The sequence below is a fragment of the Lissotriton vulgaris genome, chromosome 1_1 (genome assembly GCF_964263255.1).
Source record: "Lissotriton vulgaris chromosome 1_1, aLisVul1.2, whole genome shotgun sequence".
NCBI classification, from domain to species: Eukaryota; Metazoa; Chordata; class Amphibia; order Caudata; family Salamandridae; genus Lissotriton; species Lissotriton vulgaris.
Window position 1 is genome coordinate 1,366,304,971 of NC_141685.1, and position 72,089 is coordinate 1,366,377,059.

Below are 72,089 nucleotides of genomic sequence, written 5' to 3' on the forward strand. Positions count from 1 at the left end.
TCCTTGAGTGAGAGCCAGCGAGCAAAGAAGTCCTCCCCAATCTGGATAGTACCCCATCAGGGTCACCTATGTCTGCAGGGAAATGGCAAAAACCCCAGAGCTCAGCTAGGAAAGAGCGTCTGTACCAAAACATATGTTTTCTCGTCTCAGACCTCCCCTTCATTCTTAGCAGCTAAGGGTACATATATCATCTGCCATGATAGAGCATATACATGGCTGCCCCCTGACTTTTCGGGCACATGTTTTATCTCGTTCCTGCTGCCACCCACCTACACGGCCGCGGCAGATTACCATAGGACAAGGACAGTTAGGGGTGTTGTGAGTAAAGACGACACTGCGGAACAGGAGTTTGGGGATTTCGCAAAAGGTTTTCTGCCGTTTTGGGGGCCTATGGTGAACAACAAGAACATTCGCCAATTGACGAGGGTAGTTGAATCCGCCGTGATTGAAACGGCTGGTGCCCTTAGTAACTTGACTGCGGAGCTCCAGTCGGACCGCCTTATGACTCTTCCGAACAGGGTTGACCTAGATGTCATACTTGCAGATCGTGGTGGGGTATGTAAGGTGATCCAATCCAGTTGCTGCATCTTCATCCCAGATAACTCTCCGACAGTATACCAGGCCATCTCCAAATTGCATAAGATCTCTGAGTCCATTCATGTGGACAAAAGAGACTGGTCCTTAATGGGGTGGTTCTGGGAACTGATATCTGCCTGGGGATGGAAGATTCTGATAGTCATTGGGATGGTCTTAGCCGTTCTGTTTATGTTCTGCCTGTGCGTGCAGTGTGCTCCTGCAATATGTGCCCTCTGTGCTACATCATGTGTAAGGAAACCTGTATCAAGAGGTAAACTAAGTAATAGGATGATGCTACAGAAGCATCTCAATGACTTTATGTATACAGACCTAGACTCAGATTAGAATGAGTATAGGTTATTGCCTATATAAGGGCAAAAGAAGGGTCTGTGGTACTGAAAATTCTGGACCCCGCTATTGTGTGGTACCGCAGCTCTGCATCCGTTTCATAAATATCATCGTACCATGACGATTTTGGTATCGGCAGACCGGTAATGATTGGGATACTATACATCAACATTTGCGTCATGATCGAGTGACGCAATCACCCTGAAATCGTAGTTTTTGTCTTTGAACCCTCGGGTTCCATTTTGTGAGCGGCATCCATTTTGTGATTGCCCTTACATAGTCAAAACGACCAAAGGCCGAATTCGATCTAAAAGGACACGTACAACGTACACCTTTGCTGACTCCTCTGTGACCTGGGCGAGTTGACTCCACTGCCTCATGCCAAACCTGTTCGGGCAGTTCCTTTCCCAATGGCCGAACAAGATTAGTATCAAGGCATAACATGTCATAAACCGTTCATCGCATACAAGCTATGTTTTATCTCACACACACCTGTCCCTGTTTCTTCTTTATGACCTGTTTTACAAGGAGGAGGTGCCCGATTTTATTAGGGGTCTGTCGATATCTGATGAAAGTTCTGGGCCTTGCCGGATAATCTATCACAAACTGGACAGACTGAAATGTGGGCTTGTCATCGTGACTCTGCTTTTTCTTTGTAGTGAAAATATGTATATGGTCAAACTGTAAAACAAGGAATTCTTGCCTGAAGCTCAATATTTTGTATAAAAAGAGAAGGCTGGTTCTGTAAAAACAAGCAGTCTCCTGAGAACATACATGCGCTTCATGTTATTGTACTTCTAGGATACCTGTTACTGGTTGCAGCCAATAAATACGATCTTTGCCATCACCTAGAAGACTCTGTGTTTCTGTGGTCCAAAACAGGAGGGACTCGAGGTCTTTGGGTGTTTCCCCCGGCACCGCCGGGTCCATAAAAACCCGGTACCTCACCAGAGGGAATATTTGGCGTTACCCATTACGGTAGAGGAAGTGACTGACGTGATCAAATCACTTCCGAACGGGAAGGCACCTGGCCCAGACGAGTACACAAATGAATTTTATAAACAATACGTAGATGTGCTTGCGCCTTATATGGTAGAAATGTACGGTGCAGCTTTCGACCGGGCAGAATTACCCCCTACACTTCGGAAGCTGTGATAATCGCCCTTTTAAAACCCTCCAAAGACCCGGAATTGTGCAACTCTTACAGACCGCTATCGCTTATCAATACTGATTCCAAAATACTCGCGAAATTACTGGCGGTTCGGCTGACTCCACTGATGACGAAATTGGTCCTCCCGGACCAGGCAGGGTTTATCCCTACGCGGGCAACATCCCATAACACTAGGACACTGTTTGCCCTCTCGCACTATCTTCAGCCTTCCACAAAGGCAGTGGCAGTCATGCTCAATGCCGCCAAGGCTTTCGATTCTATTGAATGGAGCTATCTGATTGCTATTCTGCAGAGAATGGGCTTCCCCAAACGTTTCGTACAATGGGTATCGTTGATATACACCAATCTGTGCGCCCGAGTTCGAGTGAATGGTTACGTCTCTGACATCTTTAATATAGAGCGAGGTACCAGGCAAGGGTGCCCGCTTTCACCCTTGCTCTTCACGCTAGCACTGGAGCCATTGGCCTGCCTGATCAGACAGAAATACAAATCGTCGGCCCTGCAGTTCCCTTCCAGACCACTTCATATCTCGCTGTACGCAGACGATATGTTGTTATACGTTCGCGATCCCAACATACATTTAAATCGGCTGCTGCGAGAGTATATCAAATTCGGGGGACACTCGGGATTAGCCATAAACTGGTCCAAATCCTCCATTATCCCTCTAACGGATACGACGACTCCCTTTGACACTGAATATCCGCTAGAATGGCAGAAAGATCCCATACGGTATCTGGGTGTGATGTATCATAGAGACCCTGAGGTGATTATCAGGTCGAACTATGGGTCAGCGATCTCCAAATTGGAAGACAAGGTACAGCGTTGGATACAATTGCCACTATCTTTGGCGGATCACATAGCGATCGTGAAAATGAATGTGTTACCTAAACTATTATACCTTTTTAATAACATCCCTATCACACCCCCTGGAGAGGTTTTCCGCCGCATAAAATCACTCGTACTAAAGCTCATATGGGCAGGCAAACAGGCTCGCGTGGATCTAACTCTTCCATATATCCGGGGAGGTTTCGGGGTGCCGGACTTTCTATTGTATTATTTATGTGCCCAGGCCCAATATGCTGCTTATTGGTACCACGAGTTACCGTACATCGCTCATACTGCCATTGAGGAAGGGGACGGGGAACCAATCCCATTGACAGCAATCCTGTCTCATGTCAGACAACCCCTTCATGCTCAAGACATCAACACTATCGACACCACAGTCAAAGCCTGGCAGAAACTCGGGCAACTGGCGCATAAGACCCCGCTATATGCACCTGCAATGCCATTACATCACCATCAGGCGTTGTCGGTCACAGGTGAAAAAGTGGGCATGTCACTATTACAACAAGTGGGCATAGAAAGAATGGGTGACCTGTTTCATGAGGGCACATTTCTTGACATTGAGGACCTAACATATATTCAAAACAAGTCGCCCATGTTCCACTTCACGCACCTCAGATTGAAACGCGCACTGAAAGAACTTTATCCTACATTCCCCAACGAACCAGATAGTTTAGACACACTACAGCTGCTCATTGAAACCCAAGACTTATCGCACCTAGTATCAAGACTATACTCCACAGCACAGGCTGAGATACCACACACCACTGAGAAGGCTAAAGCACGATGGGACACGGTATTAGAGGATTCACTGACAGACCAAGAATGGCAGCAAACTTGCGCATTAACACAAATCCTCACTCCTAATGGCAACCTCAGAATTATCCATTAAAAGTTTGTACATCAGGCGTACTACACGCCTGCGCGTATGTGTAAATTTGGCCTACAAGTAGAAGACAGGTGTAAGAGATGTGGGGTGGAGGGCGCAGATTTCGCACACTTGGCTTGGTCATGCCTAAAGGTCCAAGACTACTGGGCGGAGGTAACCACAACACTCTCTACTATGATAGGGGTAGAGGTAGAATGCACAATACGGTCCTGCCTGCTAGGAATCGTACCACATCTTAAAGCCGCCAAACGCAAATTTTGTGTGATTTCCCTACTGTTGGCCAAAAGACAGATTGCACAATGCTGGCACAGTAGGAAAGTGCCAAAAGCATCCAGATGGCTACACGACATGTCCAGCTGTAGAGATAAGCTGTTAACATACGAGGAAGAGCTACCGGTGAAATCTAGGCCCAAGAACTTTTGGGACTACTTCACAGATTATATGGGTGCACTGGATGTGGACGCGCGTGAGTGATCCATATACATGAGTTACAATGTAAGGGTCGATGTTGTGATGGTTGTGTGCCGTACTGTCCCGTCGGATTGTACATGTCATGAATCATACAGATTACACTGTTGTGACAGCTGGATTGTAATGGTCTCATTTTCAGGTTTCTAAGTAATTGTTTTCTGTTTGTCGTTGGACATCTACAAAAGAACCATAAAACTGTAAGACTTCATGTAATGCATTAAGCCACCGGACCTAGCATTGTCGGCTGAAGGGCTGTGTAACTCCTTCATTGGCTTGTCCTATTTCTTACCTCACAGCCGGCCCCAGGGTTGTAGGCTCCTGGCTGTGTACGATTATCAAATGACAATAAAGGTCTTGCAAAAAAAAAAAAAGAATACAGTTTCTACCTTATCTGATAAATACCATCATGTCAGCAAAGGGCTCACCTACCATTATATATCACTCTCCTCCCCTACATTGTAAAGAGCATCAGGAAAGAAATTACTGGTGGGCGTGGCCAAGCAGCCTAAAATGGTGGCCGCGTTTTAAGCAAGCTGGTGTCAGCTCTGAGAATCCTGCTGAATCTGACCCTTAGGCGACCTTTTTCGGTCGCAAGCACCCAAACAATGGTCCTTATTTTCACCCCCTTTGACTCACCTGAGCCCATCCAGGGAGCCTGTGATGAGAGAGATAATTTCGGTGATCGACAACATGGGTGTGCATATGACCTGCCGGAAGACTGCCTGCCGGTGGCAAATACCACCTGGAGCTGTGAACCCACAGTGGCGAACACTCCTTTGCATCAACTCCTGGATGAGCGAGGGAGAGAAGACAGCTGATTAGCCGGGGTGTGGGACAAAGCTGTTTTCACTTCCAAGTGGTAGCCCGTAATACCGGAACGGGTAAATTAGAGTGGAGGAGATGGGCTGCCTGGACGAGCCGACTATGGGGCAACCTTTTCTCTGATACAAAAATCCATAAGGTGGCCCGAACCCTTGTCCCCTTTGGCTTACCCAAGTCCATGCTGGGAGCCGGGGACAAGAGAAACGCATTAGTCCATACAACGCCCTGCCGTGAGACTGGCATGCCGGCAATGGACACAACCTGGAGCTGCAATCGCACAGTAGAGACCCACCTTTACCTCAGCATTGACTGTTGGGGCACAGCGAGGCTGAGGAGTCAGTCTCAAGAAGAAGAGAGATAAGGACCCCCTTTCACCTTTAGGCAACCACAAGAGTTTGTGACAGCCCAGCTGAGCTGATGGACAAGGGTAGATGAGACAGACTGAGCAGCATGAGACTCCAGGACTACGATTGCAGCCTGGGTGGGTGGAAACCCACACAAGACATCTGAACTGGTTTGGACTAGGCAAAACCCCCTCTGCCCTCAGAGGACAAATAATTTTGGGGTATAAATATTGGGACCCTCATCCCAAGAAATTAGATCACTTTTGGACAACAAGAAAAAACCTTTGCTGAGGAGAGGAACCTGACGAAACTGAGGAAAGATTATCCCTAAGCTGAAGTGCTGCTTGGGGGACTGGCCTACAGTGGTTGCCTAACTGCCAAAGAAAGGTGAGAGGAACTTTGTGTGTACTTTCATCAACTTGTGTAAGGCTCTCCAAGGGCTTGCAACAGAGCTTGCCTCCTGCTGAAGTCTCAGGGACGGCAATTGCAAAAACAACAAGTGATGGACCGAATGTGGATCAATGTCACACATTCACCCCAGTCAAAAGATCTGGGCCCAAATCCATCGTTTTTTTGCACTCCACACCACAGCAGACTTCACCCACTGGCTCCTCAAGAGTTCTCCTGAAGAGCCTGCAGTTGTGTTGGACTTTTTAGGGACTTGCGCGTCGCAAGGAGCTGGTAGCACGACTCAAGATCGAGAAGTGTGTCGCAGAGCTGCCTCTTCACAACATGAGGTGCCTCGCATCGCCAGAGGAGAGTATCGATGTTGCAGCAGACGCCGCCGCCTCACCGGGAAGCGTGTCGTAGGAGTAGAGGATCGACGTTGTATCAGTCGCCGCCGCATCTCCGAGTAGCATGTCGCAGGGCCTGTCGCCGCTCATCGCCGGAGAAGAGGATCGACATTGCAGCAGATGCCGCCGCATTACCGGGAAGCGCGTCGCATCAAGGAGAAAGCACCATCTTTATTTCTTTGCACCGGATATTAGCTGCATTTCCATCGTTGCAACACTTTCGCTGCCCTTCGTGTCGCATCTTAAGGTACATAGACTCAAAGTGTTGCATTTTAAGAACTAAAGAGAACTAAGCTAAAACGACCATCTTAATTTTAGGATTGTGAATTTTTGTTGGTAGTGGTCTTGTGATAAGCCTATATAAAGAATACTTATTTTGTATATAAAACCTGTGTGGTATCCATCTGTAGTGTTGTCACTTGATTACTGTATGTGTTCACAAATGCTTTACACACTGCCTCTGAGATAAACCTGTCTGCTCGTGCCAAGCTACCAATAGGGTGAGCAGGGGTTATTTTAGGAGTATACCCCCCTTACCCAGACTAGAGGCAAGGGGCCCTATTTGTCACAAGTACCTACCTGGGCCAACTACAGACCCCCAAATCTAACAATAAGAAAGGACATTTTGAGACACACAGCTACGGGGTTTGTTTACTAATTACCTTGTCTCTTACTTATGCCAGAGAAGCCATATGATCCTCAGTTACATCTCTTCCTTCTTAGAATGAGTCAGGAGTCGAAAAAATCATTTGGGGTAAAAAGCGAAAAATCTCCTGCGAGTTAGGGGCTTAGATACTCTTTCACTTTTTTTTTACTTTGTTATTTATTTCCTCAAGAAAGATGTATGGGCCCATTACCCTGCTCAAGGACACTACATAATAATTGAAACAGTGAGATTATTTTTGTCCATTGAAACATCCCAAATAACGAAGATGGTTGAAAATAGTTGAAGAAGATTCATAAATGTGATCAGCATGGATTTCGTTTTTTATGGTAATTTGTGTAAATGTGGTTTCTTAGATTCTTCATGGCTTTTTAAGGGCTGGCATAAGCGTTTACATAAACAAGGGACAAATTAGTAGGCTTGAGTGACAAAAAATTCCACAGCGCTCCATGGAGGTCCACAAGCAGCAGAGTGAGATAAGTCATGCTGCTGATTTTTACCACAAGAAGTAAAACAGCGTGAACAGCACCACAAGCAGAGCAAGAGGAGCAAGCTTCTTTCTGCCAATTGAAAACATGTTTAACTTGAGTGGCAGCTTCCTCAATGCAAGTGGCCGGTTTTTCAACATGAGCAGTAACGATCTGCTGTGACCATCCATGTTGAGGATTCTCGCCAAGAGATAGTCTAGCCTTGGTGAGCCAGGAGAGAGGAAATACTCCACTGCATGCCACTTTGCAGAGTTTTTCGGATCTCCGTGCTCTGTGCAGGGCACAGAGTGGGAAATACTCTGCAAACTCCGGAAGTGCAGCAGAGTTTACTGCCCAGCTAATAAACAGAATTCTTTTCTTCGTGTTGCTTCTCTTGCACATGTCTGAACCAAGCAAATTCATAGACAAAGACCAGTGTGTCCCTGTGTTTCAAATTTGGGAATGTGATTTAAGAAACATGTTCCACCCAAATCTTAAATTCTGCATTAAAAAACCTTGCTGAGTGGGCCTTTTCAAGAGTGTTGCAATATGCCCCACACCTACTTAGTTTTAAAACTCTATCTTGAAGGATTATGCCAGTCATGTAGCCAAGAATATATGATAGCTCTCATTAAAGGCAAGAGTATGGATTTTCTTTATTTAATTTATTATGTTCCAAGGGCACCTTAAAATGCATAACAAACAAAAAATGGACAATGTTTACCTTCAGTTAAGTGTGGGTAAGAACATTCACATTACACATATTTTTTGTGTTGAAAATTTGTATTGAGTTTTATAATATAATACAAGTTAATAATAAGGCATCAATAAGTGGTTAATAAATACAATACTAAAAAAAGATATCAATGGAGGTATAACATTTGCTGTTGAATAAAACAAATAAATATGGAATACATAAATAGGTATATAATAAATGTTTATTTAAATAAATATGTAAAGAAAGGAAATGGTGAGGGATCCTCCATAAATGTGATCAGTGATATCAGTCACAGTGGTCAGAATCGAAAGATGGCATTTCGGCTGGAACCTGAAAGTTGAAAGGTACAAGGTCAGATTGGTAAAGTAGGCAATTGCCCATCCTCACAGTCTAGCAAGCAACGTGGAGGCACCATGAGCTCATAAAATATCTTTTGCCTTGCTTTAAATGTTGGCTTGCAAAGAATTTAAATAACTTTAAGTAAGGTAAAGGGGGAGTTAGCTGGGAAGAGATTATGCCTCTTTAAACACTACAAGAGGTAAGACAGTTCATAAAAATGTGCTTCCATACAATATTGTACTCCAGTAGCGGCCTCATCTCTTCTCCAGTGTCACAACCTCTCCCACTCAGGAGCTACTCCACAGAATTCTACTACTCTTTGAAGTCTCTAAACAGCCAGTAGGAGTTTTGTACTCATTCAGATTATTTATAACAATCTGACCGCGACCTGATAAACACCAGTCTTGGACTCTAGGGGGCAGATAATGTTACTTACCCATCGGGCCCCCCTTGCATCTGAACTAGATTTGCTGAATTATTTTGCTCTTCTGTGGCAATCCCAAAGCATCCATATAGGGATGACAGTCAAGCTCTTGGGAGCTCTATTCTCACATGATGCATGTAATTAATTCATATAAACAAAGTCTTTCTCTTTTGAAAGGTTTTGCACCCAATCTTAATCAACATATATGTGTTTCTTATATGATGAGGACTGCTTTGAATGACCCTACCCCAGAAACGCTCCTTCTACAGCACCATTGGGATGTGAGCCTCAGTCTCTCCATGTCGTATGTTGATTTAACTTTTTCCCAAGACTCTTGAAAACCTATGCAGTTACTTCTTTTTCTACACACCCAACTGTAATGTAATTTAAAACATTAATCAAATGTCTTCCATCAGAAGTGGTTCTGGAATTCTAAGACTATGAAGGGCCGATTGTATTCTTTAATATCTAGGACAAGAATATTGTGGCACAGTAAAACAGTGGACACAATATAGAGGGACAAAATATCGAATGGTAAATGCACAGAGGGATGTATACATTTGCCATTATTAACGCCACATAAATGAAGATATATGTGTATGTTTTTTTTGGTACACAGATGTGGAATTAGGTACAGAAAATCTATGCAAATACCTTTTGACATTTTGTCTCTTGACTTTTTGTCAATGATATTAGTGCCTCACAATATTCATGTTCAGAGACACATTTGGAAGGCCAAATTATTGAACACAGTGAAAATGATGCAACATAATGTAGTGCATTCTGTGATAATACTATTTTGCTGTTTCATCACATATTAATGCTGTTCTCACAAGACGTTCTGCCTCTCTAGTACCAATATAACACTTGGGTGAAACAATCAGGTGAGTAGTTAACGTTTGCCACCGCGCAGCACCATGTGTTATATTTGATCCTTCTAAACAAGCCAAACATTTATTTGTGGAAAAATACCCTCATGGGTGATAAGCACTGCTTTACAAATCCACCTTCCATTTACATTACATTCCAGAGACCACATTGATTAGTAACGGTTAGTTGTGTGATTCTTTCAATTGGATAGTACTCACACTCTCTCTCACATTGACAGAAAAAAGCATCAAAATCTTACCTCGCCCTCTGTAGATAGTATGAACTCGCACAACCTGAGAGTGCTGTTCATCATTTTGATCATGTTCTCAAGCTGATAGATAGAGAGAATGGAAACAAGAAGGCTATTTAGACTTGTAAAACTGTTGATATATTTCTCTCTAAAATGGCAAAACTGGTTGATCCTAGGTAATACGATAGGATAGTATTTATAAAGCGCACTTATACCAGCTGGTGTCAAGGCGCTAAGTGAACAGGGAGAAGTGACAGCAACAACAACCTGCTAGGAGGCAAATAACCAGGGGCCAGATGTACGACCGGGGCATTTAGCGACCTGCAAATTACGCTCAATTTTGAGTCGCAATTTGCGAGTTGCTAAATGCCATGTACAACAGTGTCAGAGACACTGTTTGTGATTCCCAATGGGGTTGCACAATACATGCCTCATCAGTATTCATGAGGCACTCGCAGTTTGCGACCCCAGTAAGAATGGCTGGCCTTCAAAGGTATGGCGACTTGCTCGACTTAGAAGACCTCCATGTCTGGGACTGCTTTTCAATAAAGCAGTTTTTTTTAAAATCCAGCCCCTTTTCCTTTTCCTTAAAGGAAAACTGGATGTGTTTACAAATTAACGTTTTTGTTTTCCCCTGCATTTGCAAAGTGGAAGGGTCCCCTGGGGACACCTTCTCATTTGAGAGTGCATTATCACCCTCTTGAAGAGGGCGGTAAATTGTGAGTGTTTTGGGACTGCAATTGCAATCGCAAAACATCCTTACATAGGGTAGCAAATCGCAATTAGGAAGGGACACCCTCGGAATGCCCCATCCTAATTGTGAGTTGCAAATCCTATTTATCAAATTGCAAATAAATTGCTACTTGCTAAATAGGGTTTGTACATGGCCCTATTAGATTTTGCATGTGCAAACAGGTCGCTAACCCATTTGTGCATGCAAAAATGGGTCATGCATCTGGTCCCAGGTCTTCAAGAGCTTCCTAAAGACCTGAAGGGACTCTGCCTTGGATATCAGAAGGGGCAAAGATTTCCAGAGTTTTACGGCTGCCACAGAAACGGAGCGGCCACCCCACTTGCACCTGCGAAATCTGGGAGTGACCAATTTTTTAAGAGAAGATTTTTTTATTCTTTGCTCAAAGCCAATGCCAGCTGTTTCCTTTGTCTAGTTTAGAAGTGAGGCAAAATTTGATCCTAGAGTGAAATGGAATTTTTGAGCCCATAAGTTCTTGTTTGTCCACAAGTAGGATCAACCCAGTGTATTGTTTTCTCATCTCTCACAGAAGAGGTTTGTCTAGTAGTCAAGACAATTGTTTTAATAAATCCCTGTTACCAGCAGGAGATAGATTCCAACTGTTTACTCTATGCACTAAAACCGTCTTTGAAATTAAGAAATCAGCTCTAGCTTTCTAAGGGTACCAGTGGCTGAGAGACAGATTGAGTTGCTACACCATTCACTCCTTGCTAGTATCGTAAAGAATTCCTTTGTTTCTGAGAATGGAGTGCATTTTCCACAGGCAGTTATTCCTGTGATATCTTGCAGATTTACTTTGATTTGTGAAGATGGAATGGAAGAAACAGAGTCCGAGAGAGGAGGCACATAAACATGATGTTATGGTATTTTAAAGAAGACTCACATGTTTCTCAGCTGCTAAGGTGGGGATGTTGAAGGCATCTCTGTGTTCCGGTGGTGTTACTTCTTCAAGTAGTTTATATGGATACTGAAAATATAATAAAAAAGATCAGCATTACCAAGACCATTGTCAACAAATGTGGACTGTTATAAGTTCCAGAGATGGAACTAAGTCATGAAACGCTGCACACCTCAAACAACTAAAAATGGAGAAAAAAAATTGTACAAGTAACTGCATACTATGCTTGCTTCCTATTTTGGCATTTCACATCCATAGCACCTTGTGTTCATCACCTTTTAAAGTAGAAGATATGTGTGAGTGAAATGTTTCTATTTGTGAGTAATAGATCAAAGATGCAGAAATAGTGAATAATGGTGAGCTGGTAGTGTACAAGTGTACTGCTACTAGAAGTGCTCACCCTGCTCTTTACTCAAGAAATCTTATATGACTCCTAAACAATACATTTTCTACCTTATTGATGAATACCATCCTGGCTCCAAAGGGATCATCTACCATTGACATATCACTCTCCTCAACTACATTGTAAAGAGCATCAGGGAAGAAATTACTGGGGGGGGGGGGGGGGGGGGGGGCAAGCACCCTAGGATTGTGGCCACATTTTTAACAATCTGGTGTCTGCTCTGAGAATCGTGCTGAATCCGACCCTTAGGCGACCTTTTTTCGGTTGCAAGCACCTGAAAAATGGCCCTCATATTCACCCCCTTTGGCCCATCCAGGGAGCCCGGGATGAGAGAGATCATTTTGGTGATCGACAACATGGGTGTGCGTATGGCCTGCCGAGAGATGGCCTGCCGGTGGCAAACTCCACCTGGAGCTGTGAACCCACCGTGGCAAACCCCCCTTTGCATCGATTCCTGGGATGAGCGAGGGAGAGAAGACAGCTGATTAGCCGGGGTGTGGGACAAAGCTGTTTTCACTTCCAAGCGGTAGCTCGTAATAGCGGAATGGGTACCTTAAAGTGGAGGAGATGGGCTGGGCGCTATAAGTAGCCAGGACTGCAACTGCATCCTGGAAGAGCTGACTATGGGGCAACCTTTTCTCTGAGGCAAAAATCCATGAGGCGGCCTCCGCGCTTTTCCCCTTCAGCTTACCCAAGCCGGGGACAAGAGAAACGCATTAGGCAAACAACGCCCTGCCGTGAGACTGGCATGACGCTAACGAACACAACCTGGAGCTGCAATCCCACAGCAGCGACCCACGTTTACATCAGCATTCACTCTTGGGGCACAGCGAGTCAGAAGAAACAGTCACATGGAGAAGAGAGGTAGGGACCCCCTTTCACCTTTAGGCAGCCACATGGGCTTGTGACAGCCCAGCCAAATTGGCTGACGAGGGTAGATGAGACAGACTGAGCAACATGAGAATCCAGGACAACGATTGCAGCCTGGGTGGGTGAAAACCCGCACATGACGTCTCACCCCAAAGGTAGGAGATGGGCACACAGCTTCCCCCTCAGGAGGTGACCCCCCAGGAGCCCAGAGATCCTGGGAGACTACTACAGCAAACACTGGGCTTGGACGGTCAAACAAGTACAGCAATACTCCACCTCACTGTGGTGTCTCAAGAGGATAGAGGGCGTGGCCCCTGTCCTGGACCAGCGTAGGCAGATGTTCCCTGTATCAGGTGTAGGGGGTGACCCTCCTCTGCCCTTATGGCTGGTGGGCCTCCCAGAGGGCATGTAAAACCAGCACCCAGAGAAATTCCTCATGGATCCTGGATTGTGAGTTTTCCCCCTACTTTGTTCTGGAAAGGGCACACCGGGTGGTTGCCCTAAGGCCTCCACCGGGGGGGGGACCCACTAGAGCCATTGTCATCAGGGTACTGAACTTTGTGAACTGATAATATATCCTGTGGCAGGTACGCCAACATCTAGACATCCATTGCACCAACTCCAGGGTTATACTCTTCCCTTATTACACAACTAAAGTGCAGCTCCTTTGTAAATCTTTCTTAGAGATTAAGTAGAAAGTCAGGGCTGTGGACATTCAATATATGCTGATATAACCTGCCAAATTGAAATTAATGTCACAGTGGAGAACCATTTTCTTTGAGAGCCCGGAAGAGGCCTGGGAGTGAGCAGTGGAGAGGAAATAACTGCCCATATAAACAAAGGAGCCAATGACATCTCGGGAGACTGTAGGGGGTCAACCATCCCACCCTAAGAAGAAGTGTAGCAGACTGATAGGAGGGCAACTCTGGTCACAACCAGAGGACAGACGTAGAGCATCCTCCTCAGACAGGAGAATTTTGGTACCCTTCCTTCCTTTCCTCCATGTATAGCTACAAATGTTGTCTCATTCACTTATGGAGAAGAGACACATTGCCTCCAGATAGAGGGGCTTGCTTGGAGCGAAGCTACACAAAACTATGGTGATTACTTTCTGCCGACTTCATCCCTCCCACCCCTTCACACCCCACCGCTGTTACCTGTGCCAGCCGCGCCTGAAGTTGCGTACTATAGGGCTGATTTCGGTTGCAACACTATGCCTCAAGCAAGACACATTACACGGCCACGGACCCTAGTCAAACGGGCTCAACGACTCGCCAAGACCTCTGACAACAAAACCATCCACTAAAAGCTGTTGTCTTGCAATGTCAGTGGGTTGCTGGATAAAATAAAATGCACAACAATTCTCAACAGGTCCACAAGCTGACCCTGGTGGTTCTATTGTTGCAAGAGACATATTTGCTTGGGAGTAGGGGTTCCTTTTTGGTACAGCATGGCTTTAACTGCGTATATCATGCAGGGTTTACTAGGTGCTCAACAAGAGTTACCTTTCCCCTGATGGTCACGCATGCTATCTGAGACACCATGGATAGATATTTGGTGGTTACTCAATTTCTGAATGGCATCCTATGGATGGTAGTGTCTGTGCATATTTCACCGAACCTGCAGGCGACCACAATGAAAGATCTGATGACAGTTATCACCACAGTCTCGGAGTGGGACCTTATTGTAGCAGGCCACTTCAATAATGTCATGCACCCACAACTTGATGTGAAAAGAGAGGCTCAACCCTGGTGCCATGGGTGGAGTCCCTGATGCTTTGCAATCAATGGAAAGCAAAGAACTAGTCAGTATGTATTATTTTCACTGCTGGACTCCGATTTCTCAGAAGGGTACCATTGGACCACTGACCGATTTAACTAATTGGGGATGCCTAGGTCTAATACGCACTGAAACCTTCAGGTTGGGTGACTGAAGTATGTTAGATTTTTGGAACACATGAAGGTAAAGATATAACTTTACCTCAGAACAAACGCCACAACAGATGTCTCCCCAATCACATTGTGGGAGGGAAGGAAAGCAGTTCTTCAGGGGAACACAATAGCAGACCCTGCATGGGCAGCAGTGTCCGATTCTCAAAAACAGCGAGAATATGGGAACATTGCTACACAGGTATGCAACCAACTCTGGCAGACAGGTTTGTCCCATAGACACGGGGCCCGACGGTGAGGTGACAAATGTTGCTGAGGCAATCGGCAATGACTGCACACATTACTATGAGAAACTTTACCAATCAAACACGTCGGGCACGTGGAGCAACAACACCCCATAGCTGCGGACCTGATCATGCTGCAGGACTTGGATGCACCTCTGTCGAAGGAGGAATTATTTTCAGCCTTGCAGGAGATGCATTCTGAGAAGGTGCCCGGTTCAAGTGCAGAAAAGGTTACACCAACACTACTCTCTCACTTCTTTACAATGGTCGAAGCTGCAGGTACAGCTATGATAATTCCCTATCATATCTAGGGGGCCTCAGTTGTAGTTTTCCCCAAACCATATAGGCCACCTACAGACTGTGCATTTTACAGCCTGATTCCCCTAAGTAATATTTAAACCAAAATATTTGCAAAGGCCGTAGCACCAGGGTACTGAAACAGGTGAGATTCCTAGTAATGCAACTGGACTTAGAGAAGGCCTTCGACTCAATTGAATGACCTTTCCTCCACGCATCATGGAAAAGATTAATTTTGGCCCTAAAGTCCTTCAGTCTGTAAAGATGTTATACACAGTGCCATGTGATAGGGTCAGAGTGAACACCATTTACTCACAACAGTCCAGCTAGGCAGAGGCCACTGGCAGGGCTACTAGTGAAGTAGTGTGGCTCACTGGTTAGAGGCGGCAGACCCGAGAGCAGAGGACGGCCCGGGACCAGGGTTCGATTCCCGACGCGGCAGGTTTCTAGGACCAGGGTCAGCGGACTCGATAATTCTCTCGCCTCGGTGCCCACTCTGATCAGCGATCACACTCGGCAACTCTGGGCACTAGCTTGCCTCATCTTAACTAACGGCCCCATCAGACCGCCGGGGATGCCTGGTCTCACCCCGGAGATACCCATTAAGGGACCATCTCTCAGGGAAGCCAGGAAGGGTTTCGCAGCGGTCTAAGCACGGGGACACTCCGGTGCGCGTAAAAACCCAGCGCTATATAAATGCCCCTATTACTATTACTATTACTATATCACCTGCTGTCTACTCTCCTGTTCGCTCTTGTGATTGAAACACTGGCCAAATAGATCGGGGGATGCGCAGGTTTGGGGCTTGAGGTGGGGTGTAGAATTAGGGTACTGCATCTCTTTGTATGTGGTATGATGTCCTCCTTTATATTCAGCACCTAAACCAACTGATCCTACAGCTGATTTGCATTCTAGAAATCTACAAAGAAGAAACAGGCCTGAGAGTGAACTGGGGGAAATCAGTCATAATCCCTGTGGTGCCATTCCTCCAGAGTTACTTCCAGGTGATCTGGAGCACTTAAATAGTTGGTGTTTGACCTGTCAGCCCGAGGGTGGTCTTCCCCAATCTTTTTGCCTCCACATTTGGCTGAATCTATTGTTGGTCCTAAGACTCTGAGCGCTTTACCACTCTGAATCAGTGCTAAAGAGCATGTGCTTCTTCCTTAAACATGTGTATAATTGGTGTATACTTAATCGACCTGTTTATTTAACTTGTAAGTCCCTGTAAGGTGGTATATCATATACCCAGGGCCTGTAAATGTAGTGCTACTAGTGGGATGCAGCTCTGATCGTGCCACCAACAGAAGAAGCCTTTCAAACCTCTCTCAGGCCTGCAACTGCAGTGCCTGTGTTTGCAGTTTAATGCTACTTTGATTTGGCATTTAGAACTACTTACTAAGCCTTAAACTCCCCCTTTATTACTTATAAGTCACCCCTAAGGTAGGCCCTATGTAGCCCTAAGGGCACAGTGTATGCAAGTAAAACGTAGGACATGTACTTTTCTGTTTTGCGTGTCCTGATAGTGACAAACAGCATATTTCACTTTTCACTACAATGAGGCTTTTTTGTGTTTCGTATGTTTGGAATGGTAGTGATAAATCCTACTTACTGGTGAAGTTGAATTTAACATTGCTATTTTAGAAATGCCGCTATGCTTTAAGAAAGTATGCAAAAGAAACAATTGCTGGACAGAATGCTGGACAATGCAAACATTCACCCCCGGTCACAAGGATCTGGGTTTAATCTATCATTCTTTTGCTTACCACACCACCCCAGTTTGGACCCAGCCATATGCAAATCAGTCTTGACCCTGTTCCTTATGGGAGCAGTCCAGCCTGAACTGCCAAGCCAGGTTCAAGACTGATTTGCATGTAGCTGGGTCTGAACTGAAGTGGCGAAGTGAGCTAAAGAATGATGATGCATTCATCCCAATCTGTGACAGGGGGTGAGTGTCTGAAAAGTGTCAGCGCTCCGTACATCATTTCCTTGTGTTTGCTTTGTTCACAATAAGAAAGTAGACATTTATCTGCACATACTGCGTTGTGTGCCTGACAGCCCATCTCCAATAATTGGAGTAAGTGACAGCTACACTTTTTGCATTCCCTCTTGACAGCCACAACCCAGAAAAGATAGGTGTGTCTGAGTAGCCATCAACATGCATTTGTATTCTGATGGCCTTACCTGGGCAGAGTGCAACAGAGGGTCTAACACTTTACTTGAATAGGCAGTGGCCTGTCCCCACACAAAGGACTGATTATCCCCTATAGATAGCCTGGAGGACAGGACTGGGCTGAAAGAGGAAGCTGTGCACTTCAGAGAGCTGCTTTGAATTCACGAACCAGCATCAAAGGCACTTTTGGCTATAAGTCTGGGTCTCTGACCAACACGCCCCACTCAAAATCAGGCACTTCTGGATCTTGAACTGAATCTATGTCAGAAGGACTGCTGTTCTGCTTAAATGACTTATCTTTGGCTTGCAGGCTTGGAACGCCTGCTTTTCTCTGGTGTTTCTCTGCTGTCTGCTTTTCTCTGACTGCCCTGAAGGAGAGCTGGGCTCTGCCTATCCTCCAAGTGATCTCCAAGGGCTTGTTGGCTGGCCTCCTATTGCATGAGACTGAGGGACATCAAAGTCTCTATCCCTGCTCCAGTACCTGAACTCACTGGAAGTGGCCCAGACACTTGCAGCATGGAATTTGATGAATTGTATGTCTGTGTTTAACCGAACTGGCGCATCAACCAGTTGCAGGAGTAAAATGGGCACAGCGCATCAGAACTAGCGCTTTGCCCTCAGAGATCGATACATTAGACTGCGTATCGCCTCGGCGGCAGCTTGGTAAGATCGATGCATCCCCTCGACTGTGTCGCAGAATCCGATGTGGCACATCACTCAACACATCTACCACCCATTTTCAGAACTGACGTATCGCCTTCACTACGTGGAGCAGATCAACACATCTCACTGTTTGAGACCAGGAAAGGTACTTTTTTCACTTCTTCCTGCCGGGGTTCTGTAGCTGGCCTGCGCTTCCACGCGTTTGGCCTGAACTTTGACCCGATACAGCGCAACCTGAAGTAACCTTTTTAGAGCTGCTTGCTTCTAGGTGCTTTAATGCATTTATTCATTTAAAAATGTTATATATCTCAACTTCTATACATTGGATTTTTGTCATTTTAGGCTTGTTTTGGTTATAATATAATTGTCTATCATTTTCTAAACCTGTCTAGAGTCTTGTTGTGGTGTATTCATTGTGTTACTGTGCATGTGTGTGTGTTGCACACATACTTTGCACATTGTCTCTTTGGATACCCCTGAGTGTTCTGTGCCAAGCTGAGCACAGGTTATCTTTTAGTGTGTATCTTGCTTATCCTGACCAGGATTATGGCTTCTGCTTGGACAGGGTGCGTACCTGTGCCAACCAGAAAGCCAATTTCAAACACTGAGGCATGCTCTTATCAAGAGACCCAGAGGAACGCTAGGGCAGGAATATAACCCCTTTGACATGCAAAATTAAGGGACATATGGCAAGATGGAACTCTCTCCCCCTGATCATGATGGGGTCTATAGCCCTCTTCAAAATTGTGGCCTGGTCACAGCTGTTGTATGTTTTGCAACACTACCCCCACAAAATCCCTAGCCTTTTTTTTACAACCCTAGAGGCCAACTTCAATAGCAACAAGTAGCGAGGATCGTTGCTGTGAATCTCCCATAAGAACTGCATAAAATCCCCTTATGATGGTGGACTAGGGGCAGTAGACATCAGACTGTATTACTTTACTGGGCTGCCCAGCTGGTTGTGGTTATTGATTGGATATTTGGTGCACGGGGACCCACTACGAGACGCACATGGACTTTACCAGGCAAGCACCAGGGTTTTGGCTGTATGGGGAGTCCCTCCTACCCACTCCCCCGGCCATTCCAGCCATTCCAGTGATTAGCTGGAAAGAGGCATTGCAATGGATATGAAAGTGGAGGGTGCCCACTAGGAAGAAGCCATTGTGGAAGGGTACATGGCTATGGAGAACAGTAGGGCTCAAGTGCACTGAAATAAGTTGGGGATCTCTAAATTGGGAGACGTCTGGCAGACACACCATATGATGTTCTCTGACCATCTCAAAGCTGAATGCAATTTACACAGAACTTATTCCCGGGTTGGGACAGGTAAGGGGACAAAAACTGATGGTTGGGATCAGTTGTTTTTTGGCTAAACATCACATAGCGGGCCATTGAGGATCCGGGGGGCCCTCCCAATCTCAAAGTGGCTAAGAGGGATGGATTTCTTCTTTTCAGCTGAGGAAGCAGTGAATAGGTCCAGAGGGGGACCACAAAAGTATGATAACATCTGGGGACAGTAAAAAGCGCATCACAAAATACCCAGAGCGGCCCACCCATAGGAAGTTGTTGGGGGAAAAGCACACAGTTTACTGGGGCACAGACCCCTCTATAGAGCACCGAACTGGTTGCAGTGGACTTGACTGTGGTCTACTTCATGGTATTTTGGAACTAAATGGGATATTAAGAAAGGGGAGAATCAGGTGGATGGCGAAGCAGTGTCACAGTATTGTGATCTTAAAATTGTTGAAAACTAAGTAAAATATTTTTTTTAAAGAAATAAATTACTATCCAGCTACAGGAAATACAACAAGAATTATCTCTTGTGCAATAGCTACTCTCGAATTAGGGTGAAATGCAGCAATGAATCTCCACCAATCTGTTCACATCACAGTCAAAGCTGACCCTGCAGATGTGCCGGCTGAATTTCTTCACAACTTTTGGTATTATTGACCCAAGTCCTACAAACTAGCATGGGATTTTCAGGAAGGAAGAAATACCTCAATATGGTTGGCTGTATGTCTGCCAGGTCAGTAGAGTACATGCCACCACTGTCCTCTCCAAACGGAGTACACTATTTGATGGTCTGGCCCATCCATCAACACTACAATATTTATGAAGTTCAGATTATAGAAATATCTATGCATACATACATGCAATATCAGTGTAGAGTGTTAGGTTACCTAGGAAGAGGTGGGACTGCTGTTGTGACTGATGTATTCTAAGAGAATCAAATTACATGTTTCTAGATTGACAACTATTGGTTAAAGTAGGCACCTCACTTCAGCCTTTGTAGGTGCTGTTGCATTTCTCTAAACTCTTCATCTAGTCTGAGCCTTTCATTGTCTTGCTTTATTAGCCACTGATCATCTACATTATCCCTTTCATAACCCTCAGCCAATGCACAGAGACTTTAACAGTTATTGGATTGCATAATTTAACAAGCATTTGCAATACATTAGGACTCAGGTTTTTGATATTTAGAGCAATTGACGTACATGACAATGCCTTTTACCTATATATTTTGGTTTGGAGTGAAGTGGATGTATGTGGTGTAGAGTGGAAATATGTGGGTTGTATTGGACATTGTTAGTTTTGAAATTGTGTTGTGTATTTGTGAAAGGGAATGTTGTGGCATAGTGAATAGATAGGGATGAGAGCTGCACAGAATAGATAGAAAAGAAGATCGAGAGGAATAGGTAGTTTGTGCAGGAAGTGGTGATTGATATTGAGATAGGGTAGCAAAAAGAAGGGAACCGCAGGCCACAGATGCATACAGTAGGACCACATGTGTAAGCAGAAGACACCCAAAGCAGAGGAGGAGAGGATGGGTTTGAGGGATTGAAATTTTGAAAAGGCACGAGAAAGAAACTGTGCTTCAAGACCTGAAGAGAACCATATGAGAGAGGCGGTAAGAGTGTGTGAGGGAGCGAGAGATAGGGGTGAGAGAGAATACAAGTGAGAGAGAGAGACAGAAAAAGGCATGAGTGGAAGGGGCACCCATGGGGATAAGCGAGAGGTGGACCAGTGCAGAGCGTGAGGAGGTACAGGAAGGTAGCGTGTGTGAGCAGGCAGTATAGAGAGGAGACAGTGTATGTGAGGGAGGGATGAGAGGGCAGTGGTATTGCAAGATGAGAGCGGGTACTGTGAGTGTGAGGGAGAGATGAGAGGGGCTGTGGGTATGTGGAAGAGAGATGACAGGTTTGGTGGTAGTGCAAGTGTTGGATTGAAATTGTTTGTTGTGGAATTGTGTGGCGTAGTGTGAAGTTGTGTAGTGGAAATATGTGGCATGGTGTGCTGTGGAATTATGCGGATAGAATTTAAGAGTGACAAAGGTTTCAGTAAATGGGAAGCCCATGGGCAGGCTGAAGCCTATGTAGTAGATGCAGTATTTCTTGGTTTGAGACAGCTCATGTGTGCTGTCTAAAGCCAAGACCTAAAAACATGACTTAATCTAACTGTGTAATTTACCATCAGAGAGATACCTGAATAGCGGTGCAAGGCTTTGCCTGTACCAATGCATATATGTTTTCTTCGCATTCTCAGAGTGAGGCATAGAGCAAGATAGACTGACCAAGCAGACACTGTGGTTTATGAGTAAGTGGGAGCAGTATGCCTGACAACAAAAATGGCTGCGTGTGTTTTGGCCACGGTATAGGGGTAGTGGACAAATTTGTAGATGCAGACATAAATGTGCAATATGGCATCCTCCCCTTGGGAGTATGCACACAAAGTAGCACACATGTGTACAAATGTAATCCTAGGAAAATCACATGTACATGCAAATATGGTGTAATCCAATATAATAAAAGAAACATATGTAACAGGTTTCTTCAAATTAGATGAGTGTAAAATGACTCCAATGGTTCTCAAAATGTTCATAGTGTAGTACCTTACAATCTGCCACTCTTTTCGATCACATACCAACCTTACGACCCACAGTTACGTTCTGAGAAAAGTAGGCGTTGTTCCTATTTTATTGAAGAGGTGGCACACGGATTGAGAGGTTGCTTCAGTGCGGCCCACACTGCAGTGAAAGGCCCCTCCTGCAGAGAGCCCAGGTACGCAGTGGCAAGGGACACATAAGCTTTTGCATTTTCAAATCCACTGGAGTGTGAGAGGGTACCTAGCCCCAGGAGTTAGAAAGAGAGAGCAATAATAAGGGCACGTTATACAAATGAAAAAGCCCAATAGGGACCCATCTCAGCACCTGTTTTTTAGTACTGCTGGTGCACCGTCAAGACCCAGCCCACTTAAAGACCTGGGACTACGTGATATTTATTTGTGCCTACCCACCGGATGCCAGTGCACCCATTCCCTGAGCTGCATACTCCTCAGCATACGCTCCCTGCACAGACATGCAGTAGAAATCTGGGACTTACTCAGCGGAACCTAGGCACCGCTACTACACCTACAACCAGCAATGCCAACCAGCCTACCATCACCGCATGGACCCCTGTCACCACAGAAGACACAGCTAAAACCATGAGAACCATACACTCAGGAGCCCCCACTGACCCCAGCCCGACGTACATCTACCACAGAGCCACCTCCCCTATAGCACCCTCAAAACAGGCATGTTTCCCGGTGATTGGAAACACACTGATGTCAAGATCCTCCTCAAGAAGCCCTCCGCAGAGCTGACAACCTCCAGAACTATAGATCCATCGTTCTCCTCCCCTTTGCAGCCAAAGTCACCGAGAAGATCGTCAACAACCAGCTCACAAACTTATAGAATCCAACTCAATCCTCTACACTTCCCAATTTGTATTACGTAGTAACCTTAGCACTGAGACTGCCCTTATAGCCACCACGGGCAACATCCGCACCCTCCTCGACCAAGGACACATGACTGCCCTCATCCTATTAGATCTATCAGCAGCCTTCGACACCGTCTCCCACTGTGCATTAACCGCCAGTCTCTGCGACGCCGGAATTCAGGGGAATGGATCCGTTCCTTTCTCACCTCTCTCCTCCCCTTCGCAGCCAAAGTCAAACAGAAGATCGTCAACAACCAGCTCACGAACTTTATTGAATCCAACTCGATCCTCTACACTTCCTAATCTGTATTCCGTAGCAACCTCCGCATGAGACTACCCAACTAGCCGCCACGGGTGACATCCTCACCCTCCTTGACCAAGGACACATGGCTGCCCTCATCCCACTAGACCTATCAGCAGCCTTCGACACCGTCTCCCACCGTGCACTAACCGCCAGACTCTGCGACGCCGGCATTCAGGGGAATGGATCCATTCCTTTCTCACCGGCCGAACTCAAATAATCAGACTCCCGCCCTTCCTTTCTGAACCAACAGAGATCAGCTGCGGAGTACCCCAAGGATCCTCTATCAGCCCCACGCTCCTCAACATCTGCATGGTCCTTCTTGCCACCATTGTCAGAAAACACAGACTCAGGATAGTATTCCACGCTTCCGACACCCAGCTCATTTTCTCATTCACGAACCAGGTACACGAACTGCAAATCCTATGCCTAACGATAACGCTATCCTCATCAATTACCCATTACTCTTATGCAATGTAACCCAAACACAAAACCCCTAACACTAGCAGCATAATTTACACCTACATTCCATAAACCTAAACCTAGTTCAATCCTGCAAAGTATCCTTAACCTTAAGAAAATCATTTACCAATACCCTGTATCAAACCCATACTTCATCTCTAGCCATAAAGGTATCCCTAAGACTAACATTAAACAAAAACTGTTCCATAATTGGCACAATATACACAACCTGGAGTCTATCACTGCACCTAACTTTAATGTGTCCCATTACTCCTACTGTAGCTCTTATTCACACACACACACACACACTCTCTGGTATTAACACTACAGTCAACACTAAGGGGAGCGCCCTAAGTGTTGACTGTAGTGTTTGCACTACAGTCAACACTGAGGTAAGCACAAATTGTACCATGATACAGAGGAGCAAACTTATCTAGGTCATGATGCAGTGTCTGGCCATACCCTTTTCCCTGCCAGACTGTTTTAAATGGCCTCCTCTACAATTTATCACATGTTCCTAATGTTCCTTTTTGTAAATTTTGCATTCCAGCCCATTTATTACACTTCATCCGGCCTGAGCTGGAAAGAACGACTCAAAATGGAGAGTAATGCCACAGCTGGAGAGTACGGCCCCAGCCGGAGAGTAAGGTCTGGGTGTGTAGAGTTTGGCACAGAGGCGAAGATTCCGGCCAGACTGCAAACGTATAGATACGACTCATAAAAGACCTCTTTGAATACCAAAAGTCATAAATAACTTCTGTGAATACCAAAAGTTGTAAAGTTAGACTTTTGTCTCAGATTGCCTTTGCTATTCGGCCCCAGGATGTCCTGAATGTAGCACAACACACCAGGGCCAGTGAAGGTTGCCTCCTGGCTTAAGCCAGTCACTATTTCAACTGGAGTTATGAACAGAGCCCTTCCCCTTTCCTCAATGTATCTGTATTGTGTATCCTGTGGATACAGAGCCCAGCCTTTAGCCAGGCCTGGTGTTTGATCCTGAGTACTCCGCCACCTCGGAGTGCAGGGACCGGTCTTAGACCCTGTCTTGTATTGATTCCTAAATGCGAGTCGCCTTGGAGGGCAGCCTTTCCCTCTGTGCTCTATCACTTCTGAAGTCATGAGTAATGCAAAGGAGGAAGTAAAGTTTGAATGTTCTTGTTGTTTATAGTGAATTTAAGACATTGTTGCATTTGGTATCATAAGCCCATTCAAAATAAATATTTAAATTTCTTTTGTTTTCGGTATTGTAGACCACCTACGCCTTTAGACATATTTTTGCTTTTCTTTCTTGTAAACTGTTATCTAATTGCAAATTACACTTTTATAGATGTGAATCGCCACTGCTGAGGAAAGTTGGAAATATGAGACAAAAAGAGATGCATGGTTCTTACCAGGTCAATAGCAAAAAGATAGCCTTTGTACTCTTCAATCACCCGACGGCTTTCGAATGGATGAGTCTTGGCACATGTTTGAAATCCAATTATTATATCCTGCAAAGAGTGAAAGACAACTCACAGCATTAGGGAAACATTAACCAAACACAGGCATTTAGGAATAGAGATTCCATATTCGAAAGAAATTATAATGATACGGTTCTTGATTGGACCTTCAGTGTTTACAACTGGCAATTACAAATGGTTCTCCACTAGTAAAGCAAATATATTCAGTTTCCAGAAAGCATGATTTAAGGATACCCCCTATACAACTATGCTGGAGTGTCCTCACCATGCTACTGAAGAAACATCTATAGACAATAAGATGAGAGTTCAGTCACTATTTGTGTTCTGTAACTTAGTTCTTTCTGGTTTTCACCTAAAGAAACTGCAAGGACTTTTTAGTACACAAGCATTTGGGAAGAAGGAGTGCATTTTCTTTAGAAGGAATGCTTATCCTCTCTTCCTCAAGGGTACTGTGCAGGGATTATACCAGATTCTGCTCTGTCCTTCATTCTTTGAGAAATCGCCCCCCTCTGACAACAGGTAGAAACAGACAGCTCTGTTATCTATTTGGGCCTTTCTGAAAGCTTCACAAAGCTTTAGATCGTCATCCCATTTATCTGCTACATTGATTAAGCTTGATTTATATAAATAATTCACTTGTGTCCATCAAGACGGATCACCTAAAGAGGCAAAAATAATCCCTGATGAAATGCAGCAGTAGTAACCCGAACAAAGGCACTACACTTCTAGTTTCAGCTAGCTTAGTCTTCACCCACTCTGCGGAGGGTTTCCACTCTGATATGATTTGGCTATCCATGGGGTAGATATCACACTTTTGGGTGACAGGATGTGCTAAGTGAGGAAGGTGTTTCCTGTTATCATTAATTTACCATCAAGCTCCTTTAATGAAGTTACAATCCAGAACAATATAACCCAGATGTTCTTCAGTTCCTTAAGACTCCATGTGCTTGTTCTGGTCATACAGGGTCAAATTTTACCTAAGGGGAATAGAAATACACTTGATACTTACTGCATGGTGAGGAGTTGTAATAAACTTAGTAGAATTGAACATCTTTCGAAGGTAACGTAAGATCAGCTCAGTATCATCGCATGCGGCGAGGCACTTCCCGAGGCACCGGAAAATAAAACCCTAATATAGGAGTAAATTAAAGACAGTCTGAGTTAAGAATGAAAAGAAACTCCTGCCCACTCTATGAGAGTAATACTTATAGAGGAGTATTCATCTTTGATTCACTCTACACATGTCTTCAACTCACACTATGAAACAACTCCTAATGAGTTGAGCGAAATGTTTGTTATGTTATGTCATGTTATATCTTCTGGACATTGTAGAGATTTGGATATGGCCATGAATATGACTCAAAACAATGAAGAGGGAGGACTGGGAGCCAGTAAAGGTCCAGTACCTATGCTCCGAAACTGCTAATCCAAAAAGCAGTTGAGGTACTGTTCCTTTCAGGAAGCAAAGAAGAAAGAAAGGCTGACAAAGAAGGGAGAATCCCTTTGATTATATCTTGGTGCCATCACACATCCATGAAGATGTACTATATCATCATAGGATGTGCTCCTCATAGGGCTGGTGCTGCAGTGCCCCACGAAGGGTCGCTTTAGCAAAGACCTTTTTAGGTTTGCTATCTGATGACATGTGCCAGTGTGATGGCATTTTGAATGTGTGGGGTGGAGTGAATGGGTATAGTGAAATGAAGGGAGACTAAAACAGTCTAAGAGATACCACGCAGGACTTTAATGTGATGGTTCCCTCTGCAAGATTGAAAAACGTAATTTGGTAGGGGCTATTACAGGGACGTGATGTATCCAAGTAGCCTAAATCTGTAAGTGTGGTCAGGTCAACATGTTTTGCGCATGATGGTCCAAAAAGGATCCAAAGTGCTTCTTCAGAACCTAAAAGGGGGGGGGTAACCCTACCCCACACCTAAGACGTAATTTGCAGTGTAGGTATTGCCCTAGAAAAAAACTTCTTGTTCAAAAATTTTAAAATTGATCATCCAACCTAGAAACTAAATTAGAAAATAAAGAAGACACACTGTAAACAAATTTGTTTCATGTATGGCAAGTAACTCATGTAGTCCTGTTAAACTTTTCAGAAGGGAGCAATGGTGTATTTTCTGCCTCTCCATGAACAGCAAAGGTCTGAATGATGAAATCCCTTGGTGCAAGGTGTAATTCCCATGTCAGTCTCCTGCTAAATCAGATACTCCCTTACAATGGATTTATTGACATGCCGTCATACAGGGGATCTGATCTACCATTTCACCATTGAGACCATGTAACATACCTGCTTTAGAGTCTCATATACCACAAAAAGCAGTGCTTATGATAAGCCTTTTGTGACTTGCCATGGGTATCTTCTTCATTACTACAAATGTTTCTGTGGAAACAATGAGGTGGTACCCTTCATAAGAAAACATTTAACTGTGTTAGTCTACTGTTTTAGACGCCGTTTTACTAATATAATTGATGACTTTGGGCCAGCCCACATTTAACCGCACCACAGACTCCAGGATGGCCACCACTGAAGGATGATACTTCTGTTACACCAGCACATGAGGGTCTCACTCCTATGACTTCTAGCACACCCCTACTCTTCTCTCTTATCCTCATTAGCCATTTGCCCAACAGTGCTCTCCAAGCATGCAAATCCATTGGCAGTAGACCACTTAGCCGCCCTTGTTACTTATTAAATGTGACCGCCCATATTTACAACATGAACATAGACGCCAATATGCCTAGAATAATCCATGAGGGATGGCAAGCACTTATGTGCACCTGACTTGCTTCCCGTCACTATATATGCGTGAGCACTTAGGTGCCCCATACATTTCTCTTACCATCACCTTCCATTAAGAAAACCTTCAACTGTCTTAGTTTACTGCTTAGATGCCACCTTTCAAAAACCATGGTTGACTTTGGGTCGGCCAGCATTTCAGCACTACACACTCTGAGATGGCCGCCAATGAGGGGTGATACCTCTGTTACACCAGCACGTGAGGGGCTTGCTCCTACTGGCTCAAGGTTACCCCTCCTCTCCTCATTGGCCATTTGGTCATCACTTCTTCCCGCAAATGCACACACCACACCTGTAAAAATCACTCCAATTACCTGCACCTTAAAGCAGAGGAGAATAGACTCTTGTGCTTTTGAACTATGGGGCATAATACATTGTATCAAAGTGTAAGACCCTGCACTCACACCTGAAGACAACCAATCACTCATGAAGCGATGTGTAACACCACCAGAGATTGGTTTTATGTTGTCTGTTCCACGTATGTCCACTTGCTTTATCTGTTATATTGTAAGTACAAGTGTGTTTTTCACATTTTTCACATTGTGGTGACTGATCAGCACCAATATTAGCATGAACATTTGTACCTTTGGAGACAATGTGATACAGTGAGCTGGAAAAGCGATTCCAGTGAATCATTGGACCATATATACAAAACATTTGCTTACTGTGTGTGTTTTTTTTATATTCTCATTTATTTTCTAGATTGGATGATCAATTTTTAACTTGTTGAACCAGGTATTTTCTTTTGAGGGAATACCTATACTGGATGTCACGCCTTAGGTGTGGGAAAGGGTTATCCACCCGTTTTTTAGGTACTAAAGAAGCATTGTGGATCCTTTTTAGGCCATTGGGCGTGAAACATAGCGACCTGCCCACACTTTAGGCTACTTGGGTACATCACCCTACTAAATTATATTTTTTAATCCTTGCAAGGGACCCATCACATTAAGGTCCAGTTTGGTATCTCTTAGATAGTTTTAGTCTCCCTTCCCTTCACTTTAGACTTTCACTCCACCCCTCACATTCAAAATGCCCTCACACAGACACTTTTCATCAGACAGCAAAAATAAAAAGATCCCCGCTAAAGCGACTCTTTGTGGGGCCCATAGAGCATTACAGTGATGGCCTTACAAGGAGCACGCCCACTATAAAGCATGACATCCTCATTGATGTGTGAGGGCACCAAGAAATAATCCTTAGGGTTCCGCCTTCTTGTCTGCCTTTCTTTCATCCTTGCTTTTCAATAGGAACAATAGCTCCACTGATTTTTGCATGAATATGACCTTACATCCACTGAATGGGGAGTGGCTCTAATGAAGAATACCTATTGGCTAAAGAAGATCCATTAGGGCAAGGAGTATAGCCCTGGTATGTGGTGTCTCCTAACGAGCCAGGTGGAGAGGAATTACCTCATGGTGTTTATCTCCATCTGACTCTAAGAAGGTTGGCTTTTCCAGGGAGTTGGAGAACCATACCTGATTTTCCCGACTGACTAATTTCAGTGCTGTGCACCCATAGTATACAAGTGTAGTTTACCAATCACAGTGCGATTGGAATACAAAGTTATATCCTTCTCTGACTTTGTATTAAACTGCCTTTCCAAATGACCCTTGAGAGCACTAACCTCCTCATTCTCATGATGGGCAAAACTGTCAATTTGTGCGGTGAGTTCTTCCATAAAAAAGGCATGCCATTTTCTGTATGGTGCTTGCTTCAGGATAGTCCCCAGGAACTAAAAAGAAAACAGTGAGAGACTTTAATGCAGTAATATAAACATTAATGCAGTATCCACAGCTGATGTTTGCAGTGACTTTGAGAAGATATGGGTAAACAAACTTCAGCTGACAACAACCTCAGTAATGATGAAATAATGTGTGGACAGAAGAACCAGAGAACACATAGAGCAGCACGTAAATAGTGTGGTGTGAAATCAGTGGTCAGAAGAAATAGGATGCCTTTACAGTGGCAGTGATTTACACAGAAACATATGCACCAAAAGCATGCTGCCTGCAAATTATTGTGAATAGAGTTACAGTGCAGCCATCCAGACCGAAAACACATGGGGATTTTGCAGCTATATCATATACTTAGGAGCAGAATGCAAACCTCTAGGGGCTGATTTACAAGCCCCTTGAGCCACTTTTAACATGGGAAAAGTGGGAAAAGTGACGCAAAAGGGGCGGACAGGGTTGTAAATCTGCTCCATATACTCTTAGATCACCAGAGTTAGGGCTGAATGAAAATTTAGTGTTATTAAGGGTGAAGACTGAACACAAGGAAAAGAAAATTACCTCACAGGAGCACAATAAAAGCAAAGTGAAGTGTGATGACCTGGCAAAGAATACACTGTTACAAGGGAACCAAGTAGGAGTGCGACAACCAAGGATTGAATAGAGACAGTTATAACCTGGCCATTACAAGGTTACACTAGAACAGTGACAGAGTAACAATTCAGATGAATATGGGGAGCACTGATCACATGCCAAACTGATTGCAGAATATAAACATTCTGATGATGTGAAAAGCAGTTGGCAGACCCGGAAGAGTGATATTGTGACAATCCAGGGAAAGAAAAATGTTGCGCTAGTGTGACTATCCTGGGGACAAAATGAGTCAGAGGACCTGATTTCCAACACGGGGCTACATTTCTAACCCTGTGTAAAAACAGTCAGATTGATTTAATGCAATAATCACTGCAGTGCCTGTAATTTATGTAGGTAAAACATGGAGATAAAATCTTATACATGCAGGACTATCTGCAGTAAGCACATAATTCCAAGGTTCTGAATGTGAATATATGGCCAATGAGGTTTTAAATGGTTCTGGTAAATATTGCATTCTAGGAAAAAGTTGTGTACCGAGATTGGCTTCTCCCTCACCGTGCCCATTCACAATCCAGAGAAACAATAGGCATATGGTGAACATATTGCAACCACATAGCAGAACAGCACTATGATGGGGGGAATTTAATATCTGCATTAATTCACTCTAAATGAGTGAATATGAAAGACAATGCGTTAAGAGCCATGTGTGACATTCATTAGCAATTAATCCTTACTGAAACAAGCGCGCATTTCCACTGTTCCAAGTCAAAGTTTCTTTCAGTTGCAGCTGAAATAGCAGTTGGGAAAAAAGAAAATATGTAAGTAAAAGTGAACAGCAGGCAACATTTCAAATGCCATGGGCTTAAATACCAAGCACTAGCAGAAGTAGAGTCACACAATTCAAAGTGTGCAAAATCTGGCTGTTGGCTCAGCCTGTCCTGGGATTTGAATTCAATGTCATCAGTTGTTCATGTGCCCTTGATGTCACTCTTGCATCCTTATATCTGGTTGTAATTTTAGGTTTATATATTTTGGTTTCCTTTCTTATATAACCGAAAGGCTGCCACATCGCTTGTTTGCAGAAGATCTATTTTTACAGAGCTTTAGCCTGAAAGCATTTGGCTGTCAGATGCAGCCTTGATCACATAGGGGATGGCCGTCGTGGTTCAGAGATAAAAAGTGCATACCTGCTCTAAAATTACATACATATAGAAAAATACTCCTTTATTATAACCAAGACCAAAATGATTATAACATTTCATAGTTCGACCTCCTCATCTGTTGACCTATTGTTTCATATCATTCACATTCTCTTCTGCCCTCCACAGCATTCATCATGGGCCAAATCAGCCTTAAGCTAACTTCACTGTAAGTGATGGCATTCTGCTTTTTCAATCAATCAATCAATACACTTGTAGAGCGCACTACTCACCCGTGAGGGTCACAAGGAGCACATCCACAAAGTATTTTTCTTTAGTTCCAGGGACTACTAAGGGAATGTGGGCTTTTTGAGTACCTGGCTTCTCCTCCCACAGTAAAGGCTTACAAAAACTGTGAAAAAAAACAAGCGTGGACAAAGCCTAAAAACTAGCAGCCAACACCAGGCTTAACCACATGGCTGCTAGGCGTTTTCCCGTCCTGTGCTGCAAATTGTTGTTTTACTTTATTTCATGACGAGCTGGCCTTGTCATCAGCGCACGGCAGGTAAGCGCCATGACGAGTCCAGCTCGTCATTAGCCTCGAAGGGGTTAATAGCTTTGTCAATGCTTGTTTGAAATACCATTAATGCTTGTTTAAATTGGGTGCTCAATGGCTTGTGCTTTGGGAACTCACCTTCCAAATATGTTATCAATGGGGGGATCTTCATTCTGATGAGCCTTGCTAAAAATGGGTAGTTTGCAGGAATCAGGCGTTCGAGAAGAGCCAAGACAGCGGTTCCCTTTTCGACATCCCAGCGAGGATGTGAAGAAATGACCTGAAAACCCACAACAAAGAATTCAGCAAGAGAATACTCACTGGTCTTTAAAGCATCTGGAAATGCTACCTTGTTTTCTATACAGTACTTAATACCTCATTTTGGCTGTTTCTGTGTGATATAAATAGTATGTCTTACTGATAACCAATTGACTAGAAATAAAACCATCAAGTTCAAAAGGATAAAAGCCGAGTTGAATGCAAGCTCTCCATGGGCAGGTTGCATAGAAATGCCAGCAAAGAACTTGAGGAGAGGGATCTGTTGGAATATGGCGGGGGTGGATACTCACAAGCAATCTTATGAAGAGGCTGTGTATTGGAATTCCTTTAGCTGTTTAGATACAAAAGAAAGAAGACATGTCATACTCAGTCCATAAAATACTGAGCAACACTTGCCAAAGGAAGACATGTGGCTGACAAACACACTTAAGACACTCAGTAGTATCTGCAAAGAAGAGGATGGAGTGATGGGTGGTATTTCAATAAGGCACTAGAGGTCATGAGGATGCTTTAATGTCCCTGCAGATACTGACAAAGACACCCCCACCACAAAGGATGCTGCTAGTGGTATACAGTACCTCAATGGTCTGTGCTACAATGCTCCACCTCCCTACCCCAACAATTGCTGTCAAGGAATGACAGCCGCAGAAGATGCTACCTAAGCTGTCATGCAATGGTCCTGCTTCAGCTGTCATTGAGTGACAGAAGACTACAGTGGGATAAGAGAGGATGCAACAGGAGCCGTGGACACGCCCTACATATTGAATGGACCATGCTAAAGAGGAGTCATTCTGCGACAGCGGATATCCCAACAGAAAGAGGACACCAAAACATGTTCTTGCATAACCATTTTCTAATAATGTTAACCACCTGGGGAGCAGGCTATAATGAATACATAATTGCCTGTTCTGTTCTGCTTAGGACCCTTTACATGAGTGACAAAGAAATAGACTATGATACCATCTGCCCAGGTTACTTGTACTTTATCAACATATTCATTGGAAAGTTGAGTGGGGACTGCTAATTGGAGCTCTGGAAATGTAGTTTTCAATTACAGGTTCTCACCACATGATGCAAATCTACTTCTTGACCTTGGAATCAGTCCAAATAATTATTTTCACTTACCCTCATTGAGTAGGCCTCCCTGTCTATCAGGTCCATATGTCAAGTGAGAGCCAATAACTAGCAATTTAGTCTGGATCTGAAGTCCAAAATAATGAACCAGAAACATTGAAGAGACAAATATCATAGCCAAAAGTAACTCCATAGAGAAATAAAATACATCCATTTTGCGGCTGACTAAAGTAAAAGCGTATAAATAGGTACCATACCCAGAAAGGTCTGGTCACCATACCAGAGATAGGTAACTCCATGGAGAGCAAGAATACTCCAAGGTTTGAAGAGGACCATTAGAGGCCTGAGAAGTCTCACAGAGTGTGGAAACCTGAGACAGTCAGCACATTGCATTTAAGTGGTGAGGGTAATAACCAGATGAAGAGCTGAAACCAACAGAAAGTAACTTTATGGCTGACAAACTACAATAAGTATATAGAGAACAAGGCGGCGGACCCTCCCATATCACCGGGCACATTATCTTTAAGCGACCAGGGGAGGCATCTATGCTAGTCACAGATAGAAGTACAAAAGGGGGTGGTAATGGACGGAGCATCTGAACCAATCAAACACTCACACCCAGTCAAAAGATCTGGGTTTAATCCATCACCGTTATTTAGCCCACTCTGCCACCCCAGTTCGGACATGGCTATATGCAAATCAGTCTGACCCTGTGCCTCATGGGAACAGTCCAGTCCAAACTGCCAAGCCATGCCTTCCCTGGACCGGAAACAAGCTTCCGAGGACCGGTTTCTGGCATTCCAGCCGTCTTCAGCCCGGCTTGCTTGAATCCAGTGGCAAAGTGAGCAAGGGACTCACGTCTGAGCATACCCTGCCACACTTATGGCGGCCAAAAGCAGTACAAAAGGGGGTGGTAATGGACGGAGCATCTAAACCAATCAAACACTCACACCCAGTCAAAAGATCTGGGTTTAATCCATCACCATTCTTTAGCCCACTCTGCCCCCCCAGTTCAGACATGGCTATATGCAAATTAGTCTGACCCTGTGCCTCATGGGAACAGTCCAGCCCAAACTGCCAAGCCAGGCCTTCCCTGGACCGGAAACAAGCTTCCGAGGACCGGTTTCTGGCATTCCAGCCGTCTTCAGCCCGGCTTGATTGAATCCAGTGGCAAAGTGAGCAAGGGACTCACGTCTGAGCATACCCTGCCACACTTTTGGCCGCCACAGGACACCTTACACTTTGTCTTCTTATGTAAATATTTTCCCCACCCCAGGAGATTGATTCTTAGGCTCCTTTTAAAAGCCATGAAATTTAGACAAGCCTGGGTTGTAGTAATGCATTTGCAGCTTTTGCCTAACAACCATACCCTTTTTGTTGCCACAAATTTCCTGAGGGATTCTTTTAGATCAAGAAGCTCAAGATGCGACTGACGTTAGCTTGGACCTTGCAAATTTGCACAGTATCTCTTTTAATGTAATGAAGTTCTTCTTATAGTTATATTTTATATTTTTTTGAATCTTTTATGGATGTGACTACTTCCGAATGAAGATTTATTATTATATAGAAAGCAGCAACATCAACACAGATACATATATCACTAAAGTGAGAGCAAACACTGTTATTGAAAGAATGACACCCACATACTATAGTAAATTAACCAAACTCCTGAGCTAATGGACTGGTTCTTCACCTCATGCCAGATCATTACTAAATATGAGGGAATCTGGGGAGAGGAGGAGGAAGCATTAACCACCTTCAATGGTAGATCCCACGGCATCAATGAGTAGGATGTTTAAGACTCACCACATTCCTTAAAGTTGATGCTTGCTTTCTTATCTACAACAAGTACCATCTGGCACAGTGCTGGCACAGATGAAGTATAGCCCTCTTCCAGCATGTAGAGCAAAATCTCTTTCCAAAAGTCCTGCAAGAATGAGTGGTGAACGTGTTATTTGTATCATTAGCATTTAATAAGGCTTTATTCCCACAGATAAACAATCATGGCTGGTGGGAGGGTTTTTGGCATTTTATTTAGTTCATAGGGCATTTTGCAAGCTCCCATATCCAAGAGATGGGGCTATATTTGATTCATCCCCTTGCTGATACAATTCCTCGCTGATGGGGTCCAAGGCAGATGCCTAGTATTACACCGATGTAGCACTAACCGTGTTTAATGCTACAATCTGGGATTCTGCATCCAATCAAAATGAACCCATTATGTGCAGAGAATGTGTGAAACATGTTACTTTCCAAAAACCCTACAAGTGAGCTGAAGTTTGCAAATTAGCTCATTATCTGTTGGAATCTTCATAGAATCATCTTTAGGAATGTGCCAGAATACGAAAAGCAATGGCTGGGAATGAACAACCATGTTGATATGAAAAATTGGTGCCTGATGTATCATGGGACAGGTAGCAAATAGGAGATGCAAATTGAGAAGCAAAGTTATGCAATATAACCGATGTACCATTAAGTCTCATTTCAGTCTATTTAGAAGAAGCTGCAAACCCTTCTGCCTCATTCTAATGAATGAGGTAGGATTCAATTGGTGCTCTTGTACAAATGCTCCAAACCCTGGGAAGTTCTGCATGGGACAGCAGACCTCCATTCCTCCATCAGAGGACACAACTTTTACATCGTATCTCGAACCACTGTGCGCATTAACAATGTGATCCAACTCACTAATGCATCTTTACAATGTATTCCTTTAGCACACAGGTAGTTGCGATGGCTCGCCTAAAGGAAAGCGTTGTTGGACTAATTTTGGACTTTAAGGCCAACACTTTCCCTACTGTTGCACATAATGGAGTTGGAATAGTCATTTTACTATTCCAAAGTCCAGCGCTTTCCCTAAGGCAATTCATTGTAACGACTTCTCTGGTAAAGGAATGCGTTTCAAACATGCAATCGTGGTTCAGAACACGTTGTTAAGGCAGGTGTGATAAATTCCTGCATGGTTCCAACATACAACCCTGCAGCAGAGGGAGCTTTACAAAAATGTGCTTGTATGTGAGCCGGAGGTTCCACCTTGTTTCACATCCCCCTCGCTTACCTCATCAGTATTTCTATGGTGTAATGCAATTGTATTGAGGAGCTGAGAGATTTGGATGAGGATGGTCTCTTCCTCAACATCAGATTCATCATCCAGGTGACTAGCGATCTGTGGAAATGTGGAAAAGAAAGCAAAGTAAAATACGATGTATTTGCACATAATTTTAATTGTGTTTTCTCTCCTTATGGAGGGACAAGAGATTTGAGAGTTAAAACATCACAACTTTCTAATCAAGGTTGTCAAGCACAAAGAGAACCTCTTGACAAATCCAAATGTGAAAGCAAAACTACTAGCCTCAAACATGTAAATAGAAATGTACAAATGCGGTTATGCTCTCATGCTCCGCTCTGTTGAGTATAAAAGTACCCAGCCATTAGGCGTGGGAGGGTATAGCATTCATATACTGTCAAAATACCGGTGGACTCACTTATAATATATAAGGTTCTGATACATGGGACACTACCCCTGAGAAATTGCGCCTCTGGCACCACACAGTAGTATCTCGTGCTCACCACACAGATTTGCCCTTCCCCTATGACTTGATGAGGAAGTATGTGATACCTATGGGACTTAATACACTCAATAAAGACTAAAGAATACCAGGAACCACGTTTATGGTAGGCAGTTTTGATATGAAATACTGATTTGAAGTATGTTCATGCTACTTTGCGCTGGATTTGGTGGTTTGCCATGTTAGGCATTTAAACTGTAAAGTGGGGTATGCAACAGAAAATAACCCACTAGATAATGCACTGTCAGTGAAAAGCCCAGCTTATCAGTGCAGTAGCTGAATGCCCATGTGCCTTCCCCAATCACCCCAGAAATAGCCCAGTTAGCCTTGGTAAAGTCTAAGGGGTAGTTGGATCTCATAGGCTGGATTGTGTGGTTGGCCTCTGTACTGCCTGTGAGCACTGCTGTTGAGCCAGTCCCATTCCCAAAGTGTCTGAGCATTTTATTTCTTTGCGCTTAAGCCAGTCAACATGTGCATCAGGTTAACTAAGATGGGATCTAGGTGTACAAGCATCATTCTTACAGTGCGATGCAACACAAGGACAGGCATCTGAATTGTCCCCAGCATCAGACCTTGTTAGAATAAAATTGTTTTTGCTGTTTTGATTATGCACTTATTCATGTAAAAATTTGCATTTGCGGCACCATTTTATCTTTGGCCACCATTTTGAATCATGACCAAAACTGACCCTTGCCTTTCCAAAAAATGGCTTTTCATAGGTTTTGTTTTTTTAAGGTTGGGCCTTGCTTAACTGTCAGTCAACATGAGCTTTATTCGACAGATGTCACAAAAGCAATTCACATAAAAACGATTTTTCAAGTTATAAAAAAAATACAATAAATTGAAAATTTCAATAAAAAGAGAGAATCAAACACATTAAAAGAGCATATACTATATGTTGATAGACAAAATTAATGCTACTAATTGATAGATAGTTTAAAAAAGTGTCCAAGCATTAAAATATAGCATATTATTATTATTATCGGTAGGAGACTTCATTTACAGAGGTACAAAAGGAGCCTAGATCTAATTGTCCACATCCATCTCAAAAACGTTTCCACTGATACTGCGCACTGGACTGATGGATCAGAACACAATATTCTCATTGCTACACTTAACAAGTGAGTACCCATGTTCCTACAAATGGGTGTCAGCCAGGCTTTGCGGGGAGCAGCGTACGCCGGACAAACAAACAGCACATGCGCGTATGATTCTTCAGTGTCAGTGCAGTTTAGACATTTGTCATCGGCCGCAGTGGACCATGCAGCTGTAAAGGACTTCAAAGGTAAGCAGCCTGCTCTAAACTGAAAACACAGTTTGCGATCTAGCGGCTTAGTACTAATTACGTCACAGTAAAACATGGATTTGGTTTAATTTGTTAGAACTTCCCTGTTAGAGAGGTGGCATCGCTCATTCTATTTGCTTCTTGCACCATCGGTTCCCAGTACTTTTGCTTAATTAAATGTTTTGGTGGGAACCCAGTAGCACTAGGATCATCCCACAGTGATGTCATACCCATGCTAATTAGTAATGATCTGATGTTGCATAGCCAGCCAATCTTGTGGAAGTGATCTGCCTCCATTATATCTTTAAGACCATCTGCAAAGATGGCCAATTCTGGGGTACGCCAGATTCTACGCCAGAAGAGAATAGGGCATAGCCTTGCAAGGTCTACTATGGCTTTTCTGCCTAAATCATAGGGGTACTTTGATGTAGGCTTGTTATCCCACTCAGGAACTTATTCTCGGAGAAAGCTAGAGGATGCATTTTCTCTAAGCCCCATAATATAGATGTGCAGTGCCGGGGTAAAGGGGCTTAGTCAGTGATGTCTTATGTTCCTTTTTTTCATGGCTCCGGCCAACTGCATGTGCTTTAAGGCCATGGTGTCAATATGCGGCCTCCAGCTAATTCGTTTATGCAGGGTGATGCCTAGATAAGTAATGCATCAACCTGATCCACGGGTTGCCCATCCATTACCCCCCATTAAATGACCTATGCGGTTTAAAGGTCATGAACTTTTATTTGAACTATTGACTGTTAGGCCAGGCAATAAGCAAAATTCTTCAAAATGCAACAGCGAATGCTGTAGCCCACTCAGTGATTTAGACAGTATAAGCGTATCGTCCGCAAACCTTATTATGGGAATTTTTGTGCCTGCTAAAACTGGAGCATCTGTGGAAAAGGAAGCTAAAAAGCTAATAATACCATTAATAAGGAGTGAGAATAACGTAGGTGCTAAAACGCAACCCTGACGTACTCCCATCTTTACCGGGAACTGGTCAGTCTTGTTTCCTGGCGCCCCCCAACAAATGTGGTCATAGTTGTATTCGTAGAGGCGCACAATTAGGAAAAGTAGGTCGGGGGCAAGCCGAGTTCCTGCAGTACCCTCCACAGTTTGGGCCGTGATATCAAGTCAAAAGCAGACTTAAGATCAACAAAGGCTGCATAAAGGCTTCCTTTTCCAAGTGTTACTGTCCACCGATAAATTTTAATTAATCGGAATACTTTATAAATAGTGCTCATATTAGCCCAGAAGAGGACTCAAAATGTCATTATCATCAATACAGGTTTTAATTTTTGCCAAGATAAGTTGAGCTACGACTTTCTGGATTGAGTTTAACAGGCTTATTTGCCTGTAGGTCCCGGGTAAGGATGTATCTCCTTTTTTTATAAATCGGGATGATTTCCGCCCCTCTCCAGGTATCCGGGATCAGAGCTCAATGAGCAATTGCATTTGCTAAAAACATTATGTTTTGATTCCATTGTCTTTATCCTGGAGAAAAATATCTGCGGGGACCTTGACTATGCCTGGCGCTCTCCCAATGGTAACAGTGCTCAGCGCCATTGTCACATCAGCTAAGTTGAAGACAGTATCCGATGATTTAAAATAAACCCAAGAAGGGTCATAATCCATTTTATTATTAGATGCATATTGATCTGAAAAAACTTAACCTACAGAGCAGGCTCCACATGATTTTGCAGTGATTACATGTGCTTCCTGCACCCCATTTTATCAGGCTCCAAAAGTGGTGCATGTTCCTCTCCTTACAAGCTTCAATAAGGTCCCGCCATCTTTCACAGTGATCAAAAAAGACATGGTACGTTTGCTGTTCTGGAGGGATTGGGGAGAGCATAAGCAAATGTGGCCTACTCTCACAGGGACACTGACAAAGCCAAGTGTGCTGCAGCCTTCAGGCACCATGCCACCTCCCATTGCCCATGCTTTCACACCATCACCTGCAGCCCCACAAACACTGGTGAAGGGCACTGATCCAAAACTCATTCCCGTCCCCTAGTCAGATGACAGGTGTTTCTACAGCGACTAGAGATATGATCAAAGTGTAAGCGTCCATAGGACTTGAGAAGGTCCAAGAAAAGAGAAGAGGCAGAAGACGTGCCCAATACAAAATCACTCATTGGATCTGTGGAGGAAGAGGAGGGCAAATAATTAGAATGAGAATAACTAAAGGATATTATTAGACCCTTTTCTGATGTGCGTTGTTCACAACATTGAACAATTTTTCACACCACAAGAGCTTGATGAAAGCCATCAAAGGATCAGAAGGGCCACAGTCCTACTCAAACCAGTGGCAATGACTCTTATTTGGGGACACTGACTGCACTTGTGTTTGACATCAAAACTCGGACCCCACAATAGTAAGGGTACACTGTGTTAATCGTTTCGCAATAATTGAAAAACCATGGATAGGGTATACTTTGGCTGTCTTAGTTTTAAACCTATAATAACTGATAAACCCTCACCAGTTTAAACTTATAAACACTGAAAAAACACCTGCGTACCACTAATTAAATGCCATTCAAAGAAAGGAAAAGGAGAGTGAAAGAGTCATTTTTTCCTGAGGGGGCCTATACAATATAACTTTGTTATATAAGGTGGCAGCAAGAAAGACTGGGCTAACATTATTCTGCTTGAGTTTTGCTGTTGAGGGATGTCACTGAAATAATGTTTCTTCTTCCTTTTGCTTTTTGAAGTTTTGTGGTCTTTGGTCTAAAGATGCAGAGTTTAGAAGCATGTTTTAGGTCGTGTTTAATAATTTGATAAACTGTAGAGAATCAGGAAATATCAAAATCATATTTGATATTTTGGCTGTGTTTGATTCTTTCACTGATAGGTAAAATGTCTGGTTTCATACAAATCTGTCCCAAAATGTGCCATCACATTTATCCACAGAGAATGGGTAAAAGCCCTTGATAGATCAGCCCCAAGTTTCTAGTGAGTCAGTATTGATAGTAGGTGAATTGACAACACCACAGGCTTTAAACATTCAATGCAATGTATAATGACAAGTATATGTGAAAAAAGTGCTATCGCCAAGCATCTGGGATAGTGGTGAAAACATGACAGGATGAAACATGGATCGCAGTGTCACTCGGTATGCCGCTGCAAAATGTTTCTTTCTAAATTCAACAAAGATTGGAGTGATTTTGATTGTACTTGCAGTGATTCAGCTACATATATAAAAAAGCTGTGTAATGACCTTTCAAAATTGATACCTGTAAGAGATCCTTTCCACTTGTTAGATGGTATGCTAAAAGCATCTTTACAATCTTCAGAGTTGATGAAGAATGCTATTGACTTTTTAGTCCATCCTAGTGCACTGTTTTGTTGTGCGAGGGGACTAAAACACAAATATTTCTCATTTTGTGCTTTGTGTGGCATCAAAGAAAAAGTCATCCCACTGTGAACTGTGTCACTTAGCTGATGGTTCTTGGACCAAGGGGCTGTGAAATGCTATAGTACCCATGTGGAAACCGTTTACAACATGTTTGCTGAATGATGATGCCAAAGGCAAGAAATGTGAGGATATTTGTTCGCAAATTACTAGTGATGTGAAAAGAAGTACACTCTACTAAAGTCTTAGATGTTTACAGGAAAGCATAACTGCTGTAGTGGACATAAAAAAAACTAGAGGCGGAAAACACCCTGGTCTGCCAAGTGTTCTGCATACTTGGTGTAAATGTGAAACATCGTCTTGAGAGTTGTCTGGGTGACACCTTAAATTGAATTTGGCACTGCAACATGTTCCATGTTAGAGTGCTTGCCATATGGTAAACAAATCAGTGTTGAAGAGCAATTCAGGAACTTTTATTTTACAATGTACGAGAAACGGCTTGACATAGAAATGTCCCTTCATCAACCATGGCATTTGAAGTCAATGAATCCTCACTGTGGTACACTGTGCAAGTTCTAGTTCCCTTCAGTAAAGGGGAATTTTCTCAGTAGTTTCAAAAGTGCTGCTTTATTTTTGACCATTTCAATAACTCGGAGGGCAGAATCGCCCAGTTCAAAGCAAATGCTGCGGAACCTGTCCAGAGAATTGCAATCTTCAAGGGCACAGTGTAGGTATAGAAAGCTATGTCAGTGGCCAGCGTTAGAAAATAGTGTACTGGCTGTCTTGTCATTGCCCATTTCAAGTGCCAATGTTGAGAGGGCCTTTTCACAGAAAAAAGGGACATGGGAAGGAAAAAGCGAGCGCACATGACCAAAGACTCATTGAAGTCTCTGGTCTATGGTGTACTACAATACGTTTGATTTGCAAAAATGTATTTGGACCTCATATACACTGTACATACACTGTCTATATACCATGCATTATCAGTGTAGAAAGCAAGCAATAATAAAAGCAAAATGTTCCATACACACCAGAAAAACACTGATTCTGTTGCTTTTCATGGCGCGAAAAAGTTGTAACCCCTGACACCACTGATTAGGTCTCGATGAGTCAGCGCGCATGCGCTGTCCATATAGTAGCGGCTTTGGGAAGTGCTCCCAAAGCAGCCACCAGCTTGCTAGAATGCGCACAAGCATGCGGCCTGCTGCGCGTGCATCCCTTATGTGTTTTGGCACGTCATCGCAATCACTTTCGTTTTCACAACGATCGCGATGACCCACTTTAGGTTGCTGTGCTTCATGTTTAGACATCATTTGCACCTACAATGCTTTTTCGGCCACCACCTACGTGCTTTTTTCAAAATGTCCTTTAGATGTTTAGCATGCGCGCGGGCACTCTCCCACCCCTCCCTCTCGTTTACTTCTTGCCTCGTGCGCGCACCACTCGTGTGCTGCTGAAGCTTGTATTTTTTTCTGTTTCTTTCACTATTATACTTTCAATGTTCATCTATAATGAAACCAAGTGAGATACATGTGGCGTCTCTGTTTCCTCCAGCATGCAGCTGTATGCTCTCTGTTATGTGCCGGGCAGATTCTAAAGCAAATGGTAGAATACAAATGCATGGTTTTGTTTAGTTCCGGTTGTTTCTAGTTTTCTTACATTCTTTGGCGAGAAGGCCCTGTGGGAGTCCATGCTCAGTCTGCACCACAAGGAAGCTGTGATGGAGGTTAGGCTCCACCTAGTGGAGGTAGCGAGCAGAGAGAACCTGCCTATCAATTCGAGCATTGGTATGTTTGGATTATTCAGTGCTGCATTTGACTGGGTAAACGTGGTCGCTCGTCGCTTAACGTATGTCTTGTAAAAGACTGGCAATAGATATTTACTCTAGCTGTGCAGGATGTGTGACTGTAGATTTGTAATGTGTTTGCTAGGCTGGTAAGCCCTGGAAGTAATTAAATATTGGATCCCACAGAGCTTCCAAACAAGCCCAAGCAAATGAGTACTGGGGTACCAGTCTGTCAAATCGCGTCTTTGCACCTTTCTAGGATTTTGAAGTGCTTTATAGGTGCAACGCCAACTTCTGATCTACAAAAGTTTAACAGATAAACCATATTGTTTTCCGTATCCCCATAGTCTCTATTTTTCCCGTTATTGTTAAAAGTAAACAAAAGCATTGTTAAAGCAGTGCAGCTCACAAGCCACTGTTGTTCCTCACTAGTAGTCCATTTTGTTTAGCATACTCGGTGCTCCAGGCAAAGAAGGAAAGCCGTCTATTTTAATGGCCTTTCCTTGATTTATTGCGCCACCTAGTCCTAATACCCTAACATTGCTGCCTCATTTCGCCTTATGCGAGTCATGGTCCTGCTGCATGGAACTTTATGTAATATTAAAACCGCACTATCTGCCCATTTATCATGAACAACTGATGAAAAGTGTGGGCACACATCTTCTTTTACATGGAAGTGCGAGATAGTTGTTTCGGAGCTGGGCCGGTGCTGCTACCCTGCTGCAGGACTCCATAAATCATAATAATTCCGACACATTTGCCCAGTCCTATCTCGTCCCTTACCAGTCCTGGTGTAGCCACAGATGGCTTTAAGCTGCTAGCGTTCTGTGAGGAACTCTGCAGCCCACCTCTGCCAATTCTTTCCACCATTATGCTCCATTATGCTCAATAAATTAACACTTTTACTCCCTTTGGAAACCCTTTTATCAGTAGTTCTTAAACATCCTAATCGGAAAGGATGGTTTAGGAGCTCATTGCGAGTGGCCTGCTGGGGATGTGATATTTATGGCATTCTTTTACATCTAACACCACGGGGATCGGAAATTAAAAGGTGCCATCATTTTTGCCTGTTACAAGTGGTGCCCTTTAAAAGAGGGCATAACAGGGATATTGGTGATTTGCACAGCAGAATTTACATTTACTCCTACTTACCGGGTGTTTTGCTTGGGAAATTGTGGAGATATGAGATTTTCTAGGAAAGCTGTAATTTTGATCATTGTATAAACCGTTGAGAAGGGATTTTAAAACAAGCATTGGCATAGCCAATAGGTATTTCCTTTGGGACCTTATAAGTGTTTAGCCATGCAACACTTGCTGTTGCACCAGGATATTGTGCTGGATAACTAAACACTTATAAGGTCCCAAAGGTCCCAAAGGCGAGCTCTATTGACTATGCCAATGCTTGTTTTTAAAGGTATTGAAATAACTTGAAAACATTGAAAAAAAACACGAGAATGGACCACAAATAGAAACTGAAAACAGGAAAGCCTAGGTATACTGAAAGGATGACTGTCCAAGTGAAGCTACAAGTAAATATACTGGAAAGCACTTGAGTGGCTTGGTTCACGTCATGGGCACCCTGAAAGAACAAGACATAAAGAAATGGCATATACAGTGTTGACACTGGTAGTCAGCAGCTGAATTTCAGGTTCAAATGTAATCAGCCTGATGGAGCAAGGGAGACCCATACGGTTGAGGGAGGGTGAAAGACGCACTGGAATGCAAGTGGGGAACATCAGGCTCAAATGGAGAACATGGAATGTTAAGTGGGCCTATGTGAACTAAATAGAGGTACATAGGTCTATATTCCACCACCAGGGGCAAATATGGAACACTGCAGATCTGTATTACGTGGCAAACAAGCTACATTGGGGCACAAAGGGGCTAAAAGGTCCACTTATTTCTTTTGGGCTGACTACGGTTGCTGTTCCCCTAGCACATTCACCCTCCCAAATATGTACATCTGCCACTTACCTGTTCTTCAATGATGAGACTGTTTTTCCTAAGCACATATTCCATCAAAGCTCTTCCATTCATATCATAATATCCTTTGGTTGTTAAATTGGATATTAAACTTAAAGTGGCAAGAATAACCTGTGATGAAGCAAAAAATGGTTAGTGAGAAACCCTTTTGATGTATAAATAAAACCAAATCCCACATTCTGGTGAGGGAGCAGCACGGGAGTGTGAGAAAACCATACAATCTCTCCTTCCTTTTTGTTCATAGAGGAAATAGAAATACACTTGTATGTGTGGAAAGCTAGTACCTGGATATAGCCTTTGGAAAAATATTGGAAAATGGTTATTAAGACACTCTGAGAATAAAACTTGAATCAATTTAATTAAACTGTTTTTACAGAATGTCTGATCAAAGCGTGATTGAGGGAATATTCAAACATTCCAGGTGGTGTACGCCTTCTATAGGTGATTGGAACTTGGTAAAAGATTGAAAGATACATTGCAAAAGATGTCTTGGTAGGTTACAACTAGCAAAGAAGCTCTCAGGACCTTGTATTGATTACAAAAATGCAAATGAGAAATCAGTAGGCTGTAGATTCCAATAATGTGGAAATGAAAAAAAACTAGAGTAGTCTGTGGGAAGAATGATGGCCACTGTCTAACTCAACCTGCAGGATTTAGCAGACCTACACTATACTATATATTGGGTCTGAAAATGAGTTGACACAGAGAAGGACAGGAAAACTTGGATATGTCCACTTGAACAGGGAAACAGTAGACACAAGACACTGAGGAGACACACATGGATGGAGGTTGCATGACCCAACACCTGCACGAAAGACCAGCCTTAGAAAAATACAACAGACTGTGGTATACGCACCACTGCAATGAGTCCACGTAAGTAGAGAATACTGCACTATTCAAAAAGTGCATAACTTAAATTAGATTGCGTTGCTAATTATGAAACTGCTTGACCACAGAATGCTGCACACATAATAACTTGATGGTACCTTGTGATTGTCATCCTCAAGCACGTGACGGACAGCATCCAGATAAGAGGCACCTTCTGAATCTATGAAATGAAGCCATACATCAAATGTTCATAACACATAGATATTGTCTTTGTCTAGTACGATCAGGAATAATAAATAAGTAGATGAAGCTTCCACTATTACATGTGCCTACCTACCTGAGGGTCCTGTCAAGTCTTGGTGTGTGTGTCTGTGACTGTGAGCCTCATGGGCCTATCAATGTCTTCCTGTTCTACTGTGCATGTCTGTGCCATCATGTACCACTGAGTGTGTCTGTGTCTTCCTGCCCCATATTTTATGTCCCTTTTTGTTCCTCACCGAAGTCTATGTCAGGATCTCTTTCCACAGTGTCCCTGTCCCATTATTGGCTCACAGTGGGAACAATTTATCAAAAAGACAGATGTGGAAATGTTTGACCACTACTTTATTTCTTCACCACGACTCATGTTAACGATGGGAGGATTTATTCTTAAATTACAGTGCTCTACCAGGAACTGTTGGCAGTCAGTGTAGCTGAGGAATATGAAATTGAGGTGATTTGCTCATAGCTGCACCATGTTGGTTAAGTAAGAGGGTAAGTTGGAATTATAACTTAGGGCTCCACATTCCATGAAAGCATTCAGTCCTTTAACTATCTTCCATGTCTATCGAAATCACATGCTGCCACCCACCCACTGAGAGGCTTACCAGTTTCAGCAAGAAGCTTGCAGAGCAGCTTTATTGTTGTGGCACGGGACTCTGCACCCATATGGATCAAGCTACTTCCAAAATATTTAAGGACCTCACTAGAGCTAGAATGGGCTGCAAGAGTAAAGTGAAGAGAAAAATAGACATACATGAAAAATGACATACAATAAAATCATGCACGGAGGAACTAAACGCAGGGGAGCAGGTCATCAAGGCCAAATGTAAGGAAATTTTCAACGCATATCCAGGAGGTACAATATCAATAGTTTACAACATTTAATGATGATCGGTGGAGCACATGGTACTCATGTGACTACTATAGCTGTATATAGTAAATTGGACAACATGTTCTAATAGAAAGCTAACAAATGCACTGGGAAGGGAGGTAATTACTGAAGCAACAATAGCTTTTAAGAAGATCAAGTGATGTGCAGAGCAGTGGACAGAAATTAATGTTTCGGAGGACCCGATCACTGGTAAAGACCGTCATATACTTGCAGTATCACAAATATATACATATATACATTTATGACCAACTCACCCAGTGACAGGATAATGGCCGTGGACACCTTGACTGACTCTTCCCTTTCATCTGAACCTCCACGGTAGGGTGCGCAGATCTGTCAATAACAAAGCCATATTAAACAATAATGGAAGCTAGGCTATTTGAAAGCCAACCCTATACATCTGGAAAGCAAATTCCATTCAGTGGGGAAATGACGGCATAAGAGTTTGTCAGGATTTGTGGGGCCATGATGGTGGAATTGCAAATTCTCAGTTGCCATTCTAAGATTAACGCCTTAGTTTCCTATGGTTTCTGCATGGTTTGGAGACTGAAGTCTCACAACATTGCAGCAGGCAGTCGTACTGAATGCTATTTAACACAGTTGGCACTAGTGACAGCGTCTGCTGTTCAAGGAAATCAAGACAGAGGCTGTTGTTGCACTTCAACTTAGTTTATCTCCAGGGACTGTAAGTGCGTTCCCCCTTTGCATCTCAGTGTCTGGCTAGCAAGGTGGGTTGCATGCTTTTCAGAGCGGGCCTCTTTTGTGCACTTTTCCTCCCTTTTGTGTCCCCAGTTTCTGGTTGGCAGAGTAGTGAGCGAGTGTTTCTGTTGGTGCCTGCATTAGGGTCTTTTTCAGGTCTCACCGCCACTCGCTGCTTCTGCCGTACCGCTAGCAATAATTTCTTTTTTTTGTTTTTTGCTTGCATTGAGTTCTCGCTGATTGGTCCCCATCAGAGCTGCATGTCTTTTTAGTTCCTGTTCATTGCAAATTCCGCACACCAGCATTGCTATTTAGAATTTCATGCCATGGTCGTCAAGTTGTGTACTTCCTTTTTTAGGTCTTGTGACATAGGCAGCGCATGTGCTGCTCTCGTCTTACGAATCTTCTTGGAATTGATACAATTCCAAAAGCCTCGTCTTAGCTCCACCTTCAGCTTTGATTCGTGCGCGGCGTTTGGCATCACAAATTATGCCGATAGCAGTGCAATGATTGCATGCAAGGCATGTAAATCGCTGCTTGTTGCCATCCTGTCTCCTTTTAGCCATGCCTAGCGGGATTGGATCTCTTACCCGTGGCGTGACACAGTAGGTATATTATCAGCTTGCCACACTTTTTTTGTAAGCTTCTTTATTCTCTGCCGCCATGACGGTAAGCGTATGCTTCTCATAATTATTTATTTTGTTCATTGCAGCACTTTTTTTTGTAAGCTTGTTTTATGTAGTAGCTATTAAGTGACACATACTTTTGTAGAAGGGAATACTGAATATTACTTTAAAGGTGATTTGTCATCAATTATTCTGGCTGAACGTGCCACACCTGAACCAGTCATTTAAGGAGTTGTGACACTGGTCTTCGACTCCAGCCATTCTGATGACTGGTTGGTGCCATAATTGCGGGTGAGCAGCCGCACGGAAGATGACTATGTAGGTCTGTTAGTAAGGAAGAGCATGATAATGGGAGACAACAGTTACAACGCGGTCTCCACACCGCGATATGTTTACAACGCGGTCATTACAACGCAAGTCGTTACAACGACTTGCACTGGATGGCGCTATATAGTAAGGAATAGTATGATTTACTATTCCAATACCTTCCCTACTGTTACGTAGCTGGAGTTGGAATAGTAAATCATACTATTCCTAAGTCCCTCGCCTCTAGCGCAAGTCGTTCTAACAACTTGCATTGTAATGACCGCGTTGTGAACGTATCGCAGTGTAAAGACCGCGTTGTAAGGTCATACATTCCATGATAACAGCAGGTATGTTTTGACATGAGCACGACATCTTTGTAAGTCATCTTTGAACACGTGTGAAACCTAAAGCAGCATCTTGTAGATGATTGGATGAAACCGAAACAGTAATGGATAGAGCGACTCCACTGAACAGTGGCATTTCCTTCTAGAGACAATTGGTAAAACCCTATGATACTCGTGGTTCGAGGTTCATTGCAGGGAACTTGATTCTAGGAGTTTGACATCATGGGATTTTGACAACTTGGCTTGTAGGTATGCTGCTTGCAGGTTAAAGTCCGAGACGGGGACAAGGATTGTGACACAATAGGAGATATAGAGAATGACAAGACAGGTACATGCATTGAAAGTTGGTATGTCTGGGACGCATGAAGATGCTCTTTAAGCCTGAAGGATATTTCACAATAGCCTTGGCTATTCGTCTGAAAAGGCGAGACCTGTGACTTCAGATGTTAGAAGCAAAACCCAGCTCAGATGCGTTCTACCCCGATTGAAGCCTGACACCATCCGGGTATGGAGTGCGACAAGGTGGGTTATGAAGAATGACAGGCAGTGTATGAGGGTTATATGTATTGTTATGGGTGGAGGAAGAGAGACTAGGGCATGAGGACTTTGACATGGCGTAAGGGAGACGGCTTGATGCATGATGACAACTGCTAGTAGCGGAACACCTGCACATTGAGGCTTGCTACCGGGAAGACACAGCGTGACACATGAAAATACTGAACAACTTTAAGTGGGTGATAAGCATGACACTAGTAGGAAGGGGTTAGGAACATTGCATATGTTGAAGTGAGGCGGAATTGCCACTACAATTAAGTGGTGTTTAAACTTTTGACATCTGTAAACAGACACCGACTGAATCACTACTAGAAGCTGGACCCTGCCTGAGCACAATTGCTTCGATTCAAACATCTAAACAATACAGGAAAATAAAGAAACAAGTGTACATCAAAAAAAATACACAACACATGCAATTATTTCACTCACAAATAAAAAACTATGAAAAAGTTGACATTTTAATTGGAAGGTTGGAACTTTTCAAAATGTGTTTTTATTTCTCAGATTCAAAACAATATGCTAGACTGTTGCAAATCACTTTCTTTTTTGTTCCTACTGCTGGCGTTTTTCGTGTCTAGCAGTGCTCCAGTTGAGGCCACCATTTGTCCAACTGGATTCTAGTTGCTGTTCTTGTGCTGCTCCCACGAATCGTGCTAACAGTACCAACTTAATGTTTAGACTCCCAGTTGCAAATTCCTACCAATTTATAGAACATTAATACATATTCGATGTTTAGCTAGGTTTGCTTAATTAATTTGCTATTTGATTTGATTTTCTATTGTGGGCAGCCTGAGTAGGTGTTGCAGAATCCAGGTTAAGAACCACTGCACTAGATGGTAGAATCTATATTACCAGGCTGGAGGCATGGCTTTGAAGAGCAATTTTCCTGTAACATGAGCCAGGTTGCCACCACGTCGATAGTTACTCCGGAGACCGAGAGCATATAATTAATTAATAGATGTGAAGACCTAGAAAATAGGTCCAGACAGGCAATCTAAGAGGCTGTAATATGGAAAAGGAAAGGGAGAAGAAGGAGAATATGTGGTGGAGTGCTTGAACAGCTCTTTAGACTTCCCTATAGGGATTGAAAGAGACCACAAAGGGGGAGAAAGAGCTATATGACAAAGCTAGACCTCAGGACATTGTGGCAAAGATCTCCTTGTGTTTGCCAAGATACCACATACCATCTGAATATATTAATTCTTGCAGAGAGGAGCAAACAGAAGACCATTCAAAGAGGAACCTGTAAAGGGATGGTTTTCCAAGACTTGATACACGACTCTCGGAACAAGGAGACTGTTTATGGGATAGCATGGTTTTGTCTAAATATAAATAAATCTAAAACACTTGCACTGATGCCTGCACAAACAGAAGTGAAGGGATTTAAAAAATAACTTCTATTACACTAAATATTAAAGACTTTGCATCACTCCATCACTGCCAAAGATGGTCCCTGATAAATGGTTAGCATTAGTAAAAGATATTAAGCAGGATCTGAGTAAATGTAGTATGCTCCCAGTCTCTTGGAAAGTACTCATAGCAGCAATAAAAAAAAACAAGCATTGAAAATGCATAGGTCTTGCTTTTGATTAAGTTAAAGGCATTAGCTTTGCTAATGCTATTGTATAGCAAAGCGAATGGCTTTAACTTGATTTTGAATTATGCATTTGGATTGTTTGAACTTATTTGTAGGGTAGTTTCTGTACATATTGACTTTAGGAACCCCAGCTGGATAAATAATGAAATTACTTTGATCGATGACATTAATCAGATGTATATGATATATACTATTTATCATTATTTATATAAGTATATGTTATATAGTAAAGTCTAGTTGGACAATTGACCCTCAGAGATAATCATTGTTAGTGATTATATATTTGTTTGTAAACCATTGTTATTGGGCAAATCTTTTCTTTTTCATGTCTCCATCCTTGGTGTACCTCCCTGTGTCCCTTCCCTTGTCAGGCCACTCTGTTGCTACCTATTATCAGAGCCAGAGTTGCTGAGAGGTAGACTTATGGGTGGTTCCTGCTGATGACCTCTCAACGCTGAAAGATCTGACAGAGGTATTTGCATTGTATTCTTTCTTTGCATCCTTGAAGCAAATTGGTTCATGTAGGCTCTTTATGGGTGATCATTTAATATTTTATACAAGCGAGTTCCCAAATGTTCCCCTCTAAAAATACTCTTACTATAATTGGATTAATGCAGGACCCTCTTTGTTAGGAAATGTCAGTTGTCTCCTGCTGAAATACTTTGCATGTCCTCATGTATATACTTACCAGGTGATGCAGAGCCGTAAGCACGGTTGGCACAGTTTCCTTCAGTGCTCTGCAACTCTTGGTAACAGCTGCCTTCATGCATAACTCAAGGGTCTGCAAGGAGATAAGTCAATTGAGATGAGGCCAAAGGGCAAAATTGAGGACATGGTGAGGGTCAATGGTAAATGACAAACATCAAATTATACATTCTGTATGAATGCTAGAGTGAGTTTGTGTGTGAACAAGCTCTCTTATGTACTAATTCTAAATACACATGACCACAAGTATTTTTTGAAAGGTGACCATTAATATGTCTAATTGTTTCTTCATTGATGGCTCTGTTTTTTTGACTCACAGTGCCTCACACAGGAGTACCCTTTTATAATTAATGCCTGTCAGCAATCAAGATCTCTAATGTCCATAGGGATTTCTGTAGAGGTTACCTAATGGAGTCAGATTTTGGATTATAGACCTTCAAGGAACCACAAGAGGACACATGCAGCATTTAACTGGTGTAACTGTAATAAATGATGGATGGAATGCTGAATGATTCAAACATCCTCCCCCAGTCAAGAGATATGGTTTAAATCCATCATTCTTTTGCCCACTATGCCACCAGAGTTTGGACGCAGCCTTATGCAAATCAGTCTTGACACTGTGTCTCATGGGAACAGTCCAGAGAAAATCGCCAAACCAGGTCCTCCCTGGACCAGAAACAAGCATCCTGGGACCGGTTTCAGGTTATGTCACCCTTTATCAGCCAGGCTAGCTTCAATACAGTGGCACAGTGAGCAAGGGACCCATGTCTGTGAATGTCCTTCCCACTTAGGGTGAAAAGTGTAACTGCAACAAATGATGGACGGAATGCTGAATGATTCAAACATACTCCCCAAGTCAAGAGATCTGGGTTAAATCCATTGTTCTTTTGCCCACTGCTGCACCCCAGTTTGGACCCACCCATATGCAATCAGCCTTGACCTTGTGCCTCATGGGAACAGTCCAGAAAGAACTGCCAAGCCAGGTCTCCCTGGACAGGAAACAAGCATCCTGGGACCGGTTTTATTTCACCCTTCATCAGCCAGGCTAGCTTGAATCCAGTGGCACACTGAGCAAGGGGCCCACGTCTGGCGCATACTCATCCCACTTAGGGCGATAAGTGTAACTGCAACAAATGATGGACGGAATGCTGAATGATTCAAACATTCTCCCCCAGTCAAGAGATCTGGGTTTCCTTTGCGTATGTCACCCCAAGTTGGAAGGGTATGCCCAGACGTTGGTCCCTAACTCACTACACCACTGGATTCAAGCTAGCTTGGCTGATGAAGGGTGATGCCCTGAAACCGGTCCCAGGATGCTTGTTTCCGGTCCACGGAGGACCTGGCTTGGCAGTTTGAGCTGGATGGTTCTCAAAAGGAACAGGGTCAAGACTGATTTGCATATGGCTGTGTCGCAACTGGGGTGGTGCGGTGAGCAAAAGAATGATAGATTTAACCCAAATCCTTGTGACAGGGGGTGAATGTTTGCATTGTCCAGCATTTCGTCCATCAATTGTTCCTTTACATATGTTGCCCTAAGTGGGTGGGTCCCATGCTCACTACACCACTGGATTCAAGCTAGCCTGGCTGATGCAGGGTGATGCTCTGAAGCCAGTCCCAGGATGATTGTTTCCAGTCCATGGAGGACCTGGCATGGCAGTTTGGTCTGGAAGTTCCCACAAGGAACTGGGTCAAGACTGATTTGCATATGGATGGGTCCAAACTGGGGTAGTTTGTTAGCAAAAGAATGATGGATTTGACACAGATTGTTGTGACTTGGGGTGAATGTTTGCATTGTCCACCATTCTATCCATCAATTGTTCCTTTTGCATATGTCGTCCTGAGCAGTACGGGTATGCCCAGATGTGGGTCCGGTGTGCACTACACCACTGGATTCAAGCTAGCCTGGAGGATGAAGGGAGATGCCCTGAAACCGGTCCCAGGATGCTTGTTTCTGGTCCAGGGAAGACCTGGCTTGGCAGTTCGTGTTGGACTGTTCCCTCAAGGAACTTGGTCAAGACTGATTTGCATATGGCTGGGTCCAAATTGAGGTGGTGTGGTGAGCAAAGGAATGATGGATTTTACCCAGATCTTTGTGACTTGGGGTTACTGTTTGCATTGTCCAGCATTCCGTCCATCAATTGCTCCTTTGCATATGTCACCCCAAGTGGGAAGGGTATGCCCAGACGTGGGTCTCGTGCTCATTACACCACTGGATTCAAGCTAGCCTGGCTGATGAAGGGTGATGTCCTGAAACGGGTCCCAGGATGCTTGTTTCTAGTCCATGGGAAGAAAGGCTTTGCAGTTCAGGCTGGATGGTTCCTATAAGGAACAGGGTGAAGACTGATTTGCTTAAGGTTGGGTCCACACTGGGGTGGTGTGGTGAGCAATAGAATGATGGATTTAACCCAGATCCCTGTAACTGGGCTTGAAGGTTTCCATTGCCCAGCAGCCCGCTCATCAATTGTTCCTTTGCAAATGTCGCCCTAAGTGGGAAGGGTATGCCCAGACGTGGGCGCCGTGCTCAATGCACCACTGGATTCAAGCTAGCCTGGCTGATGAAGGGTGATGCCCTGAAACTGGTCCTAGGATGCTTGCTTCCAGTCCAGGGAGGACCTGGCTTGGTAGCTCAGGCTGGACTGTTCCCTCAAGGAACAGGTCTAAGACTGAATTGCATATGGCTGGGTCCAAACTGTGGTGGTGTGGTGAACAAAAGAATGATGGATTTAACCCAGGTCTTTGTGACTGTGGGTGAATGTTTGGATTGTCCAGAATTCTGTCCATCAATTGTTTCTTTTGCATTTAACTGGGGCATGCCCTAACGTTTTAGCCTAGAATCACTTCTTGTCATTGTGGGCCCTGTATTCCTAACCACAGTTGCTGAAGGCCCTCGTTTTGGTTGTCCTAGTTCTCTTGGTGATTCTAGTTCTCTGGGTTGTCTGCTATGCCTGCTTCTTATGGCACTCTTGTCTAGATCCTCTTGGCCATTTTAGTCCCTCCCCCCAGTCATGGTCTTCTTGTTCCTCATCCTCCTGCTGGTCTTGATGGTACTAACTAGTTTTGTTTCTCTCCCTTTCCTTTTTCAAATCCTTATTCTGCATTTACTACACCCATCCCTAGTCCTCCTAATGCTTGTTCTCACGATTCTCTTGTTGCTTGTATCCTGGTCCTCCAGGTCATGGTCCACTGATTCTCTTGGTGGACCTGGTAATCCTAGTGCTCCTAGTCTTCTCGGCTGCCCTGGTCCCTCTGCTCCTCCTGGTCATTCTCCTCATCCTGGTCTTCCACCAGCAGGTTTTCCTCTTCATGCTCCTGGTTTACCAGCTCTTCCTTTTCCTAGTTCTCCTAATTTCATGTTGGTTTTCAAGCTATCCTTTTTTCTAGATCTCTTCCTCCTGATTATCTTCTTAATCTTCTTTACCCTGTCCCACCTCGTAGTTTTCCTCAAACTCATACTTCTGGTCTTCATCCACATATTCTTGGTCCTGATCTTCTGGGTATTGATAATTGGTCATAAGTGGCCCTCATCCTCCTGAGACCCTTGTCCTGTTGGTAAATATTATCTTTACCATGGTGCTTCTTGCTGTGTCCCTCCTTGTTGTTCTTCTGGCGATCTTGCCCTGGTGTTCTTGGAACTTTTCATCCTTCTGTTCCCAGTCCTGCTGGTCCTCATGATCTTGCTTGTCCTTGTGTTTATGGTCCAGCTAGTCTTGGTCATCCTCTTCCTAGTCCTCTGGATCCTCTAGTGCCATTCCTCCTAGCGGTCCTGATGTTGACCCTCATGGTGATCATGGCGGTGACTGCTGTTCTGTTCCTCCTGGCCTCCTCTTTCTCCTTCTCTTTTTAATTCTCCTCCTTTTTCTGTTCCTGCTCCTCCTGGTTTTCCTCCTTATTCTCCTAGTCCTCTTGGAAGTCCTTTTCCCAGTCCTCCTGGTCTTGATCCTCTTGGTTTCCCTAGTACTTGGACAATGTATTGGCCCCCTGTTGGTCAAGTGACCCAAATCCTTCTGGTGGTCCTGGAGTTCATAAACTTCTTAGTGGTCCTGGACCCCCTTCAACTCCTCTAGTCATCCTCATGGCCATCTTCCTTCTCCTCATCCTGTGTGTGGTCTTTGTAGTGGTCTAAGTCCTCCTTGTGGATCTGGCCGTCTTCTTCCTTCTTGTTCTTGTGTCCTAGTCCTCCTGATGCCCCTCGTTTTCCACTTGCCAATCATTCTCCTCCTCTTTGGCCTCCTGGTTCTGGTATTCCTCATTCTAATTCTCCTCCTGGTTTTACTGATCCTTCCCTTTGTCTTGGGCATGCTGGTCCTCATGTCCTTGTGGCCTCAGTCATTCTAGCAGACTTGGTCTTTGGTGCCTGATCCTCCAGGTCTTTTTCATGGCCCTACTGATATTGCTTTCTCTTCCTTCTTTTGGACATCCAGTTCCTAACCCTACTGGTGGACCTGGTCATTCGCCTCCTCCTCCATTCAGTTGTACTGGCCCTTTTTCTGGTCCTTTGTGAGATTCTTGTACCCTTGTCCTCCTCGTCTGTGTAACCTCTTCACCCCTTAGTTCTCCCTCTTCATCCCACAGGTCCTCTGGGTATCTGCCTGATTCTGCAAGTGCTTCACCAATATATCCTCATCCAAAGTCAACCAGATACAGCCTCCAGTCAGAGGACACACTGAGATTGAGAATGTTTAGATGGACACCATTGAAAGGAAATTAGCCCCTTGTTTACATTTAGACAGTAAAATACAGTCATAATTTGGATGTTCCCCTAAACCCTGGACCTAGGTGCCACTACACCTGTTTCAGTATTAGCATTAGTGGATAAGGTATTTTTCAATGTCCCTCTTGCAGCCCTGCACATTGTGAACCAAGGGAGTGCAGATGTGCCTAATAGGGGGAGGGGTTGCTTAGAAGAGACACAGAGGTGACTTAGAGGCAGTAGCTGCAGCACATAAGATGGGTGACTGAAAGTAGATTTAGGAACACATTTAGGTTCACAGATGTTAATGAGGAGAATGATCACCTGCAGTGAAGGCTCAGAAGACTCATCAGGGGAACAGCCTCAAATGTGCATGTCCAGTAGGGTTTACACCAAAATGTTGTCATTTGTTTTTGGTTTGTAGCTGGCTTTCAAATTTTTATTCTAAGTGGAGGCTTTCAAAAGAAGGCCCATAAGGGAATCGTAACACCCTGTCCTTTGAACTGTAAGAGCTCAGACCAGGCAGAAACTGAATCACTTTGGACCTCAACATTAATCTTCTAGTCTCAAGGCTCATAAAAGTATATTTCTGTGCAAATGAAAATTGGCAGATTCAAGAAGTAATGATTCCAATAGCGAGTCCACCAAGGTCTGTCTCTCTTGCTTTTCCAGCAAATATAATTCACACCCCAGTAACTGTAGACTATTTAATTTGCAAAAATATTTTTTAAGTTCACATCGCAACCACAAATAGTATTCAATAATGCAAACACATTATTGATTTCCAACATGGTACATTTCAAGGGCTCCTCTTAAGACTGCTTTGTTTTACCTGTTTGGTCACCAGGAGTGTAATGCAAAGTCATTGTGATCTTTAGTGAAGGTCATTTATACATTTACTTGGACTGTCTAACTTTTATTTCAAAGGGTGTATGCAGCCCCTCAGACTAGAGAAGATACAATGGCACACAGTTTGTTCTAAGAGGTCTTCCTCTTCAACCAACTTTATTTCGTTTCAAGAAACCATAAAAGTGCACAGGACAAAAGCAATATAAATACATAAAAGCACAATAGATACGAATTACTGGTCAGTAGCAGTGTAATATATAAAACAATTACATTAATAATACATTGATTGTGAAAATGCTAAAACAATACTAAGACGAAAGCCGAAGGGACAAAAACCTCAGAAAAAAGTTCTAGGAAGTGGGCTCATTAGGGGTCGCCTATGTTACCTGTGTTATCTATATTATTGTCTAGTATGGGGAGGTCAAAAATATTCACTAAAATAGGTGGGGTACTAATGAGCCCTGCAATGATTGAAATAATATAATTTTCAAGCAATAAAACATAAATGGATGTCATTATACTGATACATTTCACCTAGCTGCTCGTCCTAATATAATGATAGGAGACTTATATTCGATTTTGCGATACAATCATACAAGTACATAAGAGAATCCATCACAGTAAAAAAAAGTATATGAATAGATTCATATGGCATACAATACAAGTGGTATTGTCCCCTATCGTACCACTTTATGAACCCCTCATATGAAACATTGATACTTTATAATATATTAATTGTGAATTTAGAAGTTGTAAAACAAAAAAGTTGCCCTGTCCCAATCAAAGGAACCAATTAAAAGAAGTGGGTTTGAAAATTTGTGATGGAGATGTTCAAACATAGGACATATCATCACGATGTGCAAAATATCACTTTTAAAAGACAAATTACAGGAACAAAATGGAGAATCGGTATACTTAAACCATTTTTCCTCTGGATTTAACAACTGATGAAACAGACCCAGCCTAAAAAAGTTAAAAGACAGTACTGGTGAACAGGCATCCCATAGAGTAAGTATGACTGGAACTGTCTTAAACATGATAATTTTTTTAAATAATGGTTTGGCCAGTGATAGAGCTTCTCTCTCAGCAGCCTGGAACTAACTGTCTGTTGGACTCCTCCCTGCGGTCATGTGCATTCTTGTCAGCAAGCGAGTGAGGCTGCGGTGTTGGAGAGTGGAACGGCCGTTTGGAAGTGACATTGCTGGATTTGCCTCTTTGTAGCCGTAGCCGTAACCGTAACTCCTCTGCCACTCCTCTGAGGGCTGTGTTGGGCGCTCCCGCTGCTGCTCCTTCAAGAACCAGGCGGTGTGTGCCATGGTTGCTCACGGCCTTTTGCAGCCTCTTGCAGCAGCAATTGCAGTTGCAGCTGAAGTGATATGAGCCAAGAGCCCTTGTGCCGGCAAAGAACACGGAGCATCAATGTCATCTGGAGGTGAGGAGAAGAGAGAGGGGTGAGCTAAGCTGAGGGGAGAGCCATGGTCAAGTACTTACTTTCGCTTAGTTGCGGCCCACTCTTGAATCCCACTTGACCCTCTTGGCTCTGCCCAGTCCCTCTTCAAACCCTGATGGCCATAAGGCCCTATTGCTCTTTCTCGTCCTGCTGCCTCAACTCTTGACGAATTCCTGCCCGGGGACCCGTGCAGAGGAGTAAACGGTAGTCAGGAGGACTAAGCCCCCTGAAATCCAGAGATGCAGCATCAGCCACAGTAGAGCAGCCGTCAGGCTAATTAGACGGGTCGCGGGACCAGCAGGTTGGGAAGCCAAGCACAAGCGCAGCCACCATTAGTAGGTGGCTGCTAAGTGAGAGACCCGGTAGCCAGCAGAAGCGGCCCGAACAGGACCGGGTGCAGCTTGCAAGCGAACTGCATTGTCCCCACTTGTTGGCCCCGATTGCCTCCCACTTCTCCTCTTGCATTCAGGAGCAGCATCGCAGAAACAGAAAGGAGAGCAGATTAGCAGCAGAGAATAAAACAAGGTAGGTTTAAAGATAACCTATATAGAAAGCTATCCTAGTGGTAGCTGTGGAGAGCAACCTTCAGGCTAAGTCTTGAAGGTATGTAAACCAGCTTGTTTTGCCAGTCTATAATCTCATGAATGACCAATTGAAAGGAGAACCACACTAGGTATATATATAGCATATATGTATTTATTCTAAACACATCCCTCTAGTCTCTTTATGAGGCTAGAGGCGAAAGTACATTTGGTAAACTTATTTAGCACACAGTAAATTAGCACACTATATGATTAGCCCTAGGGGCGTAATAAACCATATACTAAGAAAGTAGTATAAGAACTACAATAGACATAGAGACAAGGCCTAGGGCCTGTAAAACCACTGGGGCAACCAGGAACCATCCAAGGAAGTGACAGAGATGACCCACGGGGCACACGTGCAGTGTCTAAACACAGCTGAGAATCACCATTGACTTCTATGGAGAAAGTTGAGGTTAGAATTTTAAAGATTAGGGACACTTAGAAGTGGACTTGGAGCAAACCCATTTAGAACTAGGCAGTTCTAGAGTCAATACCCACGTGAGCACCCGAGTACTCGAGTTACATCACCCGTGGAAGCCGGGTGCATAGGTGTCTTTTTGTGTCAGGTTTCGTCGTCGTTTTCTATGGTGAGCTGCGGAAAAGAGCTGCAGCGACCAAGTAGAAAGTGTCCGGATGGATCCAAGGGTGGATCAGAGAGATGAAGAACCTGAAAGCAGAGAGGACAGAGTCTGGGTTACTAGACAGTGACCAGGAAGGCGATGAGCAGATGCCCACCGATGTTCGGTGATTTCAGGTGCAGAAGGTGAAGCTTGACTCTTCAGCAATGAGGACCAGGATGCCTCAACAACAATAAGGAGCTGGATTTGAGCAGTGCCATGAGGGATGTCGAGTGCTGTGGTGTCGGTATCTGGATTGGACCCAACAAGCCTTGGCAACAGCAACCCATGTAGAAAGCAAATAAATTGGCTTCGGTGCAGACCAGAAAGGTCTGAGGGACTCACATTTTGGAGGGGAGTCGGGGCACATCTGGAGCAATCAGGGAAGCCCAAGAAACAAAAGAGTTACCTTCATGGGGACCCACCAGTCGACGGCCCAGGGATCGCAAAGGGGGCTCAAGCAGAAATGTTTGAAGCGGGCTCACGGAACACTAGAGGAGTGTAGGCCCACAATCTTCAGTGCAAATGGTGCTCGGGGCTTGGACTATAATTAGCCCAATGCACAACTTTGGGAAAGCTTGGTAAGTTGATGCACTAGCAAATGTGCATAGTGTCCAGGAGTTCCGATTTCAAGTCACTTGTGAGGGCTGCGGGTCTCAGCTTTGCTGGGATCTCATGTCGGCCTCGGGGAAGTCTGGAAGTCTGTGTCCTGTGTTGCAAATCTGTCGGGATCCGGCGGGAGCCTTGGAAATGCAGACCCGCAAGATGCTTCTTTGGTGCCGGTTTGAACAGGGGAGTCACTCCTTGACCACAAGGGAGATCCTTCCGTCTTCTAGTCGAAATAGAATGTCAAAGTTCCAGGATATATGTTGTAGAGTTTCGTCCAGGTATATTCCAAAGTATTAAGGACTGGGTTCCTATACTTATTCTAAGTTTAGTGGTTGGACTTACTCTAGGGTCCCAACTACTGGAGGACCCAGGGAGGGGGTGGTTACACCCCTTTCCCCTTGTCCATTTTCGCGCCAGAGCAGGGGCTGAGTGCCCCTGCAACTGGTTTGAACTTGGCTATGCACAGGGACACCAAGTGTGTCCGCAGCACTGTCTGAAAAGCATTCTATAAATGCACCCACCCAGCCCCAATACACTAAAGCCTACCTGGGAGGTGGTTACACCTCCCTGTGACAGGAAACCTATTGCCCAGGCCTTCCCTGCTGGAGTTTGGTCCAGCAGCAGGAGGTCAGGCCCGTGTCTGTGGCTGCAGCATCCATTTTGTGATGCTGGGGTTCTTTTAAACTATTACCAGTTAGGTAAGTGTGTACATGTCTTCTCCCTCTAGAAGGGTGGAATTCTACCCCCGCCGCCAGGACTGGTGGGGTGTAGGATTCCAAAGTGTTTGACACCAAACACATGTTTCCATACAGCTGTTCCAAAGTTAGCATTTACCGCGAGGTTATAATGCATTTAAGAGTATATGGTCTGGCCGCATCACTGAACAGCATCAGAGAATAGATTCCGAAAGGTGCAGAGTGGCTCAGCTCATACTTGGGCACCCTCTCACACAAAACCAAGCACTCTGCCTTCAGGATTGATAAGGCCTGCCAAGGAGTGACTTATAGGTTTATAGGTGGCAGTGTAGTAGTAGTAGTAGAAAAGCTTTATTCGATTTCACAAAATATAAAATCATAAAAGCGACAATTCATTTGTTAAGTCAAACATTCCAATGAATTACAGATGAGAACAGTAAATAGGTTCATAATAGTTTTAAGAGCTAATTAAACTATTCCTTTTCCTCAAGATACTTTTTAAAAAACCTGTCATTGTTCCAACACAGTATGTATCATTTAAAGATTGTAGAAACAATAGAGCCGGGCGACATTGATGCCATGAACCTTGTTTTTTTTAAAACGGTTTGATCCATCTTGTCCTTTCTGTTGAATAAAATTTACCAAAACATATTACATGCAGAGTAGATTGGTCTGATATATGATCGCACGGGCATTTGCAGAGCATTCTGGACCAATCGTTTACTTTAGAAAATGTAGTTAAGCGAAAGAAATAGTAGAATCTAAATCTTGTCAGGATATACCTATCATAGCCCTCCTGACACTAAACCAAATAGGGTTGAATTGAGGCCGAGACCAGGGTGAGTTGGTGTTGTAATACCGTTTTTTTTATTTAATTCCACTCCTAGCCTTAATGTTTCTAGATGGTTCCAGCAAAGTGACTTTAAATCTTTCCTCGTTATGTTGTTTAGGGAGTCTGGCTTATGGTAAAACTCTGGTGTCCCCAAGTCAATTGTAAACTTGCGAATATAACACAACCATGGAATGTTGGCGGCCTGATCCAAACCCAAGGAATCTTTATTTATATCTCTATTTAAAACTAGGACAGGTGAGGTCCAGGCTCTGTGCTATAACAGTATTGGTTGCATGCTTATCAAGTCGCTGACATGGCCGTGCCCAGTTCAGAATGACAATTAAAAACAGGAGTACATTGAGGAATAGCTAAAAAAAATCTTAAAAAAGCATTTTCTACTTTTTGAATGGATGAGCTATCACAGGCTCCCCAAACGCCTGCTCCATAAATAGCTGTGCTCATGCACTTAGCCTGATAGATTTTTAGCAGGATTTCTGGGGGCCTTTTCCCCATTTTTCTTGCAAATATCATGACTGCTGCCATTGCTCTTTTAAACGACAATGTCCTGCTTCTAATAGCTGGTCCCCAGGATCCCAATTCTTCTAAAATGATGCCTAAATAGGAGAATGTTTTAGTGGGTGCAAATTTTTCATTCCCGGCAAACAGGGCGCAGGATCTATCCTTGCCCCTCCCACAGGTCATAACAAACTTTTTTTAACATTAAGTTTCAAGCCCCTATTATCCATAAAGTTTATATAGGTGTCTAGTGCCGTCTGATGGCCAATTTGTGTTCTCGCCATTAAGACGGCATTGTCGGCATACAGGAGTGAAACCATCTGTTTATGGTTAACCTGGGGTGAGTCTCGTACTTTGGCCACCAGTTCTTTTTCCAAATCGTTGGTATATAAGGTAAAAAGAAAAGGGGCGAGTACGCAGCCTTGTCTGTCGCCTCTCCTCACATGAAAAGGCTTGGTACATTTACCTTTTAAACCAAATCTCACCTTGGCTGTAGCACCTGCATAGAGTTGTTTTAAAAATAATATAAGTACCTCATCCACCTTCATGTCTGATAAAATCTGCCATAAACGACTATGGATTACGCAGTCAAAAGCAGCGCTTAAGTCGACAAACGCTGAGTATAATTTGCCTCCCTTAGCCTGAGTATATTTTCCATGTAAAATGGAAAAATTTAGCACCTGCTCTATAGTGCCCCGCCCCTCCCTAAACCCGTATTGTACTGGACTTAATACGTTAGTATCTTCTGCCCATTGTTGGAGGCTGCTCAAAATAACCCTGCCAGTAACTTTCATAAAGGAGTCAAGCAGGGATATAGGACAATAACAGGAAGGATTATCCTGGTCCCCCTTTTTAAATATAGGGATAATTACTGATTCGGACCAGGTTTTAATGAAGCCCAACTTGCAACTTGATTCAAGAACTCGGGTTAATAGTGGGGACCAAAGTTCAACCGAGTACTTTAATAAGTCGATCGGGGTGCCGTCGGGGCCCGGCGCTTTACCTCCCTTACTTTGTTTTATGGCTTCTAATATTTCCTTGTTACTGATATTAATTTTAATTTGTGCACATTTTTCTGGACCCTCCTGGGTTGCGATCCCCGTGTATGCAATTTTATCAGTCCTCCCAGGATTATATACTTCTGCGAAGAAGTCTACCCATAGATCTTCTGATATAGCCACCTCAATTCTCGCCCCATCCCCCGTGCTAAAAAACGATGCCTTAACTGCTCCCCAAAAGAGTGAGCTATCCTTCTTTAACGAAGCATCATATAGATTGGTCCAAGCCAGCTTGCATCTCTTTCTTGCTAAATAGTATTCCTTCCTGCAACTCCTAACTTCTTCAGAATCCCTCCAGGTACTATGTGAGGCCTTTTTATGTTGGGAGTAGGCCCTTGTACAGTCAGAGTCGAACCATCCATTCTTGTTGGATTTAAAATCTCTGTTGGGGCGCTGTAGGATTTTTTGGATTATCCTTGTAATATCGGCAAAAGAACCCAGTATGTCTAAGTGTGATGCCTCTTCCTGCAGACACTTTAAAATTGGAGTTATGGCCTCCATGATTATTTTCTTATTAGTGACCTCAGGGTCGCTCTTAGCCCATTGAAGGGAATACCCATTTTGTCTATACAATATGCACCCTTGAGTCCAGGCTAAGCTCTCTACCAGCGAGCTTGCCTTTTTATGAGGGAATAAGATGTTAATACTGAGCGGGAGATGGTCACTGATCCCAACTGTATGGGTAGCGAAATCCGCTACCCAGGTTGCGTAGCTGTTTGAACAAACAATGAATCGATCAGGGTACTGAGTCCTCTCCCTACAAATGTTGGACTAAAATCAACAGTTAGAGAAACCTAGGTTATGTGTTGCCATGACTTCGTTAAAGCTGTCGCCCCCATTAGTGTGGATAAAGTGGGGCTGGTGGTCATCATCATCAACCTCACAATCGCCACATCCGCTCAAGAAATGTTGGCAGAGGTTGTGATGAAAATCGCTGCCCTATATGAGGATGCAATCCTTCCCTGAGTTATCGCTCACACTCTTAAGGTCCTCGTTGAGTCACGGAGCATATCACAAACCTGGCCCTTATCCAGATTATTATACATGTTAATGATTGTTAACTCAACCAGTGAGGACATTTTGATGACAATAATTTCGTAATAACTGGACGCTTTCACCATTTTTATCCCAACTGCCCCCAAAAGATTTGTGACATACACACAGATCCCCCCTTTATTCCTTCCATGACTTGAGTAACCCGCAGGAACATGAAACGTTTTAAAACCGCTAAGATGAATTTCCTCCAAAGACCATGTCTCCTGCAGGCAAAGGATGTCAACATTTTTTATGAAATCTACCCAAATTGGGTTAATAGTCTTGGAACGAAGACCCGAAATATTCCAAAATACTACCCTCGCCCGTCCCTTTACAAACGACTCTTGGGTGCCATGGGTAACCACACTCCCTGCCCTGTGTTCCTCCCCGATTGTTACTATGGAAACCGGGGTGACACCTCCATCACTGCCAGAAGTTCCAGGGCCTAATTGCGGCAGTTTGTTCAGCAGTACTTTTTGTGCCTGTTCTGAGGTGGTCATTCCCATGTCAGCATCCACGGGGGGTAGAAAATGGGGAGCAACCAATTTTAAGGTTTTGTCGTTAGCATTCCTAACCTCGTAAATGAATACTCCCTCATGCCCTGGGTCTTTTATAATTGGGGGCGTTGGGTAGCTGGTTGAAATACTACATTCCCGGAAGACCCTTGCCAGTATAGGTAAATCTACTTCATCTAGCGAGTGTAGAGGGGCAAACCTATTTGTAACTTCCAAATTATACCTCAGTGGATTGTTAAGAGGGTGACCAAACGGGTGAATATTAAAATTATTTGGCATTTTGGGATAGTAGAAAAACCAAGTGGGAGCACATTTATGCCCGCCGTCCGGCTTCTATTATCCCCGTCCCGATCCAAGATTTCTTTGACTAAGGGTGGGGAGGCAAATGATAAAACTAAGCAATCCCCAACAAAGGACTTATTATTTGGGGCAAGCCACCTTACTCGCTTTGCCATTTTAAATGAATGGAACATATCGCATGTTAATCCCGTTTTCTGACCCAGGAAATGAATAGCTGTGTTTCTCAGTGTTTCCCAGTTTTCCCTCACCCCGTCCTCCACTATGGGAACGTTGGCCAAAACCAACGTATAAGGAGCTGCCGCGGGTGGGAGGTTCAGATTTGGCAAAATATAGCCGCCATCTTGGTAAGGAAGTGTACTACTCCCCGTTTTTCCAGGTCCATCTACCGTGGGCATGGAAGAACGATGCCCACTATTATTTTGACTGGCAGAAGTGGGGGCCTAACTTTGTGCGGACTGCAAGGCCGGCTAGGCTGAGTGTTGCTACTACTACTAGGAGCAACCTGTTTACTGTGTACCTCTTTCCCTTGCACTGTGAGTATTGTCAAAGTGGATTCTATCTGTCCCAATCTGTTCCCCATCAAAGTTATAGCTTCTTTCACGAATATGGTGAGATCAACTATTGACTTCATGATGTCTCCATAATCAGTGTAGTTTTGGCCCTTGCTTAAGCGTTCATCGTTAGTGGATTTTGGACACATTTTTCTTTTGTTCCTTTCTGCTTTTTTTTACCTCTTTCCCTATATGTGATTTACTTTTAATCTTTAGGACATTTGGGGTTGCTGGAAATTCATGGATCTGAGGTACTAAAATAGTGTGGGGAGGATTCTTGGACACGCATACTCTTTTTTGGCAGGGGAGATCAGAGCCCTCTAGGTCAATTACAGAAATCTCGTCGCTACCTTGCTGTAAACACACATTGTGGTGATCCAGGGGAGATACATTTGCTATAAAAATTGCAGGTACATCACTCAACTCGTTTCTAACAGGTTCAATGATGCTTGTTGCGGACAGCCCTATATTGAGTTTTTCCTCTACGTTAGAAATTCGCTTCTCTATGGCTCCTACTTCACCCGTCAAATATTTCATTAGGGTCGTACTCGACTCTACAATAGACGTTTTCTTGCCCGGTGGGCTAGTGTGTAGCTTTCTTTTCCCCATTTAACAAAAGGCCAGTTAGTAACTGCTATACCCTGATCGGTTGATGGAACTATACCCTTGCTGTTGTTTCACAAAGTTGGTACCTACTTATGAGTAAACAGCCCTGCACGCCCTCGCCACTCACATGTACAAACTAGACACAAAAGACAGAGTGCACAAGTAAATATCCGGGTATTTAACTTACAGTGCGGTTGATAATTATCACCAGCTTTCTTTCCTGGTCCCCCTGTTGGCCCTCTAGGTTGATTAGCAGACCCAATAAGAATATGGGGTTGCAGACCCCGAGTCGATTATGGGTTATTGCAGACAGCAAGGATTACATACAATAAAGTCTATAGTGTAATTTACCCATGGTTCAGTATTTCAATCCGGTCCAAAGCTAGTGATGAAACCAAAAGACCTGGTCCAGCCCAGCCCAGCCCAGCCTCCTCCGGCCTGTGACGGGCGCGGACGGGAGGCGCCCTGATCTTTTAATTGCCTCCGGGCGCTTAGAGGTGATGTCAATAAGGTGCCCTGCCCCCAAAGCACCCTGGGAGGTGTAGTCTGCTGGTTCCGGTGCTGCGTGGGCGGCAGTTCACTCCGGCAGGCGAGCCGGACCAGCAGCGATACTGCTGATGTCCCCAAACAAGTAGGATTATCCAGAGAATGCAAGTAAAAGTGTTCCGCGCCGCAGGAGGCGCCCTGATCTTTTAAACGCCTCCGGGCGCTTAGAGGTGATGTCAATCAGGTGCGCGGCCCCCAAAGCACCCTGGGAGGTGTAGTCTGTGGGTTCCGGTGGTGCGTGGGCGGCAGTTCACTCCGGCAGGCGAGCCAGACCAGCGGCGATACTGCTGATGTCCCCAAACAGGTAGGATTATCCAGAGAATGCAAGTAAAAGTTTCCTGCACCACGGGAGGCGCCCTGATCTTTTAAGCGCCTCCGGGCGCTTAGAGGTGATGTCAATCAGGTGCGCGGCCCCCAAAGCACCCTGGGAGGTGTAGTCTGCCAGTCACGGTGCTGCGTGGGCGGCGGTTCACTCCGGCAGGTGAGCCGGACCAGCGGCGATACTGCTGATGTCCCCAAACAGGTAGGATTATCCAGAGAATGCAAGTAAAAGTTTCTCGCGCTGCAGGAGGCGCCCTGATCTTTTAAGTGCCTCAGGGTCAGGATCGGACGTGGAGGGAGGCCCTCGCCTGTTCAGCTCTGACGATGAGGGCAGTGACGCACCTGCATCTTGACAAGGCTCAATGACGCCTCCAATAGTGACTCCTCAAACAGCTGACACATTGATATAACAGTCTAGTGGGCACCCAGGACACACAGTGTGAGTTGCATGGCCCGGAACTGAACCGCGTGCATGCGCAATGGCATCCAGTCACCGGGATGTAGAGCGGCGACCGTCAGGACTTATTATGATGATTATAACACACTCTAATCCAGTGAAAACAATCAACATTCACTGTGATGCAAGGGCACATTCCCGCAGTCTTTTATGAATGTGCGGCCGCACCGGCAGAAGTCAAGGAGAGAAACCGCCACTACCCCACAACAATGAACTAAAGTCTACCTATGATGACCAGTTTGAACGTATTGCATCCAGCAGTAGGTCCCCCAAGTTGGGACTGTTCCCCAGAGTTGCCGTTTGTCCCCCTTTCTTTCCTAAATTTCCCAGATATCCTTAAGCGGGTGAGATGTGAAGAGACTGGACAATACAAAGTTCTCAGAGACGGTGAGCGGTGGGGGCGGGTGGGGTGGGTAGGGGGAAGGGGACAGTACAGCTAGAGAAGAACGCGGATTGTTCGTGTGACACGACACATAAAACACCAAACACAGACATAAAATTTGTCACACTGAACGTCAGGGGTATGCATACAGCTACAAAACTTTACTCTGTCTACGCCTATGTTAAGAGGCAACAGACCCAAGTGGCCCTCCTACAGGAGAATGAAAGGGTTATTACTGGACGCACAGCTATTTAATAAAGTTTCAAATCTGTGTGGTGCTCCAGAGAATCGCCCTCTGGCTGGGGGCGTGGTAGATACAATAGGGTAGCACTCTCAAAATTGAGAAATGTCCTCCGGGCTCCTCAAATGTCCTTATATAAAGGTTTCATTTATGATTCACATAAAGTAAACGAAAAAGTTCATATTTTGTAATGCTCGTATTTTTAATCTTGTATTCTTAATGCATCTTGTTGTATTCACAAGTGTATATTCAATGGTAACATCCAAGTTGGAAAAATGCACTCAAACCATCCCAATGCATTTCGGCATTTCACACATGCCTTCTTCTGGGGATATATATTCTGTCAACAAAGAGAAACATTGATGTACTAGGGGTCTGAATGGCTAAAACAAACTAGTTAAATGCGAGACTCCGTGAAAAGAAAATCATGCTGGTGGACGATTGGTGAGAAAGTGTGGCTCCTATCGGTGCTCAGCCCCATGAAACTTTGCAAGAAGGCGTGTAATATACGATAAAAAATGGCTGTTTGGAGCGAAAAGCCTGGTGTAGAATAATATACAATGAACCCAAAGTGCTCTGGTGAAAGTATAAACAAAGGAGAATGCAGGCGCATGCTGATTAATCTCAAGAGAAAGTAATAATTACACGAAAACAAGTGCGGTTTACCGTGGCATGCATGGACGGGTTTAATCGTGGATGTTACTGTTCTCGACCGGGTTTGGGCGTGACTAATCCCCGGATGTAGTTAAAACCCAAGAGGTTGCGGGGCAACGTCTGGCGCCTAGTTAAAGGTACAGGGTGTCTATTGTGTAACGCTCGTGAGTAACTGAAAAAACTCGAAGAGTGTAATGAGAAGAGATAAAAGATAAAAATAACGAAAGGAAGTGGAGGTGATGTCATAAATATAACAGGATATGTCGGATTAAGCAAAATGTAACAAACTCTAAACAGTTAGGTGGTTTACTGAACAGTACCGAATGTTCTCGGATCTGCTGATGAATTGCCACATTGTATAACAAATAATATAACATAAAATCTAACATAAAATCAACAATGCTAATTCTCATCATAGCTAACAGGATAAAGTATAACCATAGAGTAAGAGAGCTAGTCACTACTCGCATTCTGGGAGCTGTTAACTTGAACACAGCGTTTTACAAATAACATAAGTATTCCACGCGGTCATTAAGACCATGTGGCTTCATGCTGGATAGTGTGAAAATCCAATAGTTCTCTCTCCTTAGCAGTTCAATATGATTGTCTTTGCCTTCTTGTTTGGTAACTGTTTCCAAAGCGCAATATCGTATTTGACTAATGCCGTGACCTGCTTCTAGGAAATGCTGAGCGACAGATGATTTGGCTTGTTTGGTTCTAATGTTGGACTTATGTTCATTAAGTCGTATTTTTAGTTTTCTCTACAGGAGACACATCTGACAGAACAGGAAGTAGGCCGCCTGCACAAAAAATGGCGGGCATACTCTTGTGCCACTGTGTACTCCGCCTTCACCAGAGGTACACTTATATGGATAAGACCAGGGGTGCCCTTTAAGGAACAAACTCAACACATAGATAGGGAAGGGTGATATGTAATCATGACAGGGCTATTAGAGGGTCAACCTATACTCATAGGATGTATATACGCCCCCAATGTGGAACAAGACCAGTATTGGGACAAACTTACAAAAGTGCTAGCTCACTACACAGCCATCCCATGGCTCCTAGGGGGAGACTACAACTGCGTACTAGATTTACACCTAGATAGATCACATCCACCACCACTATACTCGCCTGCGCATAAACAAACTGACCGCTTCCGTAGATGGGTAGAGCACTGGACACTAGTGGATGCCTGGAGGGCGCGGAACCCAGATGCCAGGATGTACTCCTTTCACTCCATCCCTCACAACTTGCGAGCTAGACATAATAGGTTCCTGTGCTCCACAGACCTCTTACCCAAGATGCAATACGCTTACTATATGGGAAGGATAGTGTCGGACCATGATGCACACATAGGGACCCTTAGATGGAGACCGCCCCAACCCCCAGTCCCAACATGGAAACTGCCCCAAGACTGTCTCACTGATCAGGCCTTTTGCCACATCCATGGGGAATATATCCAGGAACATTTTCTACGGAACGCTGGCTCGGCCTCCTCCAGGGCAATAGAGTAGGATGCATATAAGGTCAGCGCCAGAGGACAATGTATCCAACAGGTGGTGGGGGTACGGAGAACACTAGAACAGACACTAAACGGAGCGGAGAAAACATTGGCAGACATGTCCCGAGACACGGACCAGGGGATGGCCACACTAGCTCAGCTCTCAGTGGCAAAACTCTTACACGCAGAGGCGCTACGAGACCTACGCAAATACAACTTCGGCGCATATGCAACCAGGGCACACAGGGAGGGCAATAGAACGGGAGCGTTACCGGCATGGGTAGTCAAACAGGAAACGGCGTCACATCCCATCACAGAGCTCACAGTCAGGAATGGGCACCTAAAACACTCCCAAATCGACATCTTGCACATAGTTCAGGACTATTATACAGAAGTATACCGTGCCCCGACACCGAAGACACCAAGTGAGCTGGCACAATTTATGGACCCATCGCCTATGCCCACAATCTCCCTGGCAGATAGGAATGATTTAGACAGCAAAATTACACCCTCCGACATAAAGCATGCAATCGGGCCGTTAGCAAAGAAAAAAGCGCCGGGTATGGACGGATTCCCACTAGAGTACTAAAGCACGTTTGCTGCCCAGATAGTGCCCCACCTAGCATCCACATACGACGACACCCTAACCAGAGGCATTTTACCGGAGTCGTTCTGCGAATCGGTGTTGGTGACATTTCCGAAACCCCATAGAGACCCAACACTCCCGGCCTCTTACAGGCCGATAACACTTCTGAACGCAGACTGCAAGATCCTGGGAAAGCTGTTGGCCAATCGCTACAGTCAAATTCTCCCAGCCTTGGTACATCCTGACCAATGCGGCTTCGTGCCACGATTTAATACTTCGCATAATTTACGTAGACTGTTTCATATACAGGACAGGGTAAAAGACAGATTCCCACTT

At 44.1% G+C, this 72,089-nt stretch overlaps 1 protein-coding gene across 1 annotated transcript; it reads right to left on the minus strand.

Moving 5' to 3' along the window:
• Positions 1–8,392: 8,392 nt before the first annotated feature.
• On the minus strand, positions 8,393–47,097 carry LOC147749192 (maestro heat-like repeat-containing protein family member 1). Its single transcript, XM_086936548.1, has 14 exons — positions 47,037–47,097; positions 46,329–46,390; positions 45,334–45,453; positions 36,429–36,536; positions 35,180–35,300; positions 32,590–32,630; positions 32,159–32,300; positions 31,060–31,112; positions 29,626–29,733; positions 26,205–26,324; positions 25,127–25,225; positions 11,625–11,708; positions 10,000–10,071; positions 8,393–8,437 (listed from the first exon to the last, which is right to left on the minus strand). Exons 1-14 carry the CDS (start codon positions 47,095–47,097, stop codon positions 8,393–8,395), a joined length of 1,236 nt encoding a protein of 411 aa, XP_086792674.1.
• Positions 47,098–72,089: the final 24,992 nt, after the last annotated feature.

Coding starts and splice junctions, on each gene's coding strand:
- LOC147749192 (XM_086936548.1), bottom strand. CDS start 47,097: ATGGGTGCAGAGTCCCGTGCCACAACAATAAAGCTGCTCTGCAAGCTT. Junction 46,391..47,036: donor CAAGCTTCTTGCTGAAACTG/GTAAGCCTCTCA, acceptor TTCATTTCATAG/ATTCAGAAGGTGCCTCTTAT. Junction 32,301..32,589: donor GCCTCTTCATAAGATTGCTT/GTGAGTATCCAC, acceptor GTGGGTTTTCAG/GTCATTTCTTCACATCCTCG.